The sequence below is a fragment of the Diceros bicornis genome, chromosome 34 (assembly GCF_020826845.1).
Source record: "Diceros bicornis minor isolate mBicDic1 chromosome 34, mDicBic1.mat.cur, whole genome shotgun sequence".
Classification (NCBI taxonomy): Eukaryota; Metazoa; Chordata; class Mammalia; order Perissodactyla; family Rhinocerotidae; genus Diceros; species Diceros bicornis.
This window is the reverse complement of record NC_080773.1, coordinates 13244267-13305214: the sequence shown is the minus strand read 5'-3', so window position 1 is coordinate 13305214 and position 60948 is coordinate 13244267. Positions and strand designations below refer to the sequence as shown.

Sequence of the window (60948 nt, the reverse complement as noted above, 5' to 3'; positions counted from 1 at the left end):
AAAATTCAATGGAAAACAAACATTCCTGAAATAATTGAGCATCCTTACACAAACAAACGAATAAAACCCGTCATAGCGTCCTTCACACTGTATACAAAAACTGACTCAAAATGAATCATAGGCTTACATGTAAAATTTAAAACTATGAAACTTCTAGGAGAAAATCCTTGTGATCTTGGGTTGAGCAGAAATTTCTTAGATGAGACACAAAAAGCAGAAACCATAGAAGAAAATATTGATAAATTGAACTTCATCAAAACTAAAAACTTCTTCTCTGGAAAGACCCTGTTAAGGAAATAAAAAGACAAGCCACAGACTAGGAGAAAATATTTGCAAACACATATCTGAAAGAACTCGAATCCAGAGTAGACAAAGAACCCTAACAACTCAATAATAAGTGTGGTAGGCAGAATGTTGCCCCCAAAATGTCCATATCCTAATTCCTGGAGAGGCTGAGGGAAGTTTGAGCAAAACCAGGATGGCTGGAAGATGAGGCGACGCCTGAGCAAGTTGGTGGCTGAGAAGACGGAAGTGAGTGACAGAAGTAAGTTACTCAGAGAAGGAGACTTTGTAGATGTGATTGAGGCTTCAGACAATAAAATAGGAAGGCTTTCCTGAGTTGTCTGGGGAGGCCCCATTTAATCTCATGAGCCCTTAACAGCAGAGAACTTTCTGTGGCTGCAGTCAGAGAGACGTGACAGAGGAGAAGTCGGAGAGATTTGAGTGTGAGAGGGAGGCCACCCAGTGTTGCTGGAAGGGGCCGCATGGAAAGCATGAGAAGGAATGTGGGCAGCCTCCAGGAGCAAAGGCCACCCCTGCCTGACACCCAGGGAGGAGATGGAGACTCCAGTCCCACCACTGTAAGGAGAACTCGGCCAACAACCTAGATGAACTGAGAGGCGGACTCTTCCCGGAGCCTCCAGTAAGGAAGGCAGCCCTGACAACACTTTGATTTTGGCCTTGGGAGACCCTAAGCAGAGGACCCAGTTGAACCCATCCACTTTTCTGCTCTACAGAAACTGCAACATAATGAATTTGTTGTTTTAAGCAGCTAAATTTGGGGTAATTTGTTATGGCAGCAATAGAAAACTAATAAAATGAGTGAAAATAAACATTTCCCCTGCCCGGTGATCTCCATTTATGTCACCATCGACCTGCAGAGGAAGGATCAGCTCAGCCTGAGTGGTTTCTGGGGCCAGGGTGGGCCAACCTGGGACATGCCCTGGCAGTCTGACCTGACCTCTGTCCCTATTGTTCTGCCTTTTCCAGAACGTTCTAAATGGAGCCATACAGTATGCGGCCTCTTGTATGCCTTCCTGCCTGCAGGGGCTGGAAAGCTAAAAATTCCATTTCTCAGACTCCCCTGCAGCTCAGGTCTGCCCTCCACTCAGTTTCTTCCAATCAGATGCGCTCACATGAGATTTGAATGGAGGACGTGGGTGGAGGCCGAGCTTCTGCTGGCTCCACCACAGACATGCTGGGAGGGTCGGCTCTTCTGTGTGGTCTTTCTGGTCATAGCAGTTTCCTATGGGAGTTGTCCCATCATCGTGACAGAGTCCTGGTTGTGTCGCCTTCCTAATCATGGTGGTGGAAGCCCATTCCTAACCCAGCAGTCAGGCTCCTGGCCCTAGAAAGGAAGTGGGCCCTGGAAAAGCCGAGGTGATGGTTTGGCTCCTGAAGTTGGACCTGAATGGTCACGCAGAATCTATTTGTTCAAACTTCCTGACACTTCTGTAAGACACTTAACACCCTGTAAGAAATCCCATTCTGCAAAAATTAACTAGAACAGGCCCCGGTCTCTGTAATAAATTGTGTAAGTTTGCTATGGCTACTGTAACAATTTACCAGAAACTTTGTGGCATCAGTCAACAGAAATTTATTCTCCCACAGTTCTGGAGGCCAGAAGTCCAAATCAGTATCACTGGGCGGAAATCAAGGTGTCAGCAGGGCCCCACTCCCTCTGGAGGCTCTGGGAGAGTCTGTTCCGGGTCTCTTCCAGCTCCTGGTGGCTGCCAGCACTCCTTGGCTTGAGGCTGCATCACTCCCATCTCTGCCTCCAGGGTCACACTGCCTGCTCCCCTTCTCTGTATGTGACCCCCCTTTGTCTCTCTCTGATGATGATGCTTGCCAAGAAATTTGGGGCCCACCCTCATAATCCAGGATACTCTCATCTCACAATCCTTAATCACATCTGCATAGACCTATTAACCAGATAAATTCACATTTGCAGGTTCCACGGATGAAGACATGGATTTCCTTGGGAGAGCCATTTTTCAGCCTACCCTATGAAACAACATAAACACTTTCTTGCAGCACTCGCCTCCCCCCAGGCCAAATGCCCTCCTCATGGATCGGAACTGGATCACTGTGGACATGCCCTCTCTTTCCCTCTGGACTCACTCTCCGCTCTGCTCTAGATCCGGGAATCTGGATCACATCACGGGACTCCCTGCCTTCTGTCTTCCAGCTAGGCCAGCAAAGGGAGGAGTTAGCAGGAAATTGGAGGGGGGAGGAGAGAGCAGTTGGATATTAACTCTCCTGTCTCCTTCCCTGCTGGGATGTGGGCTGGCAGCAGGGGTGTTCCAGAGTCTCCCTAAGGGGACTGATGACCACTCCTGCTATGTCCCTCTGGTTTAGGAATGGAGATGGTTCTGGCTGGGGTGTTTCCCTCTGTAGGCTTCCCTGAACCACATCCCCATCTGTGCACTGCTGCTTAAATGAACCCTGACCCCACTGGCAGTGACCTTGGTCTCCTGCAGGGATCCTAGCTGATACAGTCACAGAGTCCTGCCCACACGAATCCCCACAAGAGCAGTGGGAATCCTGGGATCGGTTCAGTCAATCAGGATTCACCCAGAACAACGTGGGGGTGGGGCTCTGCCTAAAAGAACGGACATGAGAGACTTTTGTGGGGCTGGCAGCAACGGTGTCTCCTTCATCCCTCTTAGAGACAGGGCCCCAGAATGAAGCTTCCTCTCCTATGTGACAGTTCACACGTTAGAGGTGTCTTTAAATGACGGACACTTGACTGAATCTCGAGTCCTCACTCGTGCAGGCACTGTGCCTCAGCACCTGACAGGATTTAACACATGTCACTCACACCACTACCCGATGGGGAGGGTACTGTAACTATTTCACAGATTGGAAACCAAAAGTGTAAGTGACTGGCCCAAGGTCACACAGTCACTCAGTGAGCAGAGGTGGGGATTCTAGGAACTCTCTGACCTCAGAGCTCACATTTTAACCACGACAACCATACTGTCTCCTTTATCAGACTGAGGATATTCCTACCTATCAGGTGAGGTATTAATTGCTTTGCATATATTGTTTCTAATCCACAAAAACCCTCTTTCTATGAATGCATATTGGCATCTTCTCTGCCCCACTGAGGTCTAACTCGCCATCATCTCACACAGAAGCCCTCATCCACCCTCAGGCATCCAGTCGCTCTCCTCCCAGGAGGCCTGAACTCTTGGAAACATACATGGGAGAATTTGCTTAAAACCCTGCAATGACCCCCAGTGTATCCTCCTGGAGAATCCAAGTGCTGTAAAGATCTCACAGGCACCATCGGACCTGGCCCCCGTGGCCCTGTCTAACCCAGCTCCCAGCCCCCCTCTGAGAGTCTGGACTCCAGCACACGGGCCTCCTTTCTGTTCCTCAAACTTTAGTGACGGCTCCCTCCCCAGTGGGAAGCTCCCTGAGTAGAGGGGCCTGTGGCTCTGTATCCCCAACACCTGGAAAATAACAGGCAACCAGAAAATACCGTCCACATAGAAGGAACGGATGACTGAACGGATGGAGGGACGGAGGGATGAAGAAATGAAGCTTTCAAAGGGCAGTATCGCTAAGTTATTTTCAGATGATGAAACTAAAGGCCAGAAAAGGCAAGTCTGTTACTAAAAGGCACTCGGCACATGAGTGTCCCATCTGGGTGTCAAATTCAGGTCTGAGTCCAAAGCTGAGCTTCCTCCACTTCACATGACCTCAGAAGGATTGCTCACACGAGTAAGTGTAACACCACTTAATAGATGAAAATAGGGCCCGCCCCGTGGCTTAGTGGTTAAGTGCGCGTGCTCTGCTGCTGGTGGCCCGGGTTCGGATCCCAGCGCGCACCGACACACTGCTTCTCCGGCCATGCTGAGGCCGCGTCCCACATACAGCAACTAGAAGGATGTGCAGCTATGACATACAACTATCTACTGGGGCTTTGGGGGGAAAGAAAATAAATAAATAAAATCTTTAAAAAAAATAAAATAAAAAATAAATGAAAATCACTTAACACGAGGAGACACAGAATAACACCACAGATACACAGGGCCTACAACCTTGAGGACACGTAAAGAACAGGATCCAAAAATATCACAATAACCGGGAATTTTGACATCCGTGATCCCCAACTCCCTGACAATGAGAGCTGCTCAAAGGGGAGATCTAAGAGTTAGATACAGAGAATCCCAAAGGAGGCGTGGAGGGTTCCCGTCAGAGGTCCAGCCCTGAGACGGTCAGAGGAACCCAGGCAACGACAGAAGGAAGACTGGCCCAGGGTCACGTGGGGGTCAGTGGCCAAAGCGGACCCAGGACTCCAGTGTCTTCTCCACTGACCCTGGAAGATCTGAGGGCGACACATCCACGGAAACATCGCCGCATCCGGGAACTCGTCCTGGTCTTTGGGAACAGTCCCCGCAAATGTCGCCCCAGCGCAGGCGGATGGGGGTCCGGCCAATGGCAGCAGAGTCTCCGGAGCCACGGCGCCCCCTGGCGGAGGCCCGCCTGGCGCCCCGGGGCCACCGAGGGCCGCGCCCGCAGCGCCCCTCCTGCAGAGCCCGGGTCCCGGCGGAGCCCGGCGGATCAGACACAAGGCCCCGCGTGCGCCACGAGCCTCAGGTCCCACGTGAGCAGGCGCAGGAGGGTGATGATGACGGTGGCTTCGTGGCACCGAGGCGAGTCCTGGAACCCGGGGAGGAGGCGGAGCGAGGCCGTCAGGAATCGTCTTCCCGAGAAACCCCCGTCCAGTCCTCCCGTTCCCACCACCGCTCCCAGACCGTCTCCACCTTCCCCGGTCCCCCCTGCAGTCTAACCGCTTCACCCCGGCTCCACTCACAGTGCTCCGTGCTTTGGGACGCCTCCTGGGTGGCCGCAGGGACTTCCTCCAGGAGCCTGGCCGGACCAGCTCGAGCTGGAGGGGGAACAGGAGGGACATGAAGGGGGCGGAGACCCGAGTCTCCCTCTGCCTCCGCCGGGACCCTCCCAGCCGCAGATCACAGCCCGGATCTGGGGGACTCCGAGGGGACCGAATCGGGTATGGATCGGGTGTTGGGCTCAGCGGGAGGGATGGGCACTGCGGGCGGCCGCGCTCTGAGGCCCAGGGCGCAGGCGGGGCTGGGAGGGCGGAGGGCCGGGGGCCGGGGTAGGGGACACTCACGCAGGCCGCCACGTCCCGGGCCGCGGCCGCCAGCAGCTCCAGGGTCGGGCCGGTGCCGGGGACCCGCTCGGGACCTCGCGGGCTGCTCAGCACGGCCTGGGCGTCCGCGATGCCCCGGGCCACGAGGCGGAGGCGCGCGCACGAGTGCGGGGACCGGGAGTGAGAGAGGGCCGCCCGGGCCCGCGCCTCCCCGCCGGCTCGCGGACTCCCCGAGGGACGCAAGGAGCAGCGGCGCGGCCTCCAGCTCAGCGTCTCTTCCTCCTGCGGGACCAGGGTCGGGTGAGGCCGGGCCTCCTCGCCAGGGCCCCTGCAGCGCTGGGGATCCCTGGACCGGGACGGCGGCGGCCGGTGCGGTGGTGTTTGTTGTGGACTGAACCACAGGGCTCTCCGGAGGCGTGATCGCCTTGCCGAGCCCTGCGCCCCGACGTGCAGCCGAGTCCGCCTGGAGGGGCGCCCTTTGGTGACCCGCACAAAGGCCGCCTGTGCGCTTAGGACGGGGAGGCTGGGAAGATCTGGGGGTCAGAACCTGGACCCGGAGACACGACCTGCGCCTGCTTGACGCCTGGTCCTAAGGGCCCCTCGGCTCAGGGCCCTGCGTCTCCGCGCCCGGCGGGCCCAGGGTCCGGGGCGGAGGGTCTGCGCGTCACTCACGTAGCGGTCCCTCAGCGCCTTGACCGCCGCCAGCGCCCCGGGGTCCAGCGAGCGGTAGTGCGACAGGAGGCAGCGCCGGGGCGCCGCCGCGCGGGGGTCCGCCGCCACGCCCACCGTCACCAAGACCCACAGCCCCGCGGACACCGCCGCTGCACCACTCTGCCCCATCTCCGCTCCTGCAGGAGGAGGGACGTCAGCGAGGCCGCGGAGAAGGCCCGGAGCCCAAGCCCCTGCCTCTGGTTAGACGCGCAGAGGGACTGACGCTGGGAGCGCAGGCGCGGAGCACACGCAGGGGAGACAGGATGGGCCCAGACCCCTCCTCCCCCAGCCTCTCCCCTCACGCCTCACCTGCCCTGCGCCCTCGGGCCTCGTGCTGCAGCAGCGCCTGCCTTCCGCTGTCCCCTGGATGGTGTGCAGAGTGGAGTCCACCTTCCACAGCGGTGCCTGCGCCCTCCGTGGTGGCTTTTATGGGCCCGGCTGAGAGAAGGGGAGCAGCCGGGCTTCCCCGTCCCGGTCAAGCTTTCCGAACGTCAGCGCTGCCCGCCGGCCCGTGAGTGCCGGCCAGGGTGTGAGGACTTTACCCGCCTGTGCAACAGTGCCTGCGGCGGCTCTGCCCAACTCTCTGGCCTGAGCCAACTGCCTGTCTGTTGTCTGGACATCTGTTCGTCTTTGCTGCCTGTGCTGGTCTCTCTTTGACCTCTAGGAATTAACTGAAACACACCTTTTCCTTCTCTTGGAAGCTCCAAGCTTGGCCGAGATCCCACACAAGTGTCTGCCCTCAGGGAGGACAGTCTGGGCTTCTAGTGCTCTCTCCATCCCTCTCTCTCCTCCTTCATCCTGTCTGTCTCCCCTGCCTTTCTATCTTTCTTTCTCTGCCTGAATATTCCCCCTTCTGGTCTCTCTGGCTTTTACTCACCTGGGTCTTTGACAAACTCCCTCTGGCTTCCTTGTCTGTTATTAAATGATATTTATTCCTTTACCCACTATAAAAGTATTGTTAGTTTGCTATTGAAAATTGGAATTACAGGCATGTTTTTCTCAGTCATTGTTTCTTATAAAACTAAATACACACTGCAGTCAGCCCAGCAATTGCTTCCCGGACATTTATTTCCGAGAAATGAAAATGTATGTGACCCAGTAACATGAACGCAAATATTCACAGCAGCATTATTAGTATTAGCAAAACTAGAAAGCTCTCTAACCCTAGATCCTTAAGATGTTCTCGTAATTTTTTGTAAACGTTTTAGAGCTTTAAATTTTATATTTAGTGCGGGATCCATTTAGAGGTGATTGTTATTTTCAGTGGGCAGCTTGAGTCGAGGCTGGTGTTTTGGCCTGTGAGTGTCCACGTGCTCCAGTACCATTTGTTGTAGAGGCTCGTTTCCTCCACTGAATTGCTCATCCGCGTGTGGGTACTTGTAAACACAAGCAGTGTCACACCGTGTGTATTGGTCAGCAATTTACTTTTTCACTCTATACTATGTCTTGAAGATTTTCCACGTCAGTGCAAATAGATCTACTTCATCCGTTTAACTGCTGCAGGTCTAGCTTAACCTGGGGTTCATGGACCACCCCTGCAGTAGGATTCAGGGGAAGATGAAGTTGCATGGGGAAAAGATGCATTTTTCTCTTCACTAACCTCTAACTGAAATGTAGCATTTCCTTCGTTATGAATGTGAGCAACAAACCACGATAGTGTGAACAGAGCCTACAACTTTGCACTAAAAGGAGCCACAGAGATTTTCATTGCATGTTCCTGATGTGGCATATATTTTGAAATATCATTTACTGTCATTATTACCTCAAAAGTATAGTAGTTATTAAATCTATTGCTATATCTTGTTACTTACTGCATTAATAAAGAGGCATATATATCACTTATCACAAAATTGTTTTTATGCTTGAGTAAAGTCACCATCACATTTTGTCATTTGTCATCTTAACATCTTCAACATTTCAGTGTAATCCGTTTTCCTCATAGTCTTGTGTATTTAATATTATGCATTTAAAAACACATTTCTGAATCAATAAAAAATAATAGCAATGTTGTAGGGTACAAGGTTAATATGTAAATGCCAATTGCTTTCTTGTATAACAGCAATGAACAATTTGAATCTGAAATTAAAAACACCATTTCCGTTAGTACCTCCCAAAATGAAATACTTAGGTACAAATGTAACAAAACATGAACAAGATCTAATGAGGAAAACTACAGAACTCTGATGAAAAAAGTCAAAGGAGATCTAAAAACGGAGTTATCCCATGTTCATGGATAGGAAGACTCAATATTGTTCTTCCCAACTTCATCTATAGATTCCACGCCATCCAAAGTCCCAGTGAGTTGTTTTGTAGATATTGACAAACTGACAGTTTATACAGAGATACGAAAGACCCAGAACAGCTAACACAATATGGAAGGAGAAGATCAAAGTCGGAGGACTGACACTACCCGACTTCAAGACTGTCTATGAAGTTACCGTCATCAAGACAGTGTGGTGTTGGTGAAAGAATAGACAAATCAATGGAACAGAATAGAAAGCCCAGGAAGAGACCCCACAGACATAGTCCACTGATCTTCCAGAAAGGACCAAAGGCTATTCAATGGAGAAAGGATAGTGTTTCAACAAATGGTATTGAAACAACTGGATGTTCACATGTAAAAGAATGACTCTAGACACAGACCTAACACATTTCACAAAAATTAACTCAAATGTATCATAGACCTAAATGTAAAGTGCAAAACCATAAAACTCCTGGAATATAGCATAGGAGACAGTCCAGGGGACTTTGGGTTTTGTGATGACTGTTTAGATACATGGAAAGCAGGATCGATGAAAAAAAATTGATGAGTTGGACATCATTCAAATTAACAACTTGAGCTCTATGAAAGGCATTGTTACAAGAGAATGAAAAAATTTCCCTGCCTCTCTCCTAACCTTCAGAGCCATGGCTTTAACAAAACACTGGAAATGACATCAGAGCCCACCCAGAGGGGATTGGTTATTAAATGATCCCATTAGATGGAAGACTCAATAGTGGCATATGTGGATGTCTTCCTTGCCCCTCCAGGTCCACTCTACCCACTTCTCCTCCCTGCTCTGGACCCAGGAGGCTGGCCTTTGGTCTCCCTCGGGTGCAGCCAGTGGGGAGCCCAGCAGTAGTGCCAGGGAGAGGGGAAGGAGAGGAAGGTCAGAGTATTTACTCCCCAGGCTTCCCCCCTGCGGGGCCATCACACCTGTCTGTTTCCTCCTCCTGTGTATGTGACTTTCTCCTCCTAGGCCAGGTAACCACTCCCTCCCCTGTCCCCTTCTTCAGGCCCAGGGAGGACAGGCGCTCTCCAGGGACCCCAAGGCCTTGTGATACTCCGAGTTCTTTCTCTTCACTACCAACTTCCTTTGTAAATACTCCTGGTATTAACCCACCTCAAATTATCCTAAATTGACTGGTCTGTTTCCTGCAGGGGCCCTAATGATACAGTATAATAAAAGACATGGGAAAATGCAAATGAGAGATAACAGTAGGACATAAAAAAGCAGGTACCAAACTGTATACAGGCTGGGTTACTTGGGGAGAAATTGTTCACAGAAAGAGAAGAAAAGGGGAGGAGGGGATTGCTACTACTTGATAAAAGAATTCCCTCCGGGCAGCGGGATTCAAGACTGACTTAATTCTCCAAGTTGTATGATATTGTACTGACTGAATATGTACAATGAATGTGTTACTTAGGCAATCAGAAAACATATGCACAAATAAATATGTGCAAAATTTCTACACACTGGAAGAATTGTTCCAGAGGTGGGGTGAGGGGAGAGGGATCTGGGTTGAAGTTATAGGTGTTTCCTTTCCTCCTTTATGTGTTTCTGTATGTTTCAAGTTTAATCCAATGAAGGGTAGTTTTATGCAGTGTAGTGTCTTTTTGAGGATTAAATGAGAAGATACGTATGTATTGATTACTTAGAGGAGGGCCTGGTATACAGTAAGCACTGTCTAAGGGCTGGTTATGACACTGGAACAGAGAGAAGGACACTAAGAATGATGAAAAGAAAGTGAGAGGATACTGAAAGGGAAAGAGACCAGAACTGGCGGCAGAGAGTTGGGCAGAGCCACCGCGGGCACTGTTGCACAGGCGGGTAAAGTCCTCACACCCTGGCCGGCATCCCAGGGCCGTTGGCCAGCGCTGACGTTCGGAAAGCTTGACCGGGACGGGGAAGCCCGGCTGCTCCCCTTCTCTCAGCCGGGCTCATAAAAGCCACCACGGAGGGTGCAGGCACCGCTGTGGAAGGCGGACTCCACTCTGCACACCACCCAGGGGACAGCGGAGGGCAGGCGCTGCTGCAGCACGAGGCCCGAGGGCGCAGGGCAGGTGAGGAGAGAGGGGAGAGGCTGGGGGAGGAGGGGGTCTGGGCCCATCCTGTCTCCCCTGCGTGTGCTCCGCGCCCGCGCTCCCAGCGTCAGTCCCTCTGCGCGTCTAACCAGAGGCAGGGGCTTGGGCTCCGGGCCTTCTCCGCGGCCTCGCTGACGTCCCTCCTCCTGCAGGAGCGGAGATGGGGCGGAGTGGTGCAGCGGCGGTGTCCGCGGGGCTGTGGGTCTTGGTGACGGTGGGCGTGGCGGCGGACCCCCGCGCGGCGGCGCCCCGGCGCTGCCTCCTGTCGCACTACCGCTCGCTGGACCCCGGGGCGCTGGCGGCGGTCAAGGCGCTGAGGGACCGCTACGTGAGTGACGCGCAGACCCTCCGCCCCGGACCCTGGGCCCGCCGGGCGCGGAGACGCAGGGCCCTCTGCCGAGGGGCGCTTGCGTCCTGGCGTCCAGCAGGCGCAGGTCGTGTCTCCGGGTCCAGCTTCTGACCCCGAGATCTTCCCGGCCGCCCCGTCCTAAGCACACAGGTGGCCTTTGTGCGGGTCATCAAAGGGCGCCCCTCCAGGCGGACTCGGCTGCACGTCGGGGCGCAGGGCTCGGCAAGGCGAGCGCGGGCTGCATTTCAGCCGCGATCACGCCTCCGGAGAGCCCTGTGGTTCAGTCCACAACAAGCACCACCGCACCGGCCGCCGCCGTCCCCGTCCCCGTCCAGGGATCCCCGACGTCCCAGCCCTTCAGGGGCCCTGGCGAGGAGGCCTGGCCTCACCCGACCCTGGTCCCGTAGGAGGAAGAGACGCTGAGCTGGAGGCCGCGCCGCTGCTCCTTGCGGCCCTCGGGGAGTCCGCGAGCCGGCGGGGAGGCACGGGCCCGGGCGGCCCTCTCTCACTCCAGGTCCCCACAGTCGTGCGCGCGCCTCCGCCTCGTGGCCCGGGGCATCGCGGACGCCCAGGCCGTGCTGAGCAGCCTGCGAGGTCCCGAGCGGGTCCCCGGCACCGGCCCGACCCTGGAGCTGCTGGCGGCCGCGGCCCGGGACGTGGCGGCCTGCGTGAGTGTCCCCTACCCCGGCCTCCGCCCTCCCAGCCCCGCCTGCGCCCTGGGCCTCAGAGCGCGGCCGCCCGCTGTGCCCATCCCTGCCGCTGAGCCCAACACCCGGTCCACACCTGATTCGGTCCCCTCGGAGTCCCCCAGATCTGGGCTGTGATCTGCGGCTGGGAGGGTCCCGGCGGAGGCAGAGGGAGACTCGGGTCTCCGCCCCCTCCATGTCCCTCCTGTTCCCCCTCCAGCTCGAGCTGGTCCGGCCAGGCTCCTGGAGGAAGTCCCTGCGGCCACCCAGGAGGCGTCCCAAAGCACGGAGAGCTGTGAGTGGAGCCGGGGTGAAGCGGTTAGACTGCAGGGGGGACCGGGGAAGGTGGAGACGGGCTGGGAGTGGTGGTGGGAACGGGAGGACTGCACGGGGTTTCTTGGGGAGAAGATTCCTGACTCGGCCTCGCTCCGCCTCCTCCCCGGGTTCCAGGACTCGCCTCGGTGCCACGAAGCCACCGTCATCTTCACCCTCCTGCGCCTGCTCACGTGGGACCTGAGGCTCGTGGCGCACGCGGGGCCTTGTGTCTGATCCGCCGGGCTCCACCGGGACCCGGGCTCTGCAAGAGGGGGGCTGCGGGCGCGGCCCTCGGTGGCCCCGGGGCGCCAGGCGGGTCTCCGCCAGGGGGCGCCGTGGCTCCGGAGACTCTGCTGCCATTGGCCGGACCCCCATCCGCCTGCGCTGGGGCGACAGGCGCGGGGACTGTTCCCAAGGACCAGGACGAGTTCCCGGATGCGGCGATGTTTCCGTGGATGTGTCGCCCTCAGATCTTCCAGGGTCAGTGGAGAAGACACTGGAGTCCTGGGTCCGCTTTGGCCACTGACCCCCACATGACCCTGGGCCAGTCTTCCTTCTGTCGTTGCCTGGGTTCCTCTGACCGTCTCAGGGCTGGACCTCTGACGGGAACCCTCCACGCCTCCTTTGGGATTCTCTGTATCTAACTCTTAGATCTCCCCTTTGAGCAGCTCTCATTCTCAGGGAGTTGGGGATCACGGATGTCAAAATTCCCGGTTATTGTAATCTTTTTGGATCCTGTTCTTTACGTGTCCTCAAGGTTGTAAGCCCTGTGTATCTGTGGTGTTATTCTGTGTCTCCTCATGTTAATCGATTTTCATTTATTAAGTGGTGTTACACTTACTTGTGTGAGCAATCCTTCTGAGGTCATGTGAAGTGGAGGAAGCTCAGCTTTGAACTCAGACCTGAATTCCACACCCACATGGGACACTCATGTGCCGAGTGCCTTTTAGTAACAGACTTGCCTTTTCTGGCCTTTAGTTTCATCATCCGAAAATAACTTAGCGATACTGCCCTTTGAAAGCTTCATTTCTTCAACCCTCCGTCCCTCCATCCGTTCAGTCATCCGTTCCTTCTATGTGGACGGTATTTTCTGGTTGCCTGTTATTTGCCAGGTGTTGGGGATACAGAGCCACAGGCCCCTCTACTCAGGGAGCTTCCCACTGGGGAGGGAGCCGTCACTAAAGTTTGAGGAACAGAAAGGAGGCCCGTGTGCTGGAGTCCAGACTCTCAGAGGGGGGCTGGGAGCTGGGTTAGACAGGGCCACGGGGGCCAGGTCCGATGGTGCCTGTGAGATCTTTACAGCACTTGGATTCTCCAGGAGGATACACTGGGGGTCATTGCAGGGTTTTAAGCAAATTCTCCCATGTATGTTTCCAAGAGTTCAGGCCTCCTGGGAGGAGAGCGACTGGATGCCTGAGGGTGGATGAGGGCTTCTGTGTGAGATGATGGCGAGTTAGACCTCAGTGGGGCAGAGAAGATGCCAATATGCATTCATAGAAAGAGGGTTTTTGTGGGGCCGGCCCCATGGCTTAGCGGTTAAGTGCGTGCGCTCCGCTGCTGGCTGCCCGGGTTCGGATCCCGGGCGTGCACCGACGCACCTCTTCTCCGGCCATGCTGATGCCTTGTCCCACATACAGCAACTAGAAGGATGTGCAGCTATGACATACAACTATCTACTGGGGCTTTGAGGGGAAAAATAAATAAATAAATCTTTAAAAAAAAAAAAGAGGGTTTTTGTGGATTAGAAACAATATATGCAAAGCAATTAATACCTCACCTGATAGGTAGGAATATCCTCAGTCTGATAAAGGAGACAGTATGGTTGTCGTGGTTAAAATGTGAGCTCTGAGGTCAGAGAGCTCCTAGAATCCCCACCTCTGCTCACTGAGTGACTGTGTGACCTTGGGCCAGTCACTTACACTTTTGGTTTCCAATCTGTGAAATAGTTACAGTACCCTCCCCATCGGGTAGTGGTGTGAGTGACATGTGTTAAATCCTGTCAGGTGCTGAGGCACAGTGCCTGCACGAGTGAGGACTCGAGATTCAGTCAAGTGTCCGTCATTTAAAGACACCTCTAACGTGTGAACTGTCACATAGGAGAGGAAGCTTCATTCTGGGGCCCTGTCTCTAAGAGGGATGAAGGAGACACCGTTGCTGCCAGCCCCACAAAAGTCTCTCATGTCCGTTCTTTTAGGCAGAGCCCCACCCCCACGTTGTTCTGGGTGAATCCTGATTGACTGAACCGATCCCAGGATTCCCACTGCTCTTGTGGGGATTCGTGTGGGCAGGACTCTGTGACTGTATCAGCTAGGATCCCTGCAGGAGACCAAGGTCACTGCCAGTGGGGTCAGGGTTCATTTAAGCAGCAGTGCACAGATGGGGATGTGGTTCAGGGAAGCCTACAGAGGGAAACACCCCAGCCAGAACCATCTCCATTCCTAAACCAGAGGGACATAGCAGGAGTGGTCATCAGTCCCCTTAGGGAGACTCTGGAACACCCCTGCTGCCAGCCCACATCCCAGCAGGGAAGGAGACAGGAGAGTTAATATCCAACTGCTCTCTCCTCCCCCCTCCAATTTCCTGCTAACTCCTCCCTTTGCTGGCCTAGCTGGAAGACAGAAGGCAGGGAGTCCCGTGATGTGATCCAGATTCCCGGATCTAGAGCAGAGCGGAGAGTGAGTCCAGAGGGAAAGAGAGGGCATGTCCACAGTGATCCAGTTCCGATCCATGAGGAGGGCATTTGGCCTGGGGGGAGGCGAGTGCTGCAAGAAAGTGTTTATGTTGTTTCATAGGGTAGGCTGAAAAATGGCTCTCCCAAGGAAATCCATGTCTTCATCCGTGGAACCTGCAAATGTGAATTTATCTGGTTAATAGGTCTATGCAGATGTGATTAAGGATTGTGAGATGAGAGTATCCTGGATTATGAGGGTGGGCCCCAAATTTCTTGGCAAGCATCATCATCAGAGAGAGACAAAGGGGGGTCACATACAGAGAAGGGGAGCAGGCAGTGTGACCACGGAGGCAGAGATGGGAGTGATGCAGCCTTAAGGCAAGGAGTGCTAGCAGCCACCAGGAGCTGGAAGAGACCCGGACCAGACTCTCCCAGAGCCTCTGGAGGGAGCATGGCCCTGCTCACAGGTTGATTTCGGCCCAGCGATACTGATTTGGACTTCTAGCCTCCAGAACCTGGAGAATAAATTTCTGTTGATTGATGCCACAAAGTTTCTGGTAATTTGTTACAGTAGCCATAGCAAACTTGCACAGTTCATTACAGAGACTGGGACCTGTTCTAGTTACTTTTTGCAGAATGGGATTTCTTACAGGGTGTTAAGTGTCTTACAGAAGTGTCAGGAAGGTTGAACAAATAGATTCTATGTGACCATTCAGGTCCAACTTGAGGAGCCAAACCATCACCTTGGGCTTTCCCAGGGCCCACTTCCTTTCTAGGACCAGGAGCTTGACTGCTCAGTTAGGAACGGGCTTCCACTGCCACGATCAGGAAGGCGACACAACCAGGACTCTGTCACAATGCTGGGACAACTGCTGTAGGAAACTGCTATGACCGGCAAGACCACACAGAAGAGCAGACCCTCCCACCACGTCTCTGCTGGAGTCAGCAGAAGCATGGCCTCCACCCACGGCCACCATTCAAATCTCATGTGAGCGCATCTGATTGGAAGAGCCCAAATGTAGGGCTGACCCGAACTGCAGGGGAGTCTGGGAAATGAAGTTTCTAGCTTTCCAGCCCCCACAGGCAGAAAGGCAGAGAAGAAGGTAGTTGAAATAGATGTTGAGCACCAACCCACCATATTCAAGACAGGTTTCCTGAATGTTACTGGGAGACAGAAGGGGATCCTTTCATCCCCTCCTTACCCTGGATGTTGCTGTGTCTCTCCACATGATGCCTGGAACTTCAGCAGCCATCTTGGGACCATGAGGGTCTGAGAACAAGCCAACCCTCTAAGAGGAGCAGATCAGAGAGATGGGTGGACGCTCTGTATGTCCTCGATCTTCTAAAATGTACTCTCCACGCTCCAGAGCCACCTCCATTTAGACTCCTTCATTGTGACAAAATGCATTGTCCTTAATGCTGAAGCCCCACTGAGACAGAGATTTCAGTTACTTGTGGGCAAAGCATCCTGGTGACCTGACACAGGCTTACTTTCTGTGTGGAAACAGAGGGCCTCACTCCAAAATAGCATGGTTCTTTCACGTAGATATTTACCACTTTGTGTCTGTCGCTGCGCTGGTCACTGGAGCTACAGTGATGAGACAGACCCGCCCTTGTCCTTTCAGAGCTGCAGATGTTCCTCTTCATCCTTTAAGATCTGGCTGGATCATCTTGTCCTGGGAGAGGCCTCCATGGGCCCACCAGGAAGTCTCTGTTGCTTTTCTTCCTACACACTTTGCACACGACATTTACGGAGTGTGTGGGTTCTTGTTCAAGTGGCCTTGGAGCCCTAACAGGGCTGGGATGGTGGCCACGTGGATTCCAGGATCAAGGAGCAAAGCCTGGACTCTGGGGATGTCAGAAATATATGATTAATGAAATAAGAAATAACCAACAATTACTGTGAGGTGGGACGTTACTCAGGGCATCCCCCAGGAGAGGGTGTCCAACTGCCCTGGGACCCCAGTCCTCATCAAGAAATGTCTGCTTTAATTAAAACTCACAATTAAAAATTCTATTAAAACAAAAGTAATAAATACTCATAAATCACTTCCTGATTATTTTATCACATTTTCCTATTATTTATTTATGGGTTGAATTGGGTCTCCCCAAAAGATGTGTTGAAGTCCTAACCCCTAGTCCTCAGACTGTGACTTTATTTGGAAATATGGTCATTGGAGATGTCATTGGGTAAGATGAGGTCATTAGTGTGGGCCCTAATCCAACATGACTGGTGTGCTTATGAAAGAGGAGGAAGGCACACAAAGGGAGAGACATGCAAAGAGAAGCCAGCCGTGTGACAATGAGACAGGGACTGCAGCGATGCAGCCAAGGACCGCCAGGGATTGCCGGCGAACCCTGGAAGCTGGAAAAGGCAAGGAAGGGTTCTCCCCTACAGGTTTCAGAGGGAATCCACATGTCTGCTGATACGTGGATTTTGGACTTCTCGCCTCCAGAACTGTGAGACAATCAACGTCTATTGTTTTGAGTCACCCAGTTTGTGGTACTTTGTCATGACAGCCAAGAAAGAAAACATTATGTCTATTACATCCTTATAGAAATACTCTATAACGACGTCCTGCCGCAATCTCTTCTGACTTCCGTGCTCAGGGACGTCATGTTGGCAGCTTGACATCAGCCACCGTGGTTGTATCTGCACCAGAGAAATTGGAAAATGCTGCAAATCAGAACTTTTCTTCTCAGAGAGCCAGTTGTGAAACATCTACTGGCAAACCATTGCAGTGGCAGTTTCCTTGGGTACAAACAGCACACTGGTGACAGGTGAGGACTCAGAGCTTCTGATAACTGGTGAACACGGGGTCTGGATCAGTGTTGATGCTGGGGACCCGGAGCGCCATCCTGGCCCTTCTGTTAGCGTGGAGGCGTATGGTGGCAGGGAAGAAATGGAGTCCAGACCCAGGTCTGGCTCACAGAGCTGTTATAATGGGAAAAGGCCAAGGAGAAGCTTCTGAAACTGGTCCCTTCCCGGCCTGGCCATCATAATTAAAAACAAATCATCACATCCCAGAGGTTACGGCAGAATTAACGCCATCCTCCAAGACATGAAGGATGTAAGAGTGGTGGTCCCTGTCACATCCCCGTTTAGTTCACCTGTCTGACCCTTCAAACACCATATGGATCAGGGTGGAGGACAGCAGACGTGCAAACTGAACCAAGTCGTAGCCCAAATGCAGCTGCTGTGCGGGACATGGTCTCTTTGCTAGAGAGGGTTCACGCAGGCTCACTCTCTGATATGTGGCCGTCGACCTGGCAAGTGCGATCTTTCTGTCCCCACCAGAGAGGAGAAGCAGAAGCGGTTCACATTTCCTTAGGCTGGCCAATAGGCACACTCAGAATCCGGCCCCAGGGATGTGTTAGCATCTGGCCTCTGTCGTAACATCAACTGCAAGGCCCTGGACCATCTGGACCTGGCACAGATCTTTACATGGGCTCACACTTCAGTGGCACATGTTACTCAGATGGTATGAGGAAGAAGGGACAAGTACTTTGGAAGACATGCTCCAGAGGGTGAGAGAGAGAATCTTCAAGATTTAGGCACCTGCAACATGAGTGAAGTTTTTAGGGGTCCAGTGGTCTGGGGTATGTCAGGACACCCCCTCCAAAAGAAACTTATCGTAACTCACACTTCCCACCACGAAAAAAAGGCACAAGGCCTGTTAGGCATCTTCGGCTTCAGCAGACAGCATATCCCACACTTGGGAATAAAGCTCCAAGCCACAAACATGGGAAGGTGTGAGCTCTGAACGGGGGCAGAACAGAAGGAACTCTGCAGCGGGTCCAGGCTGTGGTGCGAGCAGCTCTGTCGCTTGAAGCGCATGATCTAATAGACCCTGTGGAACTAGAGGCATCTGTGGCAAGGAAACACCCCTTGTGGGGTTTACGCAAACCTCAGCAGGAGAATCACAATGCAGCCCACCAGGCTTCTGGAGCAAGGACAGGGCATCCACAGCAAAGCACACACCATTCACAAAGCAGTGCTTGGTGCGCTGCTGGGTCACGGAGGAGAGAAGCCACAGGACCACGAGACATCAAGTGACCAATACGAGCTGTCTCACCCAGCAAATCGTAAGGCCAGGTGAGCCAAGCACCCATTCTCTGTAAGACGGAAGAGGTGCCTCTAGGATTGGGCACAGGCAGGGCCAGAGGACAAGTCAGCTTCATGCACGGGGGTCCAGCTCCATGTCATCCGTCACTGTTGCATCAGTGCCTGTTCCTCTGTTCACACTCACGGCCACATGGCAGGGGGCCCTTTATGACAGGCTGATGATGAAAGAAAGAGGCTCAGGTTGGTCCATGGGTTGGCCCAGTATGTGGGAATAAGAAGAAAATGGACTTTCATTTCACTACGGCCCAGTTCAAGGCTGGCCCTGAAACACGGTGCTGAGAGGAAATCTTCCCAACGAGCAGAGCTGCAGGTGATGAAGCTGATGGTCTACTGTGTGGAAAGGGAAGCAGCCCAAGGTGACTATGCATGAACTTATGAGCAGTGGCGGATCACCCTGATGCTTGGTCAGCAGCCTGGAATTAACCTGAAAAAGATGAGATGATCACAGACGAGGACATTTGGGATAGAGGTATATGGATGGACACGTGTGGGTGGACACACAGTATGGAGATGTTTTTGCATGTCAATGGCCACCAGAGAGCATCAACTGCTGAAGTGACATTAATCAACCAAGGAGAAATAATGACGTGGCCAGTTGAGCTCAGCCTCTATCATCAGCCTCCCCAGCTCTGGCACCCCGGCCACAGGAATGGAGCAGCCATAGTGTCAGGATGGAGGCCGGGCATGGGGCCCAAGAGCACGAGCTCCCGTTCACCAAAGCTGACCTAGCTGCTGCCACAGCAGAGTGTCAAGCTTGCCCGCCAGAAGCGCCAGCCCTGAGAAGACGACCTGCTGCTTGGTGGCCAGTTGACCGCATTGGATCCCTTCCACCCTGGATGGGGCAGTGATCTAACTAGACTGGGATAGCCCAGCCATGGGTTTGCCTTTCCTGACCTCAAGGCCTCAGCCAGAACTATCATCTGAGGGATTTCAGAACTCTGGTCCACCAACAAAGGATCCTGTGTAACATCACCATGGAGGAAGGGATTTTAGTGTAAGGGAAGTGCAGCATGGCAGAGGACCATGGGATCCACAGGTGCCATTACACACCCCATTACCCAGAAGCTTCTGGCCTAATCGATCAGAGAAATGGCCTATTATAGATGCAGGTTAGGCCATGCTTGGCATTGAAACTCAGCAAGGATAGAGGACCATCACTGGGTATGTAGCATCCACCTTAAATCAACTGTCGCTATATGGTGTTGGGTCCCAAGTAGGTAGAAAAAGGAGTCTGGGAACCAGGAGTGAATGTGAAAATGGCATGCTTCCCACTGACCCACCTTAGAAATCGGTGCTTCCTACCGGAAGAAGTTTAGGCTCTGCAGATTCAGAGGCCCTGGTTCCCAGAGAGGAATCCTTTCCACCTGGAAGACAGCACAAATCCCACTGAACATGAAGCTCTGGCTGTCACCCAATCACTGCCCTTCTGCCAAGAGAGCAACAAACAAGAGGAGGAGTTGACATCTTGAGAGGGGTAATTGACCCTGCTGTCAGGAGGAGGTAGGGATCTGCCGCACAGTGGGGGCAGGAAGAACACGTTTAGCACTCAGGTGATCCACTGGGGCATCTTCAGTTACTCTCTTGACCAGACGTAGTGAAAAAAATGAACAGGTAGAGAGCAGCCATAGCCTGAGAAGGTCATGGTCACAATGGCCTCAGACCACTCAGGGATAAGGGTTTGGGTCATCTCCTCAGGTAAGCACCTAATCCCGCAGAAGTAGGGTAAAGGGAATCTAGAATGTGTGGTGGAGAGGGGAATAGTGAGTACCAGTCACTTCCCTGTGACCAGCTGCAGAAGTGGGATGTAGGTCATCCTCCTAACCCTTCTTCTGTAGGTTCCTCCAGAAGATCAGACCAAGCAGAATCCTGGAAAAGCCGTTCCCAGATCCAGCCAGTGATCAGAGCTGTGCAAGGGGGGGACTGTAGTGGATACTGTGGGGATCAGAGCCAAGCCGCTGAGAGCACACAGCCCTGTCCCTCCATGGGAATTTCCCTGATCCACAGGGAACCGCCTGTCCCATTTTCATGCCTCAAATCCAGAGGAACGCCCACAGCAGTAACTGACCCATGTGGAGGTGCAAAGGCCTTTGTGTCAGTTTGGAACAACTCCGAAGGACCCGCCCAGCTCCAGAGCTCCCTGCAGGATAAGTGGAGACCTTGTTTTCTGTTGTGTTGTGGGGTAGTGTCTCCCTCTACCCCATCCTGCCTGCACACTCCCTTAGAGTCTGTCTCCCAAGAGTCTGCCCCAGTAGAACTTCTGCGTGGAAGTTCTCATCTCATAATCTGTTCCCAGGAAACTCAATCTAAGACAAGTGTTATGGCAAGTCAGGTTCAGCTCCCTGGGGTCTCTCTCCCCATTTCTTTTCTCCAAGATGCTCCCCTCTTTCTCTCTTCCACATTATCACCAGCCTGGAAGTGGCTGGTGTGGGCTGACGAAATATCAGGAACTCGATGGGGAGAGCACACGGTCACGCTCCCCATTAAACCACAAAGTCATAAAGCAGAGAAGTCTCTAACTATAAGAAATTTACTAAAACTATCATGACTACATAAACCATGTAAATTAAATATGGAAGTGATGGATTTATTTCTTTTGCCAATTTTTCATCAAGAGAGCAGGGAAAAACGTAGGAAAACTATGAGCATTTGGTTACTTTTGGAAATGGTATTTAAAGTTAAAGTCTTTTTGTTTTGATATGGCCTCTCTTTCTTCCACTCCATGGACCCCTACCCTCACTCCCTTCTACCCTCGTTCATAATTCCGGGGAGAGACTGGACAGGAGTTGGTAATGTTCCAGGCTGTGGAGAAACCACGGGATCTGGTGAGCAATAGTGCTGAAGAACAGGAAATGGGCACTTGCTCCAATCACCCCAGCAACATCTGTCCATTGCAGGGTCTGTTTTATTGGGAACAGGTCAAATCGCACGGTTATCAAAAATCTTCCTTTTCACACTTATCTTTGTTATCTGTTTTCTTTTAGAGTCCATGTATTATGGTCTTTAAGAGTATGGACTCTGACGCCAAGAATAATTTGTTTCCAATCCTAACTTATTAGCTGTGTGACACTGGGTGGGCGATTTACCACTCTATTCCTCATTTCTCCTGTCCTTAAAATGTGAGCTGATAATAGTACCTACATCATAGGGCTCTTGTGTGAATTCAAGGAGTTACCCTGGGGCAGTACTTAGAATATGACCAGATCCACTGAGATCTTTCACTAACTTTTTGCTATTGTTATAGGACAGGATGGTTCTCCTTGTGTTGTTATCATGTATCATGTATCATGCTATCATATTTCATGTTATCATATTTCTTGTGTATTTTGTCGATTGACAATAAAAAGAACACCAAATGTGTGTGTGTTGGTAGATTTGATCCGTTCTCCTGCATGTCCCACAGAGAGGGACACTCATTGGTCCCCTGTCCCCAGCACTGGACTTAGGCAAAGCCTCTGGAGGTGTCAGGATCTGGGGACTCCTCTGGGAACCCCCAGTCATGGACCCCGGGTGAACACATTCACTCACACAGTGTCATGCACACTTAGAGTGTTGTGTGGAGGGAAATAGATCTGTCTATTGTGGCCTAATTGTACCTTCCAGCGACGGTCCCTGCAATATCTCCATCCCACAAGCTCTACTGCAATGTGACATTGCCACTCCGCCATCACGAGCCAGCTTTAGTTTTCACCACCCCTTGAATCTGGGTGGGGGCCGTGACTGCTGGGAACATAGCACACAGTGTCACTTCTGGGCATAGCCCTTAACCAGCCTTCAGCTGTGACTTCCTGTCCCTGAAACACTGCTCTGAGGGCAGCCAGCCCCCACGGAAGACGTTCAACTACTTAGGGCTGCAGGCGGTGAAAAGACCGAGTCACGTGGAGAAGCCGCTTGTAGGTGCTCTGGTCAACACCCCAGCTGAGCTCCGGCCGTGTGAGTGAGCTGTCGGTGACCTCCAGCCCGGGCCAGCCTCGGATCAATCATGTCCCAGCTGACGCCTGACTGCAGCCGCGGATGAGACCCCACGTGACAGTCACTCCCCTGAGAGACCCGGAAAGGGAGACAGGTGAGACGGGGACAGGTGAGAGGGCATGACCAACTGCCAATGGGTGACAGTTACCAGCTCTGGCTAATATTTTTAAGAAAAACAGCTAACTGAAGGCACTGGAGAGCAGCCGGAAGCAGGCGGAGACCGGTAAGCTTCTAAAGAACAGAACGCACTGTGTGAGACCGGAGTTCACACGGCTTTTCCTCTGGGGACACACCTCCGTCCATGTGGCAAGGGACGCCTTGAACTCCTGCAGGAACAGTTATTGACTTGAGGTGTCAGACACCAGAGTTTGGGGGCTGCCAGAGCAGTTGGGAACTGAGAGGGGAAATCCCGATATGGAGGGAGCCCCAGAAGAGGGAGGATGAGTCTCCATAGAAATTACCCTGGATCTTGAATGTACTGAAAGAGAAAAGAAAGCTGTCAATACAGAATTCTATATCCACTGAAAATATCCTGGAAAATTGAAGGGAATGTAAGACGGCTGCTCTCATTTCCGTCATTCAGCAAGAACAGAGGAAGGAGATGAGGAGGGCATTGCCATTTCCTTTAAAGGAACAGCTCATAAGGGGCTCAGATCACTTTCACTCATGTGCATTGGCCAGAACTTAGTGCTGTAGGTCCAGGGAAGGCTGAAAAATGTTGTCTTATTAGACTAATCTTGAACACTTTTACAATTCAGGGGTTCTCTTAGTAAAGGAAGAAGGGAGGATGTATTTAGAGATAACTAGCTGGAGTCCCTGTCATTCCTGCTTGTAGACAATTATGTGATTGTGTGATGGCTGGAGCAGCAGCAGCCGTCTTATGATCTAGTGGGGAGACAGTACTGATATAGTGAGGATAGAGGAGCAGCCAGATGGAAAGAGCCTGGATCCGCTATGACATCATGGCCTCTAAACCAGTACTGTTCAGTATAAATATTATGTGAGCCACATTTGTAATTTTAAGTCTTCTAGTAGCCACCATTAAAAAGGGAAAAGAGGCACTGGCCCTGCGGCATAGCGGTTAAGTTTGTGCATTGCGCTTCAGTGGCCCAGGATTTGCCGGTTTGGATCCTGGGCGCCGACCTACGCACTGCTCATCAAGCCATGCTGAGGTGGCATCCCACGTAGAAGAACTAGAAGGATGCACAACTACGACATACAACTATCTACTGGGGCTTTGGGGAGAAAAAAGGAAAAAAGGAGGAAGATTGACAACAGATGTTAGCTCAGGGACAACCTTCCTCAAAAAGAAAAAAAAAGAAAAGAAATATATGAAATTAATTTTAAATATGCTTTATTTGACCCAATATATCCAAAATATCACTCCAACATTTACTCAATATAAAAAATATTAGTGAGATTTTACTTTTTTTACAGTAAATAAAAATTCTGTACACACATACATCTATTTCCTAGCCCTGTGCACTGAGACAGTAGAGAAGCTGATCCTTGTAGCAATCAGCCCATCTAGCTCCCAGATCTTGGTTTCTAAATACTGTTCTCCACCAAAACAAACCAGAGCTCCTTGGGGAAATGGCTGCTGACAGAAATGGGGCAGGAAGATGACAAGATGAGCCTGGAAATCTTATTCCAGAAAGCAAGGAAGTGCTCCAAGATTGATGGAGACATATTAAGAGGACGTGGGAGCCCCCTTGAAAGGGTTCCCATTGGCCTCCTCTGGGAACTTGAGCATCAAAATAAACAACAGTAAAGAATGACAATCCATTGAATAAAATGAGAATTCCTAAGTCCATGTTGGTATAAATCAGTTGGTGAATACATACACAAGGGAGGGGTGAAAAGCTCTTCCTACAGGTCGACTGTCAACGAATAAATGTAGAAAGAATGATGAAATTAGAGACTCACTATTCAGTAATTGACATGATATTAACAGTCAGGCAAACACCATCCTTAGATGCTAAAAGGAAGGGGTCAGAGTTTGAGAGTAGGTATTTACACAGTCTCAAAGTTTCTCCACATATTTGTAACAAAGAGAAAAATAGTAACTTTATAGTGGAGACATTTGGCAGACAGCATCTGAAAAAAAGGTTTTATAATAAAACTTCTTCAAATTCTGGAGTCTATTTTGTACTCAGAGCACAGCTCAGCTCGTGCCAACCACATACCAAGGGCTCAACAGCTACACGTGGCCTGTGGACCACACCGGACAGCCCGGCTTTAACTGGGCCCTGCTGTGCCAGACTCTCACCACGTGCGGTGATACGTGTTCTTCTTATGAAGACATTTTTAGTTTACGTTACTCTACGTAGAGCAGAATGTACTCTAAGCGACCCACTCACCCTCAGAGGGACCACACGCGCCCACACACAATCACACACAGACCGTGGTAGGCTGAGTAATGGCCCCCAGAGACGCCCAGCCCCATCCCTGGAGCCCATGCCACCTTCTGCCACACGCCAAAGGGACTCTGAGGATGTAATTAGGGCTTACGGACTTAAACTAGGGAGATTATCCTGGTTTATCTGGTGAGCCCAATCTGAACACAGGAGTCCCTAAAAGCAGAGAACTTTCTCGGGCTGGAGGCAGAAAAGATACGGGGCAGAAGGAGAAGTCAGAGGGATTCCGAGCGTGAGAAGGGTCTGACACACTGTGGCGGGCTCTGAGGTGTAGGGTCCCACGTGCAAAGACCAGAAAGAGGCCCCCAGGGGCTAAGGACGGCCCCTCACAGCCAGCAAGGACACGAGGACCTCAGTCTCCCACTGCAAGGGACAGAATTCCGCCAACAACTTGAAGGAGCTTGGAAGCGGAGTCTTCGCAGGGCCTCCCGAGAAGGATCCAGCCGGCATCACTCTGACTCAGCCTCGTGAGACCCTCACTTAGCAGAGGAACTCGCCGAGCCCCCCGGATCCCTGAGCTGCAGAACGGGAGACAACAAATGCGTCTTGTTCCGAGATGCTCAGTTTGTGATCATTTGTTATGGCAGCAAAAGAAAACACCCACACAAGCACACACACGGTCCCAACCACAGAGAGCATGCCTTCGTCATTGTTTATTTGCACAGGTTTTATAAAAAAAATATAAAAATAAACATTTTATTGGGCCTGAGTTTGAGAATTCAGAAACCTATCATAAATACATAAATAGTGGTTTGGTGACAATAAATTAAGACAAGTGGCTGATGCGTCAACATCTCAGATGCTGGGACAAGTTGCAGGTGGGTCTCGGGGGTCAGACACACAGGTCTCCACTGGCGACACATTTCACGTCCTGGGCGAGGAGGCGGAGGAGGTTGAACATGACAGAGGCTTGGAGGCAGCCACGGAACTCCTGTGGGGAGGAGGGATGGGTCAGCGGCCGCCCATCCTCTGGGCTCCCAGTTGCCCCCAGACACTGGTCACTCCCCGGTCACTCACCTTCCTCGGGGCCTCGTGGAGCCGGTGCAGCCAGTGGTGGAGGCGGCCCCGGGGCCTGGGGCCCACTGTGGGCTGAGCGGGGACCTGTGGGCAGAGGAGGGGGGACAGTGAGGCAGGGCCTGGGACCGGGGGGACATGTGGGTGGTCAGAGCCTACAGACACGGCCTGGGCGCCCCAACACTCACACAGGCCTGGAGTTGAGAGTGGATGAGGCTCAGCGTGTGAAGGGGCTGGTCCAGGACGTCCCCCAGGGACGAGTCAGCCATGGTCCCCAGGACCTTCAGAGTCAGGGCCAGCTCCGCCTCCAAGGCCACGGGGCGCTCCCACACCTGAGGAGGGGGACAGAGACAGGTGAGAGTGCACGGGAGAGAACAGGTGAGGAGACCGAGGAAGGGACAGGTGACGAGGAAAGTCAGGGGACAGGTGGGAGGGCACAGCCACTGTGGCCAGGTGAGGGCAGAGGTCAGGGGGACTTGCGGGGGGACAAGCAGAGCGGGACAGTGAGAAGCAGAAGGTGAGGGGGCCGCCTAAGGAGCCAGATGAGCGGCGCCCGGTGAGGGCAGGGGGCCTGACTCTCCCCTCTCACCTGCAGCTGCTTCAGGTGCCAGGTCCTGGGGAAGGGGCGGGAGCCGCAGCTCCTGTTATGCTTTGGCAAGAAGGACTCTTCCTAGAGGGCAAGGGCAGAGGTCAGCCAGCAGCAGGAGGGATGGAGGTTAGACCACTCAGTGTGACTGGGGGATGGCTGACAATGGAGGAGGGGAGGTTAGCTTGCTAAAGGATGGTGGGGGCACCTCCACTGCGGGAGGACACGAGTCAGCCCACTGCAGCCAGAGTGGGAGATAGCCCACTGTGGGAAGGGTGGAGCTTAGCCCAGAAGGAAGGGGGCAGGTCTACCCTCAGCCAGGTGTAGCAGGGTGACCCACAGAGGGAGGGTGGAGGTTAGCCCACAGCAGGCGGGGCAGAGGGGAGACTCACAAAGGCATCCCTGGCCCTCCTGAAGGCCTGCAGCTCTCGTGGGGACAGGGACTTGTACTGGGCCATGTGGCAGCCCCGTGCATCCGGGGGGGCCCTGAGGCGCACGGAAACTGCTCCTGTCCTGGTCAACACTGTGGTCATCAGCGTCAGCACCGGCACGCAGCCCACAGCCACGTCTGTGTTACGGAAGGACAGAAAGATGAGGGGATGGACGAGAATTCAGGGGCTGGGGAGGTGAGGGTCACGCACAATGACGTGGGGCTCACCCAGCTTCATCCTTGGTCTCTGGGCTCCGTCAGCAGATGGGGGCTCCAAGTGTCCGCTCTGAGGTTGTCACCTGGGGTCTCTCCTTCAGTCTTGTTTGGTGTCTCTGACCTCAGTCTCCTCTTCTGGATCTCAGCCCGCTGCTCTGTCCGTCTGTCTCTGAACTTCCAGTTCCGTCGGGGATGGAACTCCTGCCTGAGCTCCATGGTGCAGCTTTTAGCCTGGACAGACCGGCTATCTGGGCTGATGTAGGAAAAGCGAAAACAGCCTGAGGTTGATACCCACCACCAGGGGGGGCCCAGGCCGGGGAAGCCCAGAGCGGGGCGGGGCCCGGAGCCAGGTGAGCACTGGGCGAGAGGGAAACTGACAGGACTCAGTGCTCGCCTACAGGAAGGTGAGCTCCGAAGACGAAGCCTCAGGGCCGGCTGCTGCAGCCCCCGAGGGGTTCACGGTGCCCTGACGGGGCTGGATCCAGGACGGGGCTGGGGAGGGGGCAGAGAGACTCGCCCTTCTGCAGGACGCCCCAAGGCAGAGAGGGGAGGGAAAAGGCACCCTAGGGAGTGATGCCACCAAGAATCTGGAATTTCCAAGAGGGACACTGTTTGGGGGAGGGGACCCGGGGGGAAGGCTGCTGGGGTGGTAGAGAGTCAGAAAGGGAAAACGCCCAAGAATTAAGAGAGGAGACCAGCTCTTCCCCACCTGCCCCCACCTGGTACCCACAAAAAATGAACGGGGCGGGGGGAGCTGGCACCAACATCTTCTTTCGTTGTCCAGACACAGAAGGACCGGGTCTAGGAGGCTCTGCTAAGGAATCAGGGTGAGGACAAGGACTTCAAGAAACCAGCTGGTTTGTGGCCAACGCCTTCACTCATTCCACTCGTATTTATTCAGCCCCCACTTTGTGTCAGGCACTGTGCAAGGTACAGGAATAGAGCAGTGAAAAAAAATACGTAAAACAGTCCTTCATGGAGCTTTTGACCAGAGAGGAGTAACAGAAAGCATAAGGGGAAGTGAAGTGTGTGGTATGTGTTACGTCAGGGAATGGAAGATGAGAGAAGGAAACAGGCATGAGAGCAGAGGGCAGGAGGGAGTTTGCGTGAAACCAGTTGCTGGGAGAGAATGCACTGGAACAAAGACCTAAGGGAAGGGAGGGAGGGAGCCATGTGAGGATCTGAGGGGGAGCCTATTAGGCAAAGGGAACAGTCAGTGCAAATGGAAAACAAAACACCCCCCTTTTGTTGAGCGTGTACGTGTCACAGAGGCTCCGCCACAATGTGGAATTGACTACCCACAGTAGCACCGAGGGCATACATACTGTGCTTTGCCTACATTTTAAATGCAGAGTAACCTGCAGGGACTCAGAGAGGTTAAGACACCCGCCCAAGGTCACACAGCAGACAAGTGGTGAGGGCAGGATTTTAACCGAGTTTTCTCTGACGCTAGACAGTAACCACTGCGCCCTCCAGCCTCTGTGTCCCTAGATCTCCTAGGCCTGGGGGTGATGAGTTTCTTGGACAGCAGGTGCCGAGTCCTTTTTGACACTTGACCCCCACCCTGACCCCTTCTTTCCCTCATTCCTAGTTCCAGGGAGGCAGTGGACAGAAGTGCCTAGTTGGGAAAATCTTTGAGCCCTGATACATAAAAATGTATCAGAAGCAAGAGCAGGGATGTACTCAAGTCACTCACCAACGCCTTGGGCAGTTTCTGTCAATTGCAAGGGCTTGACCTCAGGGGAGGGGACATTGCATCAAAGGAGAATTCTGAAAAGCGACATATTATCTCAGAATTCCTAACCTTCATCCTCATTTTTCTTAAAAAGAAAGTTCAGGGTCCGGCCCGTGGCTTAGCGCTTAAGTACTAGCGCTCCGCTACTGGTGGCCCGGGTTCGGATCCTGGGCGCGCACCGACGCACCACTTCTCCGGCCATGCTGAGGCCGCGTCCCACATACAGCAACTAGAAGGATGTGCAACTATGACATACAACTATCTATTGGGGCTTTGGGGGAGAAAACGGGATAAAAAGTAGGAGGATTGGCATTAGACGTTAGCTCAGGGCTGGTCTTTCTCAGCAAAAAGAGGAGGATTGGCATGGATGTTAGTTCAGGGCTGATCTCCCTCACAGGAAGGAAGGAAGGAAGGAAGGAAGGAAGGAAGGAAGGAAGGAAGGAAGGAAGAAAGAAAGAAAGAAAGAAAGAAAGAAAGAAAGAAAGAAAGAAAGAAAGAAAGAAAGAAAGAAAGAAAAGAAAGAAAATGTTCAGTGAGGTGGTTGAGAGCAGGGTCCCTGGAGCTAAAGGCTGTGGAGTTCAGACCTGGCTCTGACCCTCATGAGCTGTGTGACCTCGCGAAAGAGGCAGGCAGTTAGCAGCAAAGATTGGCAGCCCAAGATCTGGGCAAATGAAAAATGTACAAATGTTTGTATATTTATGTGTGTGGTCATTTATGGAGACCATTTCTTTTTTTTTTTAAAGATTTTATTTATTTATTTTTTCCCCCCAAAGCCCCAGCAGATAGCTGTATGCCACAGCTGCACATCCCTCCAGTTGCTGTATGTGGGACGCGGCCTCAGCATGGCCGGAGAAGCGGTGCGTCGGTGCGCGCCCGGGATCCGAACCCGGGCCGCCAGCAGCAGAGCGCGCCCACTTAACCGCTAAGCCACGGAGCCGGCCCTATGGAGGCCCTTTCTTAAGACTATACTGTGACCTCATCTGGAAGCTTTACAAACACTATTTCAATGTCGTTACTCATTTGAAGGGAAGGATAATAACGCCACTGGATGAGTGAGATACTGAGGCTCAGAGAGAAGTAACTGGCCCGCGGTTACTGCATGATTAAGCGGCAGGGTCAGAATTGAAACTCAAGTCACCTGATTTTTCTGGCTCAGCACATTTTACTGAAGAGTGCGCCCCAAATGATCACAGGGCAACAACAGTGCAAATGCAGGAATATTTAATAACTGGCAATACAGTAACACCAGGAGACAGAATAGTAAGTACACACAGGAATTTCACAAATTAAAAAAAAAAAACACATAAGTAACGGAATCCCAAAAACTATAGTGAATGAAGGACTTTGGGCCCCCTCACTACCAAATCCCTCAGGGAACACGGCCTCCCCGTTGGGGAGATCCAAGAGTCACAGTTTCATAGAATGTCAAAGAGGGCATTGAGGGTTCAATCGGGGGTGGGGTCTGCCCTGGGAGAGGGTTCTTGGGGTTCTGGTACCCACAGACGGAGAAACTGGTCCATGGTACGTGGGGGAGAGCGACCAGTAGGCAGACTCTCATCTCAATTCTCGTCCTGCCAATCTGGCCCCAGGAAGATCTTAGAGCAACACATCCACGGAAACATCGCCGCATCCGGGAACTCGTCCTGGACCTTGGGAACAGTCCCCGCGCCTGTCGCCCCAGGGCAGGCGGATGGGGGTCCGGCCAATGGCAGCAGAGTCTCCGGAGCCACGGCGCCCCCTGGCGGAGACCCGCCTGGCGCCCCGGGGCCACCGAGGGCCGCGCCCGCAGCGCCCCTCCTGCAGAGCCCGGGTCCCGGCGGAGCCCGGCGGATCAGACACAAGGCCCCGCGTGCGCCACCAGCCTCAGGTCCCACGTGAGCAGGCGCAGGAGGGTGAAGATGACTGTGGCTTCGTGGCACCGAGGCGAGTCCTGGAACCCGGGGAGGAGGCGGAGCGAGGCCGTCAGGAATCGTCTTCCCGAGAAACCCCCGTCCAGTCCTCCCGTTCCCACCACCGCTCCCAGCCCGTCTCCACCTTCCCCGGTCCCCCCTGCAGTCTAACCGCTTCACCCTGGCTCCACTCAGCTCTCCGTGCGTTGGGACGCCTCCTGGGTGGCCGCAGGGACTTCCTCCAGGAGCCTGGCCGGACCAGCTCGAGCTGGAGGGGGAACAGGAGGGACATGAAGGGGGCGGAGACCCGAGTCTCCCTCTGCCTCCGCCGGGACCCTCCCAGCCGCAGACCACAGCCCGGATCTGGGGGACTCCGAGGGGACCGAATCAGGTGTGGACCGGGTGTTGGACTCAGCGGGAGGGATGGGCACTGCGGGCGGCCGCGCTCTGAGGCCCAGGGCGCAGGCGGGGCTGGGAGGGCGGAGGCCGGGGGCCGGGGTAGGGGACACTCACGCAGGCCGCCACGTCCCGGGCCGCGGCCGCCAGCAGCTCCAGGGTCGGGCCGGTGCCGGGGACCCGCTCGGGACCTCGCAGGTTGCTCAGCACGGCCTGGGCGTCCGCGATGCCCCGGGCCACGAGGCGGAGGCGCGCGCACGAGTGCGGGGACCGGGAGTGAGAGAGGGCCGCCCGGGCCCGTGCCTCCCCGTCGGCTCGCGGACTCCCCGAGGGCCGCAAGGAGCAGAGGCGCGGCCTCCAGCTCAGCGTCTCTTCCTCCTGCGGGACCAGGGTCGGGTGAGGCCGGGCCTCCTCGCCAGGGCCCCTGCAGCCCTGGGGATCCCTGGACGGGGACGGCGGCGGCCGGTGCGGTGGTGCTTGTTGTGGACTGAACCACAGGGCTCTCCGGAGGCGTGATCGCGGCTGAAATGCAGCCCGCGCTCGCCTTGCCGAGCCCTGCGCCCCGACGTGCAGCCGAGTCCGCCTGGAGGGGTGCCCTTTGGTGACCCGCACAAAGGCCGCCTGTGCGCTTAGGACGGGGCGGCCGGGAAGATCTGGGGGTCAGAAGCTGGACCGGGAGACACGACCTGCGCCTGCTGGACCCCAGGACGCAAGCGCCCCTCGGCAGAGGGCCCTGCATCTCCATGCCCGGCGGGCGCTTCCCCGTCCCGGTCAAGCTTTCCGAACGTCATCGCTGCCCGCCGGCCCGTGGGTGCCGGCCAGGGTGTGAGGACTTTACCCACCTGTGGGACACTGGCCAGGGTGGCTCTGCCAAACTCTCTGCTGCCAGTTCTGGTCTCTTTCCCTTTCAGTATCCTCTCACTTTCTTTTCATCATTCTTGGTGTCCTTCTCTCTGTTCCAGTGTCATAACCAGCCCTTAGACAGTGCTTACTGTATACCAGGCCCTCCTCTAAGTAATCAATACATACGTATCTTCTCATTTAATCCTCAAAAAGACACTACACTGCATAAAACTACCCTTCATTGGATTAAACTTGAAACATACAGAAACACATAAAGGAGGAAAGGAAACACCTATAACTTCAACCCAGATCCCTCTCCCCTCACCCCACCTCTGGAACAATTCTTCCAGTGTGTAGAAATTTTACACATATTTATTGGTGCATATGTTTTCTGATTGCCTAAGTAACACATTCGTTGTACATATTCAGTCAGTACAATATCATACAACTTGGAGAATAAAGTCAGTCTTGAATCCCGCTGCCCGGAGGGAATTCTTTTATCAAGTAGTAGCAATTCCCTCCTCCCCTTTTCTTCTCTTTCTGTGAACAATTTCTCCCCAAGTAACCCAGCCTGTATACAGTTTGGTACCTGCTTTTTTATGTCCTACTGTTATCTCATTTGCATTTTCCCGTGTCTTTCATTATACAGTATCATTAGGGCCCCTGCAGGAAACAGACCAGTCAATTTAGGATAATTTGAGGTGGGTTAATACCAGGAGTATTTACAAAGGAAGTTGGTAGTGAAGAGAAAGAACTCGGAGTATCACAAGGCCTTGGGGTCCCTGGAGAGCGCCTGTCCTCCCTGGGCCTGAAGAAGGGGACAGGGGAGGGAGTGGTTACCTGGCCTAGGAGGAGAAAGTCACATACACAGGAGGAGGAAACAGACAGGTGTGATGGCCCCGCAGGGGGGAAGCCTGGGGAGTAAATACTCTGACCTTCCTCTCCTTCCCCTCTCCCTGGCACTACTGCTGGGCTCCCCACTGGCTGCACCCGAGGGAGACCAAAGGCCAGCCTCCTGGGTCCAGAGCAGGGAGGAGAAGTGGGTAGAGTGGACCTGGAGGGGCAAGGAAGACATCCACATATGCCACTATTGAGTCTTCCATCTAATGGGATCATTTAATAACCAATCCCCTCTGGGTGGGCACTGATGTTATTTCCAGTGTTTTGTTAAAGCCATGGCTCTGAAGGTTAGGAGAGAGGCAGGGAAATTTTTTCATTCTCTTGTAACAATGTCTTTCATGGAGCTCAAGTTGTTCATTTGAATGAAGTCCAGCTCATCAATTATTTTCTTCCATGGATCGTGCTTTCTGCATATGTAAAAGACATCACAAAACCCAAAGTCCCCTGGACTTTCTCCTATGCTACATTCTAGGATTTTCAGAGTTTTGCACTTTACATTTAGGTCTATGATACATTTTGAGTTAGTTTTCCTGAAATGTGTTAGGTCTGTGTCTAGATTCATTTTTTTGCATGTGAATGTCCAGTTATTTCAATACCACTTGTTAAAAAGATTATCTTATCCCTATTGAATTGCCTTTGCTGGGCCGGCCCCTGGGCCCAGTGGTTAAGTGTGCACACTCCGCTTCGGGGGCCCAGGGTTCGCAGGGCTGGATCCCGGGCATGCACGGTGGCATCACATATAAAGTAGAGGAAGATTGGCATCGGATGTTAGCTCAGGGCCAGTCTTCCTCACAAAAAAAAAAAAAGAATTGCCTTTGGTCCTTTCTGGAAGATCAGTGGACTATGTCTGTGGGGTCTCTTCCTGGGCTCTCTATTCTGTTCCATTGATTTGTCTATTCTTTCACCAACACCACACTGTCTGGATGACGGTAACTTCATAGACAGTCTTGAAGTCGGGTAGTGTCAGTCCTCCGACTTTGATCTTCTCCTTCCGTATTGTGTTAGCTGCTCTGGGTCTTTCGAATCTCTATATAAACTGTCAGTTTGTCAACATCTACAAAATAACTCACTGGGACTTTGATTGGATGGCGTGGAATCTATAGATGAAGTTGGGAAGAACAATATAGAGTCTTCCTATCCATGAATATGGGACAACTGTCTTTAGATTTCCTTTGATTCTTTCATCAGAGTTCTGTAGTTTTCCTCATATAGATGGTGTTGATATTGTTAGATTTGTACCTAAGTGTTTCATTTTTTGGGGGTGCTAATGGTGTTTTCAATTTCAATTTCAATTTCAAGTTGTTCATTGTTGTTATACAAGAAAGCAATTGATTTTTGTTCATTAATCTTGTACCCTACAACTTTGCTGTAATTTGCTTATTGTTTCAGAAATGTGTTTTCTTTTTTTTGTGAGGAACACTAGCCCTGAGCTAACATCCGATGCCAATTCTCCTCTTTTTTTTTTTTTTTTTTGCTGAGGAAGATTGGCGCTGGGCTAACATTCATGCCCATCTACCTCTACTTTATATGGGATGCCGCCACAGCATGGCGTGACAAGCGATGAGTCGGTGTGCGCCTGGGATCCAAACCCGCGAACCCTGGGCCGCCAAAGCGCAGTGCTCACACCCTACCGCTGCGCCACCTGGCCGGCCCCCGAAATGTGTTTTTAAATGCATAATATTAAATACACAGGACCATGTGGAAAACTGATTACACTGAAATGTTGAAGATATCAAGATGACAAATGACAAAATATCATGATGACTTTACAAATGCATAAAAACGATTTTGTGATAAATGATATGTATGCCTCTTTATTAATGCAGTAAGTAACAAGATATAGCAATAGGTTAAATAACTACTATACTTTTGAGGTAGTAATGAGAGTAAATGATATTTCAAGATATGTGCCACATCGGGAACGTGCGATGAAAATATCTGTGGCTCCTTTTAGTGCAAAGTTGTAGGCTCTGTTCACACTATCGTGGTTTATTGCTCACACTCATAATGAAGGAAATGCTACATTTCAGTTAGAGGTTAGTGAAGAGAAAAATGCATCTTTTCCCCATGCAACTTCATCTTCCCCTGAATCCTACTGCAGGGGTGGTCCATGAACCTCAGGTTAAGCTAGACCTGCAGCAGTTAAACGGATGAAGTAGATCTATTTGCACTGACGTGGAAAATCTTCAAGACATAGTATAGAGTGAAAAAGTAAATTGCTGACCAATACACACGGTGTGACACTGCTTGTGTTTACAAGTGCTCACACGCGGATGAGCAATTCAGTGGAGGAAACGAGCCTCTACAACAAATGGTACTGGAGCACGTGGACACTCACAGGCCAAAACACCAGCCTCGACTCAAGCTGTGCACTGAAAATAACAATCACCTCTAAATGGATCCCGCACTAAATATAAAATTTAAAGCTCTAAAACGTTTACAAAAAATTACGAGAACATCTTAAGGATCTAGGGTTAGAGAGCTTTCTAGTTTTGCTAATACTAATAATGCTGCTGTGAATATTTGCATTCATGTTACTGGGTCACATACATTTTCATTTCTCGGAAATAAATGTCCGGGAAGCAATTGCTGGGCTGACTGCAGTGCGTATTTAGTTTTATAAGAAACAATGACTGAGAAAAACATGCCTGTAATTCCAATTTTCAATAGCAAACTAACAATACTTTTATAGTGGGTAAAGGAATAAATATCATTTAATAACAGACAAGGAAGCCAGAGGGAGTTTGTCAAAGACCCAGGTGAGTAAAAGCCAGAGAGACCAGAAGGGGGAATATTCAGGCAGAGAAAGAAAGATAGAAAGGCAGGGGAGACAGACAGGATGAAGGAGGAGAGAGAGGGATGGAGAGAGCACTAGAAGCCCAGACTGTCCTCCCTGAGGGCAGACACTTGTGTGGGATCTCGGCCAAGCTTGGAGCTTCCAAGAGAAGGAAAAGGTGTGTTTCAGTTAATTCCTAGAGGTCAAAGAGAGACCAGCACAGGCAGCAAAGACGAACAGATGTCCAGACAACAGACAGGCAGTTGGCTCAGGCCAGAGAGTTGGGCAGAGCCGCCGCAGGCACTGTTGCACAGGCGGGTAAAGTCCTCACACCCTGGCCGGCACCCACGGGCCAGCGGGCAGCGCTGACGTTCGGAAAGCTTGACCGGGACGGGGAAGCCCGGCTGCTCCCCTTCTCTCAGCCGGGCTCATAAAAGCCACCACGGAGGGCGCAGGCACCGCTGTGGAAGGTGGACTCCACTCTGCACACCACCCAGGGGACAGCGGAAGGCAGGCGCTGCTGCAGCACGAGGCCCGAGGGCGCAGGGCAGGTGAGGCGTGAGGGGAGAGGCTGGGGGAGAAGGGGTCTGGGCCCATCCTGTCTCCCCTGCGTGTGCTCCGCGCCTGCGCTCCCAGCGTCAGTCCCTCTGCGCGTCTAACCAGAGGCAGGGGCTTGGGCTCCGGGCCTTCTCCGCGGCCTCGCTGACGTCCCTCCTCCTGCAGGAGCGGAGATGGGGCAGAGTGGTGCAGCGGCGGTGTCCGCGGGGCTGTGGGTCTTGGTGACGGTGGGCGTGGCGGCAGACCCCCGCGCGGCGGCGCCCCGGCGCTGCCTCCTGTCGCACTACCGCTCGCTGGACCCCGGGGCGCTGGCGGCGGTCAAGGCGCTGAGGGACCGCTACGTGAGTGACGCGCAGACCCTCCGCCCCGGACCCTGGGCCCGCCGGGCGCGGAGACGCAGGGCCCTGAGCCGAGGGGCCCTTAGGACCAGGCGTCCAGCAGGCGCAGGTCTTGTCTACGGGTCCAGGTTCTGACCCCCAGATCTTCCCGGCCGCTCCGTCCTAAGCACACAGGTGGCCTTTGTGCGGGTCCCCAAAGGGCGCCCCTCCAGGCGGACTCGGCTGCACGTCGGGGCGCAGGGCTCGGCAAGGCGAGCGCGGGCTGCATTTCAGCCGCGATCACGCCTCCGGAGAGCCCTGTGGTTCAGTCCACAACAAGCATCACCGCACCGGCCGCCGCCGTCCCCGTCCAGGGATCCCCGACGTCCCAGCCCTTCAGGAGCCCTGGCGAGGAGGCCCGGCCTCACCCGACCCTGGTCCCGCAGGAGGAAGAGACGCTGAGCAGGAGGCCGCGCCTCTGCTCCTTGCGGCCCTCGGGGAGTCCGCGAGCCGGCGGGGAGGCGCGGGCCCGGGCGGCCCTCTCTCACTCCCGGTCCCCGCACTCGTGCGCGCGCCTCCGCCTCGTGGCCCGGGGCATCGCGGACGCCCAGGCCGTGCTGAGCAACCTGCGAGGTCCCGAGCGGGTCCCCGGCACCGGCCCGACCCTGGAGCTGCTGGCGGCCGCGGCCCGGGACGTGGCGGCCTGCGTGAGTGTCCCCTACCCCGGCCTCCGCCCTCCCAGCCCCGCCTGCGCCCTGGGCCTCAGAGCGCGGCCGCCCGCAGTGCCCATCCCTCCCGCTGAGTCCAACACCCGGTCCACACCTGATTCGGTCCCCTCGGAGTCCCCCAGATCCGGGCTGTGGTCTGCGGCTGGGAGGGTCCCGGCGGAGGCAGAGGGAGACTCGGGTCTCCGCCCCCTTCATGTCCCTCCTGTTCCCCCTCCAGCTCGAGCTGGTCCGGCCAGGCTCCTGGAGGAAGTCCCTGCGGCCACCCAGGAGGCGTCCCAACGCACGGAGAGCTGAGTGGAGCCAGGGTGAAGCGGTTAGACTGCAGGGGGGACCGGGGAAGGTGGAGACGGGCTGGGAGCGGTGGTGGGAGCGGGAGGACTGCACGGGGTTTCTCGCGAAGACGATTCCTGACGGCCTCGCTCCGCCTCCTCCCCGGGTTCCAGGACTCGCCTCGGTGCCACGAAGCCACCGTCATCTTCACCCTCCTGCGCCTGCTCACGTGGGACCTGAGGCTGGTGGCGCACGCGGGGCCTTGTGTCTGATCCGCCGGGCTCCGCCGGGACCCGGGCTCTGCAGGAGGGGGGCTGCGGGCGCGGCCCTCGGTGGCCCCGGGGCGCCAGGCGGGTCTCCGCCAGGGGGCGCCGTGGCTCCGGAGACTCTGCTGCCATTGGCCGGACCCCCATCCGCCTGCCCTGGGGCGACAGGCGCGGGGACTGTTCCCAAGGTCCAGGACGAGTTCCCGGATGCGGCGATGTTTCCGTGGATGTGTTGCTCTAAGATCTTCCTGGGGCCAGATTGGCAGGACGAGAATTGAGATGAGAGTCTGCCTACTGGTCGCTCTCCCCCACGTACCATGGACCAGTTTCTCCGTCTGTGGGTACCAGAACCCCAAGAACCCTCTCCCAGGGCAGACCCCACCCCCGATTGAACCCTCAATGCCCTCTTTGACATTCTATGAAACTGTGACTCTTGGATCTCCCCAACGGGGAGGCCGTGTTCCCTGAGGGATTTGGTAGTGAGGGGGCCCAAAGTCCTTCATTCACTATAGTTTTTGGGATTCCGTTACTTATGTGTTTTTTTTTTTTAATTTGTGAAATTCCTGTGTGTACTTACTATTCTGTCTCCTGGTGTTACTGTATTGCCAGTTATTAAATATTCCTGCATTTGCACTGTTGTTGCCCTGTGATCATTTGGGGCGCACTCTTCAGTAAAATGTGCTGAGCCAGAAAAATCAGGTGACTTGAGTTTCAATTCTGACCCTGCCGCTTAATCATGCAGTAACCGCGGGCCAGTTACTTCTCTCTGAGCCTCAGTATCTCACTCATCCAGTGGCGTTATTATCCTTCCCTTCAAATGAGTAACGACATTGAAATAGTGTTTGTAAAGCTTCCAGATGAGGTCACAGTATAGTCTTAAGAAAGGGCCTCCATAGGGCCGGCTCCGTGGCTTAGCGGTTAAGTGGGCGCGCTCTGCTGCTGGCGGCCCGGGTTCGGATCCCGGGCGCGCACCGACGCACCGCTTCTCCGGCCATGCTGAGGCCGCGTCCCACATACAGCAACTGGAGGGATGTGCAGCTGTGGCATACAGCTATCTGCTGGGGCTTTGGGGGGAAAAAATAAATAAATAAAATCTTTAAAAAAAAAAAGAAATGGTCTCCATAAATGACCACACACATAAATATACAAACATTTGTACATTTTTCATTTGCCCAGATCTTGGGCTGCCAATCTTTGCTGCTAACTGCCTGCCTCTTTCGCGAGGTCACACAGCTCATGAGGGTCAGAGCCAGGTCTGAACTCCACAGCCTTTAGCTCCAGGGACCCTGCTCTCAACCACCTCACTGAACATTTTCTTTCTTTTCTTTCTTTCTTTCTTTCTTTCTTTCTTTCTTTCTTTCTTTCTTTCTTTCTTTCTTCTTTCTTTCTTTCTTTCTTTCTTTCTTTCTTTCTTTCTTTCTTTCTTTCTTTCTTTCTTTCTTTCTTTCTTTCTTTCTTCCTTCCTTCCTTCCTTCCTTCCTTCCTTCCTTCCTTCCTTCCTTCCTGTGAGGGAGATCAGCCCTGAACTAACATCCATGCCAATCCTCCTCTTTTTGCTGAGAAAGACCAGCCCTGAGCTAACGTCTAATGCCAATCCTCCTACTTTTTATCCCGTTTTCTCCCCAAAGCCCCAGTAGATAGTTGTATGTCATAGTTGCACATCCTTCTAGTTGCTGTATGTGGGACGCGGCCTCAGCATGGCCGGAGAAGTGGTGCGTCGGTGCGCGCCCAGGATCCGAACCCGGGCCACCAGTAGCGGAGCGCTAGTACTTAAGCGCTAAGCCACGGGCCGGACCCTGAACTTTCTTTTTAAGAAAAATGAGGATGAAGGTTAGGAATTCTGAGATAATATGTCGCTTTTCAGAATTCTCTTTTGATGCAATGTCCCCTCCCCTGAGGTCAAGCCCTTGCAATTGACAGAAACTGCCCAAGGCGTTGGTGAGTGACTTGAGTACATCCCTGCTCTTGCTTCTGATACATTTTTATGTATCAGGGCTCAAAGATTTTCCCAACTAGGCACTTCTGTCCACTGCCTCCCTGGAACTAGGAATGAGGGAAAGAAGGGGTCAGGGTGGGGGTCAAGTGTCAAAAAGGACTCGGCACCTGCTGTCCAAGAAACTCATCACCCCCAGGCCTAGGAGATCTAGGGACACAGAGGCTGGAGGGCGCAGTGGTTACTGTCTAGCGTCAGAGAAAACTCGGTTAAAATCCTGCCCTCACCACTTGTCTGCTGTGTGACCTTGGGCGGGTGTCTTAACCTCTCTGAGTCCCTGCAGGTTACTCTGCATTTAAAATGTAGGCAAAGCACAGTATGTATGCCCTCGGTGCTACTGTGGGTAGTCAATTCCACATTGTGGCGGAGCCTCTGTGACACGTACACGCTCAACAAAAGGGGGGTGTTTTGTTTTCCATTTGCACTGACTGTTCCCTTTGCCTAATAGGCTCCCCCTCAGATCCTCACATGGCTCCCTCCCTCCCTTCCCTTAGGTCTTTGTTCCAGTGCATTCTCTCCCAGCAACTGGTTTCACGCAAACTCCCTCCTGCCCTCTGCTCTCATGCCTGTTTCCTTCTCTCATCTTCCATTCCCTGACGTAACACATACCACACACTTCACTTCCCCTTATGCTTTCTGTTACTCCTCTCTGGTCAAAAGCTCCATGAAGGACTGTTTTACGTATTTTTTTTCACTGCTCTATTCCTGTACCTTGCACAGTGCCTGACACAAAGTGGGGGCTGAATAAATACGAGTGGAATGAGTGAAGGCGTTGGCCACAAACCAGCTGGTTTCTTGAAGTCCTTGTCCTCACCCTGATTCCTTAGCAGAGCCTCCTAGACCCGGTCCTTCTGTGTCTGGACAACGAAAGAAGATGTTGGTGCCAGCTCCCCCCGCCCCGTTCATTTTTTGTGGGTACCAGGTGGGGGCAGGTGGGGAAGAGCTGGTCTCCTCTCTTAATTCTTGGGCGTTTTCCCTTTCTGACTCTCTACCACCCCAGCAGCCTTCCCCCCGGGTCCCCTCCCCCAAACAGTGTCCCTCTTGGAAATTCCAGATTCTTGGTGGCATCACTCCCTAGGGTGCCTTTTCCCTCCCCTCTCTGCCTTGGGGCATCCTGCAGAAGGGCGAGTCTCTCTGCCCCCTCCCCAGCCCCGTCCTGGATCCAGCCCCGTCAGGGCACCGTGAACCCCTCGGGGGCTGCAGCAGCCGGCCCTGAGGCTTCGTCTTCGGAGCTCACCTTCCTGTAGGCGAGCACTGAGTCCTGTCAGTTTCCCTCTCGCCCAGTGCTCACCTGGCTCCGGGCCCCGCCCCGCTCTGGGCTTCCCCGGCCTGGGCCCCCCCTGGTGGTGGGTATCAACCTCAGGCTGTTTTCGCTTTTCCTACATCAGCCCAGATAGCCGGTCTGTCCAGGCTAAAAGCTGCACCATGGAGCTCAGGCAGGAGTTCCATCCCCGACGGAACTGGAAGTTCAGAGACAGACGGACAGAGCAGCGGGCTGAGATCCAGAAGAGGAGACTGAGGTCAGAGACACCAAACAAGACTGAAGGAGAGACCCCAGGTGACAACCTCAGAGCGGACACTTGGAGCCCCCATCTGCTGACGGAGCCCAGAGACCAAGGATGAAGCTGGGTGAGCCCCACGTCATTGTGCGTGACCCTCACCTCCCCAGCCCCTGAATTCTCGTCCATCCCCTCATCTTTCTGTCCTTCCGTAACACAGACGTGGCTGTGGGCTGCGTGCCGGTGCTGACGCTGATGACCACAGTGTTGACCAGGACAGGAGCAGTTTCCGTGCGCCTCAGGGCCCCCCCGGATGCACGGGGCTGCCACATGGCCCAGTACAAGTCCCTGTCCCCACGAGAGCTGCAGGCCTTCAGGAGGGCCAGGGATGCCTTTGTGAGTCTCCCCTCTGCCCCGCCTGCTGTGGGCTAACCTCCACCCTCCCTCTGTGGGTCACCCTGCTACACCTGGCTGAGGGTAGACCTGCCCCCTTCCTTCTGGGCTAAGCTCCACCCTTCCCACAGTGGGCTATCTCCCACTCTGGCTGCAGTGGGCTGACTCGTGTCCTCCCGCAGTGGAGGTGCCCCCACCATCCTTTAGCAAGCTAACCTCCCCTCCTCCATTGTCAGCCATCCCCCAGTCACACTGAGTGGTCTAACCTCCATCCCTCCTGCTGCTGGCTGACCTCTGCCCTTGCCCTCTAGGAAGAGTCCTTCTTGCCAAAGCATAACAGGAGCTGCGGCTCCCGCCCCTTCCCCAGGACCTGGCACCTGAAGCAGCTGCAGGTGAGAGGGGAGAGTCAGGCCCCCTGCCCTCACCGGGCGCCGCTCATCTGGCTCCTTAGGCGGCCCCCTCACCTTCTGCTTCTCACTGTCCCGCTCTGCTTGTCCCCCCGCAAGTCCCCCTGACCTCTGCCCTCACCTGGCCACAGTGGCTGTGCCCTCCCACCTGTCCCCTGACTTTCCTCGTCACCTGTCCCTTCCTCGGTCTCCTCACCTGTTCTCTCCCGTGCACTCTCACCTGTCTCTGTCCCCCTCCTCAGGTGTGGGAGCGCCCCGTGGCCTTGGAGGCGGAGCTGGCCCTGACTCTGAAGGTCCTGGGGACCATGGCTGACTCGTCCCTGGGGGACGTCCTGGACCAGCCCCTTCACACGCTGAGCCTCATCCACTCTCAACTCCAGGCCTGTGTGAGTGTTGGGGCGCCCAGGCCGTGTCTGTAGGCTCTGACCACCCACATGTCCCCCCGGTCCCAGGCCCTGCCTCACTGTCCCCCCTCCTCTGCCCACAGGTCCCCGCTCAGCCCACAGTGGGCCCCAGGCCCCGGGGCCGCCTCCACCACTGGCTGCACCGGCTCCACGAGGCCCCGAGGAAGGTGAGTGACCGGGGAGTGACCAGTGTCTGGGGGCAACTGGGAGCCCAGAGGATGGGCGGCCGCTGACCCATCCCTCCTCCCCACAGGAGTTCCGTGGCTGCCTCCAAGCCTCTGTCATGTTCAACCTCCTCCGCCTCCTCGCCCAGGACGTGAAATGTGTCGCCAGTGGAGACCTGTGTGTCTGACCCCCGAGACCCACCTGCAACTTGTCCCAGCATCTGAGATGTTGACGCATCAGCCACTTGTCTTAATTTATTGTCACCAAACCACTATTTATGTATTTATGATAGGTTTCTGAATTCTCAAACTCAGGCCCAATAAAATGTTTATTTTTATATTTTTTTTATAAAACCTGTGCAAATAAACAATGACGAAGGCATGCTCTCTGTGGTTGGGACCGTGTGTGTGCTTGTGTGGGTGTTTTCTTTTGCTGCCATAACAAATGATCACAAACTGAGCATCTCGGAACAAGACGCATTTGTTGTCTCCCGTTCTGCAGCTCAGGGATCCGGGGGGCTCGGCGAGTTCCTCTGCTAAGTGAGGGTCTCACGAGGCTGAGTCAGAGTGATGCCGGCTGGATCCTTCTCGGGAGGCCCTGCGAAGACTCCGCTTCCAAGCTCCTTCAAGTTGTTGGCGGAATTCTGTCCCTTGCAGTGGGAGACTGAGGTCCTCGTGTCCTTGCTGGCTGTGAGGGGCCGTCCTTAGCCCCTGGGGGCCTCTTTCTGGTCTTTGCACGTGGGACCCTACACCTCAGAGCCCGCCACAGTGTGTCAGACCCTTCTCACGCTCGGAATCCCTCTGACTTCTCCTTCTGCCCCGTATCTTTTCTGCCTCCAGCCCGAGAAAGTTCTCTGCTTTTAGGGACTCCTGTGTTCAGATTGGGCTCACCAGATAAACCAGGATAATCTCCCTAGTTTAAGTCCGTAAGCCCTAATTACATCCTCAGAGTCCCTTTGGCGTGTGGCAGAAGGTGGCATGGGCTCCAGGGATGGGGCTGGGCGTCTCTGGGGGCCATTACTCAGCCTACCACGGTCTGTGTGTGATTGTGTGTGGGCGCGTGTGGTCCCTCTGAGGGTGAGTGGGTCGCTTAGAGTACATTCTGCTCTACGTAGAGTAACGTAAACTAAAAATGTCTTCATAAGAAGAACACGTATCACCGCACGTGGTGAGAGTCTGGCACAGCAGGGCCCAGTTAAAGCCGGGCTGTCCGGTGTGGTCCACAGGCCACGTGTAGCTGTTGAGCCCTTGGTATGTGGTTGGCACGAGCTGAGCTGTGCTCTGAGTACAAAATAGACTCCAGAATTTGAAGAAGTTTTATTATAAAACCTTTTTTTCAGATGCTGTCTGCCAAATGTCTCCACTATAAAGTTACTATTTTTCTCTTTGTTACAAATATGTGGAGAAACTTTGAGACTGTGTAAATACCTACTCTCAAACTCTGACCCCTTCCTTTTAGCATCTAAGGATGGTGTTTGCCTGACTGTTAATATCATGTCAATTACTGAATAGTGAGTCTCTAATTTCATCATTCTTTCTACATTTATTCGTTGACAGTCGACCTGTAGGAAGAGCTTTTCACCCCTCCCTTGTGTATGTATTCACCAACTGATTTATACCAACATGGACTTAGGAATTCTCATTTTATTCAATGGATTGTCATTCTTTACTGTTGTTTATTTTGATGCTCAAGTTCCCAGAGGAGGCCAATGGGAACCCTTTCAAGGGGGCTCCCACGTCCTCTTAATATGTCTCCATCAATCTTGGAGCACTTCCTTGCTTTCTGGAATAAGATTTCCAGGCTCATCTTGTCATCTTCCTGCCCCATTTCTGTCAGCAGCCATTTCCCCAAGGAGCTCTGGTTTGTTTTGGTGGAGAACAGTATTTAGAAACCAAGATCTGGGAGCTAGATGGGCTGATTGCTACAAGGATCAGCTTCTCTACTGTCTCAGTGCACAGGGCTAGGAAATAGATGTATGTGTGTACAGAATTTTTATTTACTGTAAAAAAAGTAAAATCTCACTAATATTTTTTATATTGAGTAAATGTTGGAGTGATATTTTGGATATATTGGGTCAAATAAAGCATATTTAAAATTAATTTCATATATTTCTTTTCTTTTTTTTTCTTTTTGAGGAAGGTTGTCCCTGAGCTAACATCTGTTGTCAATCTTCCTCCTTTTTTCCTTTTTTCTCCCCAAAGCCCCAGTAGATAGTTGTATGTCGTAGTTGTGCATCCTTCTAGTTCTTCTACGTGGGATGCCACCTCAGCATGGCTTGATGAGCAGTGCGTAGGTCGGCGCCCAGGATCCAAACCGGCAAATCCTGGGCCACTGAAGCGCAATGCACAAACTTAACCGCTATGCCGCAGGGCCAGTGCCTCTTTTCCCTTTTTAATGGTGGCTACTAGAAGACTTAAAATTACAAATGTGGCTCACATAATATTTATACTGAACAGTACTGGTTTAGAGGCCATGATGTCATAGCGGATCCAGGCTCTTTCCATCTGGCTGCTCCTCTATCCTCACTATATCAGTACTGTCTCCCCACTAGATCATAAGACGGCTGCTGCTGCTCCAGCCATCACACAATCACATAATTGTCTACAAGCAGGAATGACAGGGACTCCAGCTAGTTATCTCTAAATACATCCTCCCTTCTTCCTTTACTAAGAGAACCCCTGAATTGTAAAAGTGTTCAAGATTAGTCTAATAAGACAACATTTTTCAGCCTTCCCTGGACCTACAGCACTAAGTTCTGGCCAATGCACATGAGTGAAAGTGATCTGAGCCCCTTATGAGCTGTTCCTTTAAAGGAAATGGCAATGCCCTCCTCATCTCCTTCCTCTGTTCTTGCTGAATGACGGAAATGAGAGCAGCCGTCTTACATTCCCTTCAATTTTCCAGGATATTTTCAGTGGATATAGAATTCTGTATTGACAGCTTTCTTTTCTCTTTCAGTACATTCAAGATCCAGGGTAATTTCTATGGAGACTCATCCTCCCTCTTCTGGGGCTCCCTCCATATCGGGATTTCCCCTCTCAGTTCCCAACTGCTCTGGCAGCCCCCAAACTCTGGTGTCTGACACCTCAAGTCAATAACTGTTCCTGCAGGAGTTCAAGGCGTCCCTTGCCACATGGACGGAGGTGCGTCCCCAGAGGAAAAGCCGTGTGAACTCAGGTCTCACACAGCGCGTTCTGTTCTTTAGAAGCTTACCGGTCTCTGCCTGCTTCCGGCTGCTCTCCAGTGCCTTCAGTTAGCTGTTTTTCTTAAAAATATTAGCCAGAGTTGGTAACTGTCACCCATTGGCAGTTGGTCATGCCCTCTCACCTGTCCCCGTCTCACCTGTCTCCCTCTCCGGGTCTCTCTCAGGAGAGTCACTGTCACGTGGGGTCTCATCCGCGGCTGCAGTCAGGCGTCAGCTGGGACATGATTGATCCGAGGCTGGCCCGGGCGGGAGGTCACCGACAGCTCACTCACACGGCCGGAGCTCAGCTGGGGTGTTGACCAGAGCACCTACAAGCGGCTTCTCCACGTGACTCGGTCTTTTCACCGCCTGCAGCCCTAAGTAGTTGAACGTCTTCTGTGGGGGCTGGCTGCCCTCAGAGCAGTGTTTCAGGGACAGGAAGTCACAGCTGAAGGCTGGTTAAGGGCTATGCCCAGAAGTGGCACTGTGTGCTATGTTCCCAGCAGTCTCGGCCCCCACCCAGATTCAAGGGGTGGTAAAAACTAAAGCTGGCTCGTGATGGCGGAGTGGCAATGTCACATTGCAGTAGAGCTTGTGGGATGGAGATATTGCAGGGACCGTCGCTGGAAAGTACACTTAGGCCACAATAGACAGATCTATTTCCCTCCACACAACACTCTAAGTGTGCATGACGCTGTGTGAGTGAATGTGTTTGCCCCGGGTCCATGGCTGGGGATGCCCAGAGGAGTGGAAGAGAGAGAGGCCATATCAAAACAAAAAGACTTTAACTTTAAATGCCATTTCCAAAAGTAACCAAATGCTCATAGTTTTCCTTCGTTTTTCCCTGCTCTCTTGACGAAAAATTGGCAAAAGAAATAAATCCATCACTTCCATATTTAATTTACATGGTTTATGTAGTCATGATAGTTTTAGTAAATTTCTTATGGTTAGAGACTTCTCTGCTTTATGATTTTGTGGTTTAATGGGGAGCGTGACCGTGTGCTCTCCCCATCGAGTTCCTGATATTTCGTCAGCCCACACCAGCCACTTCCAGGCTGGTGATAATGTGGAAGAGAGAAAGAGGGGAGCATCTTGGAGAAAAGAAATGGGGAGAGAGACCCCAGGGAGCTGAACCTGACTTGCCATAACACTTGTCTTAGATTGAGTTTCCTGGGAACAGATTATGAGATGAGAACTTCCACGCAGAAGTTCTACTGGGGCAGACTCTTGGGAGACAGACTCTAAGGGAGTGTGCAGGCAGGATGGGGTAGAGGGAGACACTACCCCACAACACAACAGAAAACAAGGTCTCCACTTATCCTGCAGGGAGCTCTGGAGCTGGGCGGGTCCTTCGGAATTGTTCCAAACTGACACAAGGGTCTTTGCACCTCCACATGGGTCAGTTACTGCTGTGGGCGTTCCTCTGGATTTGAGGCATGAACATGGGACAGGCGGTTCCCTGTGGATCAGGGAAATTCCCATGGACGGACAGGGCTGTGTGCTCTCAGTGGCTTGGCTCTGATCCCCACAGTATCCACTACAGTCCCCCCCTTGCACAGCTCTGATCACTGGCTGGATCTGGGAACGGCTTTTCCAGGATTCTGCTTGGTCTGATCTTCTGGAGGAACCTACAGAAGAAGGGTTAGGAGGATGACCTACATCCCACTTCTGCAGCTGGTCACAGGGAAGTGACTGGTACTCACTATTCCCCTCTCCACCACACATTCTAGATTCCCTTTACCCTACTTCTGCGGGATTAGGTGCTTACCTGAGGAGATGACCCAAACCCTTATCCCTGAGTGGTCTGAGGCCATTGTGACCATGACCTTCTCAGGCTATGGCTTCTCTCTACCTGTTCATTTTTTTCACTACGTCTGGTCAAGAGAGTAACTGAAGATGCCCCAGTGGATCACCTGAGTGCTAAACGTGTTCTTCCTGCCCCCACTGTGCGGCAGATCCCTACCTCCTCCTGACAGCAGGGTCAATTACCCCTCTCAAGATGTCAACTCCTCCTCTTGTTTGTTGCTCTCTTGGCAGAAGGGCAGTGATTGGGTGACAGCCAGAGCTTCATGTTCAGTGGGATTTGTGCTGTCTTCCAGGTGGAAAGGACTCCTCTCTGGGAACCAGGGCCTCTGAATCTGCAGAGCCTAAACTACTTCTGGTAGGAAGCACCGATTTCTAAGGTGGGTTAGTGGGAAGCATGCCATTTTCACATTCACTCCTGGTTCCCAGACTCCTTTTTCTACCTACTTGGGACCCAACACTATATAGTGACAGTTGATTTAAGGTGGATGCTACATACCCAGAGAGGGTCCTCTATCCTTGGGGTGTGTAATGGCACCTTTGGATCCCATGGTCCTCTGCCATGCTGCACTTCCCTTACACTACAATCCCTTCCTCCATGGTGATATTACACAGGATCCTTTGTTGGTGGACCAGAGTTCTGAAATCCCTCAGATGATAGTTCTGGCTGAGGCCTTGAGGTCAGGAAAGGCAAACCCATGGCTGGGCTATCCCAGTCTAGTTAGATCACTGCCCCATCCAGGGTGGAAGGGATCCAGTGCGGTCAACTGGCCACCGAGCAGCAGGTCGTCTTCTCAGGGCTGGCGCTTCTGGCGGGCAAGCTTGACACTCTGCTGTGGCAGCAGCTAGGTCAGCTTTGGTGAACGGGAGTTCGTGCTCTTGGGCCCCATGCCCTCTCTCCATCCTGACACTATGGCTGCTCCATTCCTGTGGCCGGGGTGCCAGAGCTGGGGAGGCTGATGATAGAGGCTGAGCTCAACTGGCCACGTCATTATTTCTCCTTGGTTGATTAATGTCACTTCAGCAGTTGATGCTCTCTGGTGGCCATTGACATGCAAAAACATCTCCATACTGTGTGTCCACCCACACGTGTCCATCCATATACCTCTATCCCAAATGTCCTCGTCTGTGATCATCTCATCTTTTTCAGGTTAATTCCAGGCTGCTGACCAAGCATCAGGGTGATCCGCCACTGCTCATAAGTTCATGCATAGTCACCTTGGGCTGCTTCCCTTTCCACACAGTAGACCATCAGCTTCATCACCTGCAGCTCTGCTCTTTGGGAAGATTTCCTCTCAGCACCGTCTTTCAGGGCCAGCCTTGAACTGGGCGTAGTGAAACGAAAGTCCATTTTCTTCTTATTCCCACATACTGGGCCAACCCATGGACCAACCTGAGCCTCTTTCTTTCATCATCAGCCTGTCATAAAGGGCCCCCTGCCATGTGGCCGTGAGTGTGAACAGAGGAACAGGCACTGATGCAACAGTGACGGATGACATGGAGCTGGACCCCCCGTGCATGAAGCTGACTTGTCCTCTGGCCCTGCCTGTGCCCAATCCTAGAGGCACCTCTTCCGTCTTACAGAGAATGGGTGCTTGGCTCACCTGACCTTATGATTTGCTGGGTGAGACAGCTCATATTGGTCACTCGATGTCTCGTGGTCCTGTGCCTTCTCTCCTCGTGACCCAGTAGCGCACCAAGCACTGCTTTGTGAATGGTGTGTGCTTTGCTGTGGACGTCCTGTCCTTGCTCTGGAACCCTGGTGGGCTGCACTGTGATTCTCCTGCTGAGGTTTGTGTAAACCCTACAAGGGGTGTTTCCTTGCCACAGATGCCTCTAGTTCCACAGGGTCTGTTAGATCATGCGCTTCAAGCGACAGAGCTGCTTGCACCACAGCCTGGACCCGCTGCAGAGTTCCTTCTGTTCTGCATCCATTCAGAGCTCACACCTTCCCATGTTTGTGGCTTGGAGCTTTATATTCAAGTGTGGAATATGCTGTCTGCCGAACCCAAAGATGCCTAACTAGCCTTGTGCCTTTTTCTTAGTGCTGGGAAGTGTGAGTTGCGATAAGTTTATTTTGGAGTGGGTGTCCTGACATAGTGCAGATTACTGGACCCTTAAAAACTTCACTCATGTTTCAGGCTCCTAAATTTTTGAAGGGTTTCTCTCCCACCTCTGGAGCATATCTTCCAACGTACTTGTCCCTTCTTCCTCATACCATCTGAGTAACACGTGCCACTGAAGTGTGAGCCCATGTAAAGATCTGTGCCAGGTCCAGATGGTCCAGGGCCTTGCAGTTGATGTTACGACAGAGGCCAGATGCTAACACATCCCTGGGGCCGGATTCTGAGTGTGCCTGTTGGCCAGCCTAAGGAAATGTGAACTGCTTCTGCTTCTCCTCTCTGGTGGGGACGGGAAGATCACACTTGCCAGGTCGACGGCCACATATCAGAGAGTGAGCCTGCGTGAACCCTCTCTAGCAAAGAGACCATGTCCCGCACAGCAGCTGCATTTGGGCTACGACTTGGTTCAGTTTGCACGTCTGCTGTCCTCCACCCTGATCCATATGGTGTTTGAAGGGTCAGACAGGTGAACTAAACGGGGATGTGACAGGGACCACCACTCTTGCATCCTTCACGTCTTGGAGGATGGCGTTAATCTCTGCCGTAACCTCTGGGATGTGATGATTTTTTTTAAATTATGATGGCCAGGCCGGGAAGGGACCAGTTTCAGAAGCTTCTCTTTGGCCTTTTCCCATTATAACAGCTCTGCGAGCCACACCTGGGTCTGGACTCCATTTCTTCCCTGCCACCATACGCCTCCACGCTAACAGAAGGGCCAGGATGGCGCTCCGGGTCCCCAGCATCAACACTGATCCAGACCCCGTGTTCACCAGTTATCAGAAGCTCTGAGTCCTCACCTGTCACCAGTGTGCTGTTTGTACCCAAGGAAACCGCCATTGCAATGGTTTGCCAGTAGATGTTTCACAACTGGCTCTCTGAGAAGAAAAGTTCTGATTTGCAGCATTTTCCAATTTCTCTGGTGCAGATACAACCACGGTGGCTGATGTCAAGCTGCCAACATGACGTCCCTGAGCACGGAAGTCAGAAGAGATTGCGGCAGGACGTCGTTATAGAGTATTTCTATAAGGATGTAATAGACATAATGTTTTCTTTCTTGGCTGTCATGACAAAGTACCACAAACTGGGTGACTCAAAACAGCAGACATTGATTGTCTCACAGTTCTGGAGGCGAGAAGTCCAAACTCCAGGTACCAGCAGTTTCCTCTGAAACCTGTAGGGGAGAACCCTTCCTTGCCTTTTCCAGCTTCTGGGGTTCGCCTGCAATCCCTGGCGGTCTTTGGATGCATCGCTGCTGTCTCTACCTCCTTGTCACACGGCTGGCTTCTCCTTGTGTGTCTCTCCCTTTGTGTGTCTTCCTCCTCTTTTATGAGCACACCAGTCAGATTGGATTAGGGCCCTCGCTAGTGACCTCATCTTACCCAATGACATCTCCAATGACTGTATTTCCAAATAAAGTCACATTCTGAGTACTAAGGGTTAGGATTTCAACGTACCTTTTGGGGAGATGCAATTCAACCTATAAATAACCTCAAGGGCATAGATAATAGTAAAATGTTGTAAAATAATCAGGAAGTGATTTATGAGTATTTATTACTTTTTTAAATATAATTTTTTTTTTTTTTTTTTTTTTTAACAGTGTTGGTTTTTTTTTATTGAAATATAATTGACATATAACATTATATTGGTTTCAGGTATACAACATAATGAGTTGATATTTGTGTATATTGCAGAATGATCACCACAGTGAGTCTAGTTAATATCCATCACCACACATAGTTACAAATTTTTTTTGTTATGATAACTTTTAAGATCTGCTCTCTTAGCAACTTTCAAATATACAATACAGTATTCTTAACCATACTCGCCCTGCTCTACATTACGTCCCCAGGACTTATTTATTTTATAACTGGAAGTTTGTGCCTTTTGACCACCTTCACCCATTTGTCCCACTGTCCATCCCTCTGCCTCTGGCAACCACCACTCTGTTCCCTGTAATATCTATGAGTTCAGTGCTTTTAGATTCCACATATAAGTGAGATGATACGGTATTTGTCTTTCTCTGTCTGACTTACTTGAGTTAGCATAATGCCGTCAAGCTCCATCCATATTGTTGCAAATGGCAGGATTGCCTTTTTTATTAAATATAATTTTTAATTGTGAGTTTATATAATTTAATTTTTAATGGCTTTGCTTAACAATCAACTTACAAAATTCCTGAAAATTGAACACTTGGCTCTCGTGAGTGGTACAAGGCAGCTCACCATGGTCGGGTCCCTCTGGGGAAGGCCTGTGGAGGTCACTGATGAACACACTTGCTGTGGCATTGCAGAGTTGTCCTCACAGGGGCCTGGTCTCTCCTGAAGTTTGGGATCTGAAGACTGACTCAGGTCTGGAAATGGGGCAGGGGACCGTGATTTCTTATTAGGGCATCTGCCCTCAGCCTCTGGATCATGCATCCTCAATTTCTTCTGATTGTATAGATTAATAAATGTTCTTATTGACTGCCATCCATCTTGCCCCTTGGAGGTTTATGTTCTACTAAATCTCTTCAATGCTCTTTGTGGGTCAGGCTCACTGGCTGCCAATCCAACCTTGCTGCTCATCGCAATAACTGTGTCCAGCTCGCTTCTGGAGATTGTGTCACCCCCCCACCTCTATTATTTAGGGGTGCTACCAATGTCATCGTTATCAGGGAGTCCAGTTTATAAAAGCATCCCCCACTGTCGTCCCTGGCCCATGGAGGGAGCCTCCTCTGAGTTTCTCGGTGTTGCTGATACACCCTTGCTGGGACATCCCTCTCACTCTGGAAGACAGAGTGTCATTAGTGCAGCATCTCCATGGACCACGTAGCCAGGTGGGTCTCCAGTCTCATGTAACATAACCCCTCCTGCACGTCCTCTGAGCCTTTTCATACCAGTCTCCTGCCATTTCTACTGCATGGAGTGTGCGCTTCACGTTTTCCAAGTGTATTAACCCCATCTCCCAGCTTCCTTGCTGGGATGTTAAATCCTTTATCACTGAGGAATACTCCGGTATTGATAAACTCTCCCTAATCCAACTGTTATGGGTTGAATTGTGCTCCCCCCCCAAATTATATGTTGAAGTCCTAACCCCTGGTACCTCAGAATGTGACCTTATTTGGAAATAAGGTTGTTGCAGGTGTAATTAGTTAAGAGGAAGTCATGCTGGAGTAGGAGGGGCCCCAGTCCAATGTGACTGTTGTCCTTAAAAGAAGACGGCCATGTGATGTCAGAGACACAGGGAAAACACGTTGTGAAGAAGGAGGCAGAGATTGGAGCGTGCAGCTACAAGACGGGGAGCACCAAAGATTGCCAGCAAACCACCAGAAGCTTGGAAGACACAAGGAAGGATTCCCTACGGGTTTCACAGCGCGTGGCCCTGCTGACACCTTGATGTTGGACTTCTGGCCTCCAGAACTGTGAGACAATACATTTCTGTGTTAAGCTGCCCAGTCAGTGGTGCTTTGTTATGGAAGCCCTGGGAACTAATACATCAACTTTCCCTTCTGCTCACCTTTGATAGAGCGCTCTTGGGATCTGGTCCATGTCCACACCGGTCCTGATGGTACTTATTCCCATACCTGTGACATCCTTGGTGTCTCTTGGCATCCCGGGTCGGGGGCAGTGCCTTATCAATGTGTTCACATGGTCATATGTTTTTGTAAAATAAGCAAAATAAAATATTTTTCCATTCTGTTTCTTTTTTTATTGAGATATAATTGATGTATAACATGATATTAGTTTCATGTGTACAACATCGTGGTTCGATATTTGTATATATTGTGAAATGATCACCATCATAAGTCTAGTTAACATCTATCACCACACATAGCTACAATTTTTTTCTTGAGTTGAGAAGTTCTAACATCTGCTCTCTTAGCAACTTTCAAATGTATAATACAGTATTATTAACTATAGTCACCATGCTGTACATTACATCCCCGTGACTTATTTATTTTGTAACTGGGAGTTTGTACCTTTTGACTCCCTTCACCCATTTTGCCCACCTCCTACCTCCCACCTCTGGCAACCACCGATCTGTTCTCTGTGTCTTTGAATTCGTTTTTTTTTTTTTTTTTAGATTCTACATGTAAGTGAGATCATATGGTATTTATCTTTCTCTGTCTGACTTATGTCATTTAGTATAATGTCTTCAAGGTCTATCCATGTTGTTACAAATGGCAAGATTTCCTTCTTTTTTATCGCCAAATAATATTCCATTATTATATATGTCACATCTTCTTCATCCATTCATTCCTTGATGGACACTGATGTGGCTTCCATGTCTTGGCTATTGTAAATAATGCTGCAATGAACACGGGAGTGCATATTCTTTTAGACTTAGTATTTTCACTAAGTCTAGTGAAAATAGACTTTGGATAAATATCCTGAAGTGGAATTGCTGGATCATACAGTAGTTTTATTTTTAACTTTTTGAGGAACCTCTGCACTGTTTTCCATAGTGGCTGTGTCTATTCTGTTTTTTAAAAGAAGCCCCTAACTTGTGGAAGCCTCAAGCCCCACTAACCCTGGATCTGCCCCCGCAGGTGAGAACAACTCAGACCCGTCAGTCCACGCTGAGTAGAGTTCACACACAGGCTGAGCTGCTGTAACAGAGAGACCCTCCACACCAGTGGATTAAAGAAACTCAGAAGCGTAAATCTCCACCCACTTGCAGTCCCAAGGGGAGTGGGCCAGTGGGAAGGACGGCTCTGCCCCGTCGTCCAAGGACCCAGTTCTTTGCTCTGCAGTCCCCGAGGGTGGGCATTCTTAACATGTTCATGCCTTGGGCCTCGTGGCTGCCTTGAGGAATAAAAGAAAATTCACAGGACAAAGGAATCCAATTTCTATTGTAATGCAGTTATCAAAATATTTTTTAAAACTGTGATATAGTAATTTATGCACTTCTTCATTAAGCCATTCAATAAAAAGTCACTCGTGGCAGCTTTAATAGCTACTGTAATTAAAAGAAGAGTGGAGCATAAATGTTATTTCAAGACGCCTACTGGAAAGTATTGTGATATGGAAACATCTGTGATTTCTTCTGGTGACAAAGTCACAAGTTCTGCTAACACTACTGGGTTGTGGGTTGTGGCCTCCATTTGTACAGATGTGTGGTGGACTGAATAATGGCCCCCAGAGGTGTTCCTAGTCCTTGGAATATGTCCCCTTACACCGTAAAAGAGATTTTACAGATGTGACTAAGTTCAGGGTCTTGAGATGGGAAGATTATTCTGTGTCATCCAGGGACACCCAATGTCATCACAGAGGGAGGCAGGAGGCTCAGAGTCAGTAGGGGAGGTGAGACACTGGAAGCAAGAGATTGGAGGGACGCAAGGAGGGAAACACAACTCAAGGAACGCAGGAGACGTCTAGACACTGAAAAAGGCAAGGAGATGGATTCTTCCAGAAGGAACCAGCCCTGCCAACACCTTGATGTTAGACTTCTGACCTCCAGAACTGTGAGCATAAATTTATGGAGTGTTTAACATTGTTTCATTTTTTTGGCTAGGTAATTTTTTCAATTTTTATTTATTTATTTATTTTTTCCCCCAAAGCCCCAGTAGATAGTTGTATGTCATAGCTGCACATCCCTCTAGTTGCTGTATGTGGGACGCGGCCTCAGCATGGCCGGAGAAGCGGTGCGTCGGGGCGCGCCCGGGATCCGAACCCGGGCAGCCAGCAGCAGAGCGCGCGCACCCAACCGCCAAGCCACGGGGCCGGCCCTCAATTTTTAATTGTGAAAAATACACAGAAAATCTACCATATTAGCCATTTTAAGTGCAAAGTTAAGTAGTATTAAGTATATTCACATTGTTGCAGAAGCAACCTCCAAAACTTTTTCATCTTGCAACACTGAAACTTGGTCCCCATTAAACAACAATTCCCCCTCCCCTCTCCCCCTAGTCCCCAGCAACCACCATTCTATGTCCCGTCTCTACAAATTTGCCTGCTCTAGAAACCTCATATAACTGGAATAATACAGTATTTATCTTTTTGTGACTGGCTTATTTCACGTAGCATAATGTCCTCAAGGTTCATTCATGTTGTACATGTGTCAGAATTTCCTTCCTTTTTAGGGCTGAATAATATTCTACCACATATATGTATGCATATGCAAAATATGATTATTTTGATTATTCAGGATCAGAAGATGGAAAATTTGTGTTAAGTCACCAAGTTTGTGGTGATGTGTTGCAGCAGCCATAAGAAATTAGACAGGAAGGAAATGTCCAATTTCAGAGAGAGGTTTGTAAAAAGAAAGATGTTTCTCTGCCCGTCCCAGTCCATAGGCCGGCCCTGACCTCCATGCTGGGTTAGAACCCCTGCCCTGTGCGTCGTCCTGGTCTGCACTCGGAGTCTGCCTCTCGGACACGTCCAGGGTCCGGGATGTGGGAAAGGAAAGCGAGTAGACCTCCTCCCGTGTCTGAAGGCCGAGGTGCTGGGGCGGCTGCAGTCATGGCCACACCTGGCACAGAGGATACAGGAAGGTGTCGTCCTGGGTTTGGGGGCCCGTTCCTGTCTCCATCTCCAGTTCTGAGGAAGGAGGGGTGAGAGGATTTGGGTGGGCGAGGCAAAGTCGGCCCCAGGTCCCCTCAGGGGCTCCCTGGGTGGGAGGAGCCGGGTGACAGAGAGCGCAGCCAAGCTTCCTCCAGAAACTCAACCCCTCTGAGGCAGGAGGGGCCAGGGGTGAAGGCCTGGCTGCCGGGCAAAGCTGTCTGCCCTTGGTGCGTACCTGCTGTGTGAACTCGGCAAGTCTCCTAACCTCTCTGAGTGGCAGCTCCCTCATGTTCAAGGTGGGAAAAAGCACGGTCCCCACTTCAGAGGAGTTGTGAGAATTCACTGCTCTCGTGTGTGGAAAGTCTCCAGGACAGGGAGGTGCCAGGGGGAGAGCCTCGCCATTTTCTCGCTTAGCACTGGCTGTTCCCACTGCTCGGGATGCTGTTCCTCCAGACGTCCTCATGGTTCCCTCCCTCCCTCCTCCAGGTCTTCAATCAGATGTTGCCTTGTCCACCTTTCTTATAGGATGCAATCCCTTCTCTGCACACCCAACTCCATCTCCAGCTTAATCTTTCTCAGAAGCACTTCTTCATAGCTGATGTCATTCATATTTAGTTCATTGCTTTGTTATTGTCCCACCCCGCCCCTGGAGTGTCCACTCCATGAGGGCAGGGAGGGTTGTGGCTCTTGTTCACTGGCCTATAGGAACTACTCAATAAATACACTCTTGACTCAACGATGGACCGATGGACTGAAGGAATGAATGAAGGGATGGGTTGGTCAGAATCGTCTGGCTCCCGTCAAGACCTTAGCTGGACCTGAAATCCTCAGCAGACACTTTCATTCCTGTCTCATATTTTGGCAGGTGGGGGAGGGCCGAGGAGATCTGTCCTTTTCTTTACTCTCTGCTGTCTCCCCCTTACTGACTTCTCTTCCCCCCCACAGAGGCCCTCTCCCTGGTCGTCTCCCCTCCCCTAAGCAGCCTCCGTCTGGGAGCCTCCAGCCCCTTCATGGAAATACTTCCTGGGTGACCCCTCACCATCCCCCCCTCCACATTTAGGCTACCTGCAGAGAGATGAGCCCCCGCCCCATCAGGCACCTATGACCCCTCCTTGTGGGGCCGAAGCTGCCCCAGCCCTGCGGATTGTCCAGCTCAGGCGGTTACTTTCCACAGCAGTTTCCCTTTCCCAGGCTCCCTGGCTCCCCCGGCGCTGCCCTGCTCCTGGCCTCCCCAGCCTGGGGCTTCCCCTGGGGACAGGTACCACCCTCTGGCTGTGCTCTCCTGCATCAGCCCGACTCCCTGTACAGCCCGACCCCCTGTCCGTCCAGGCTAAACACTGCACCATGGAGCTGAGGCAAGAATTATGTCCCAGATGGAGCTGGAAGTTCAGGGGCACAGCTGGGGACAGAGCAGCAGGCTGAGACCCAGAAATGGAGACTGAGGCCAGAGATCAGACAAGACCGAGAGAGAGCCCCAGGCCATGGAGCTGAGGGCAGCCGCTGATCCTCCTTCTGTGAAAGAGGCCCAGGAGTCAGGAATGGAGCCAGGCGAGAGGCCTTATGAGGGTGAAGGACAGCTTCCTGAGTCTCCCCATGTTCCTCCTGCTGCTGGCTGACCTCTGCCCTTGCCCTCTAGGAAGAGTCCTTCTTGCCAAAGCATAACAGGAGCTGCGGCTCCCGCCCCTTCCCCAGGACCTGGCACCTGAAGCAGCTGCAGGTGAGAGGGGAGAGTCAGGCCCCCTGCCCTCACCGGGCGCCGCTCATCTGGCTCCTTAGGCGGCCCCCTCACCTTCTGCTTCTCACTGTCCCGCTCTGCTTGCCCCCCCGCAAGTCCCCCTGACCTCTGCCCTCACCTGGCCACAGTGGCTGTGCCCTCCCACTGTCCCCTGACTTTCCCCATCACCTGTCCCTTCCTCGGTCTCCTCACCTGTTCTCTCCCGTGCACTCTCACCTGTCTCTGTCCCCCTCCTCAGGTGTGGGAGCGCCCCGTGGCCTTGGAGGCGGAGCTGGCCCTGACTCTGAAGGTCCTGGGGACCATGGCTGACTCGTCCCTGGGGGACGTCCTGGACCAGCCCCTTCACACGCTGAGCCACATCCACTCTCAACTCCAAGCCTGTGTGAGTGTTGGGGTGCCCAGGCCGTGTCTGTAGGCTCTGACCACCCACATGTCCCCCCGGTCCCAGGCCCTGCCTCACTCTCCCCCTCCTCTGCCCACAGGTCCCCGCTCAGCCCACAGTGGGCCCCAGGCCCCGGGGCCGCCTCCACCACTGGCTGCACCGGCTCCATGAGGCCCCGAGGAAGGTGAGTGACCGGGGAGTGACCAGTGTCTGGGGGCAACTGGGAGCCCAGAGGATGGGCGGCCGCTGACCCATCCCTCCTCCCCACAGGAGTTCCGTGGCTGCCTGCAAGCCTCTGTCATTTTCAACCTCCTCCGCCTCCTCGCCTAGGGCCCGAAATGTGTAGCTGATGGAGACCTGTGTGTCTGACCCCTGAGACCCACCTGCAACCTGTCCCAGTGTCTGAGATATTGTTTATGCACCAAATACCTCCCCTAGATTATTGCTTCCAGATCCCTATTTGTTTATGAAGACCTCAAAAGAGGTTTATTCTTGTAATTTTTGTGCAATGTGTGAAAATAAATAATTTTGCTTGACATTGACATTGTTTGTATGTGACAGTATAAATGACTGCTCAGCTGCATATGTGACTGTGGTCCTCTGAGTGTGTGTGTACGGGGGAGGAGGGAAACAGGGGAGAGGGGGGAAAGAGAGTAAGAGAAGGAGGAGAGCAGGGGGAGAGGAGAGGGGGAGAGAGGGAGAGAATATCAAGGAAAGAATGAGAAATGAAAGGATCACTAAGGATGCTTTCAGCCACAAGTGATGGAAGATTTCACTGCAAGTGACTTAAACATCACAAGCAGTCATTACACCAAGTAATAAGAGCCCAGATAGGCTGTGGCTGGCTCAGATCAGCAGGACAATGGCCTTATCATGGATATAAGGTCTATATCTGTGAGTATTTCTCATATGTGTCAAACTTGTGTTTGTGGTTCACTCACCTAAACCTCCTGTGCTTCTAAACCTGGGGTGACTATGTCAGGGCAAATCTCTTGGGAGAAATGTGACAGAATTGTCACCAAAAAGTCATTTAAGTTCCACTGTGGACATTATTCTATGTAGACAACTGTGTCATCTGCATACAGTTTTATTTCTTCTTTTCTGATCTATTTGCCTTTTATTTCCTTTTCCTACCATATTGCATTGGATAGGACCGCCGTGCAACGTTGAATAAGAATGGTGAGAGAGAGCGTCTTTGCCTTCTTCCAGATCTTAGGGGGAAAGCATGTCTTTCACCACGAAGTGTAATGTTAGCTGTAGGTCTTTTGTAGATGCTCTTTATCAAGCTGAGGAAGTTCCTCTCCATTCCTATTTTTTCTAAGAGTTTTTTAAAATCATAAATGATTGTTGAAGTTTGGCAAATGCTTTTTCTGCATTGATTGATTTAATTGTGTGATTTTTCTTCTTTAGCCTGTTTTGGTGGGTTATATAGATTAATTTTCAAATATTGAACTAGGCTTGCATCCTTCGAATGAACCCCAGTGGGTCATGGTGTTTACTTCTTTTGATCTATTGCTGAATTCCATGTGCTAATATTTTGTTAAGGATTTTCATGTCTGTATTCATTACTTATTTTGGGGTGAGATCATAAATTTACCTCACTTTTGAAGCCAGTTGAGTTACGGCTTTCTGTTATTTACAGCCGAAAGAATCCTTAACGATATACGTGGACATGAAAGGAGTGTTTCCCTCAAAGTTGAAGAATTCTGGCTGCATGAGATTGCCCTGCCTCCACCATTTCCCAAGACTCTCATTGGTATGAAGCTGCAAAGTGTCCTTATATTCAGTATCCACGGAGGCGGGTGGAAGATGATAATCTGGAACTGCAGTCCAGGGAACCAGGCTCTTCCGCTTACCCCCATCTCTGTGACCGCACTATTTCTTAAAACCTCTGTTTCTTGAAAGTTTCACTCCAGCCCTTTCAAATCTTCCCTGCTTCTTCACGTCCAATACTCCATCACACCCACTCTCTCTCCAAATAGATTACTTTGCCCTCTGCCTCACAGAAGCTGCCAGGTAGAAATTACTCATCATCGGGCCGGCCCATGGCTTAGCGGTTAAGTGCGCGTGCTCCGCTACTGGCAGCCGGGGTTCGGCTCCTGGGCGTGCACCAACGCACGGCTTCTCCGGCCATGCTGAGGCCACGTCCCACATACAGCAACTAGAAAGATGTGCAACTGTGACATACAACTATCTACTGGGGCTTTGGGGAAAAATAAAGAGGCAGATTGACAATAGATGTTAGCTCAGAACCAGTCTTCCTCAGCAAAAAGAGGAGGATTAGCATGGATGTTAGCTCAGGGCTGATCTTCCTCACAACAAAAAAAAAAAAAAAAAGAAAAAAATTACTCATCATCTACACCACTCTCCTACCTGCCCCTACACTTCCCTGTCATCCTGTCATGATGGATGAGCTGCCTTTCTTCCTAACTTGGGCCAGTGCCTCATCCTGGGCCCTCCT

The 60948-nt window shown here is 52.2% G+C and overlaps 5 protein-coding genes and 1 pseudogene across 5 annotated transcripts; 4 read left to right on the top strand and 2 right to left on the bottom strand.

Annotated features, from left to right (window-relative positions):
* Positions 1-4851: 4851 nt before the first annotated feature.
* Positions 4852-10486, bottom strand: LOC131397972 (interferon lambda-4-like). The gene is made up of 6 exons (XM_058531065.1): positions 10348-10486; positions 6425-6553; positions 6077-6252; positions 5426-5686; positions 5105-5179; positions 4852-4950 (listed from the first exon to the last, which is right to left on the bottom strand). The coding sequence occupies exons 1-6, from the start codon at positions 10484-10486 to the stop codon at positions 4852-4854; spliced, it is 879 nt and encodes a 292-aa protein (XP_058387048.1).
* Positions 10487-10620: 134 nt separating this feature from the next.
* Positions 10621-12044, top strand: LOC131397971 (interferon lambda-4-like). Its single transcript, XM_058531064.1, has 4 exons — positions 10621-10788; positions 11217-11477; positions 11716-11790; positions 11946-12044. The coding sequence occupies exons 1-4, from the start codon at positions 10621-10623 to the stop codon at positions 12042-12044; spliced, it is 603 nt and encodes a 200-aa protein (XP_058387047.1).
* A 13781-nt stretch (positions 12045-25825) lies between these two features.
* On the bottom strand, positions 25826-27455 carry LOC131397970 (interferon lambda-3-like). The gene is made up of 6 exons (XM_058531063.1): positions 27323-27455; positions 26986-27161; positions 26597-26677; positions 26196-26339; positions 26011-26094; positions 25826-25924 (listed from the first exon to the last, which is right to left on the bottom strand). The coding sequence occupies exons 1-6, from the start codon at positions 27453-27455 to the stop codon at positions 25826-25828; spliced, it is 717 nt and encodes a 238-aa protein (XP_058387046.1).
* A 9054-nt stretch (positions 27456-36509) lies between these two features.
* LOC131397969 (interferon lambda-4-like) lies at positions 36510-37941 on the top strand. Its single transcript, XM_058531061.1, has 4 exons — positions 36510-36802; positions 36874-37360; positions 37599-37694; positions 37825-37941. The coding sequence occupies exons 1-4, from the start codon at positions 36510-36512 to the stop codon at positions 37921-37923; spliced, it is 975 nt and encodes a 324-aa protein (XP_058387044.1). The 3' UTR covers positions 37924-37941.
* A 3394-nt stretch (positions 37942-41335) lies between these two features.
* Positions 41336-42965, top strand: LOC131397968 (interferon lambda-3-like). The gene is made up of 6 exons (XM_058531060.1): positions 41336-41468; positions 41630-41805; positions 42114-42194; positions 42452-42595; positions 42697-42780; positions 42867-42965. The coding sequence occupies exons 1-6, from the start codon at positions 41336-41338 to the stop codon at positions 42963-42965; spliced, it is 717 nt and encodes a 238-aa protein (XP_058387043.1).
* A 14143-nt stretch (positions 42966-57108) lies between these two features.
* On the top strand, positions 57109-58856 carry LOC131397967 (interferon lambda-3-like; annotated as a pseudogene).
* The last annotated feature ends 2092 nt before the right edge of the window (positions 58857-60948 follow it).

Excerpts from the sequence above, each read along its gene's own strand:
- LOC131397970 (XM_058531063.1), bottom strand. The coding sequence starts at position 27,455 with ATGGAGCTCAGGCAGGAGTTCCATCCCCGACGGAACTGGAAGTTCAGA. Across the intron at positions 26,095-26,195 it reads ACTCTCAACTCCAGGCCTGT|GTCCCCGCTCAGCCCACAGT; the intron begins GTGAGTGTTGGG and ends CTCTGCCCACAG. Across the intron at positions 25,925-26,010 it reads TCCACGAGGCCCCGAGGAAG|GAGTTCCGTGGCTGCCTCCA; the intron begins GTGAGTGACCGG and ends TCCTCCCCACAG.
- LOC131397969 (XM_058531061.1), top strand. The coding sequence starts at position 36,510 with ATGGGGCAGAGTGGTGCAGCGGCGGTGTCCGCGGGGCTGTGGGTCTTG. Across the intron at positions 37,361-37,598 it reads CCCGGGACGTGGCGGCCTGC|CTCGAGCTGGTCCGGCCAGG; the intron begins GTGAGTGTCCCC and ends TTCCCCCTCCAG. Across the intron at positions 37,695-37,824 it reads AGTGGAGCCAGGGTGAAGCG|GACTCGCCTCGGTGCCACGA; the intron begins GTTAGACTGCAG and ends CCCGGGTTCCAG.
- LOC131397972 (XM_058531065.1), bottom strand. The coding sequence starts at position 10,486 with ATGGGCCCAGACCCCCTCCTCCCCCAGCCTCTCCCCTCTCTCCTCACC. Across the intron at positions 6,253-6,424 it reads GGCCCGAGGGCGCAGGGCAG|GAGCGGAGATGGGGCAGAGT; the intron begins GTGAGGCGTGAG and ends CTCCTCCTGCAG. Across the intron at positions 5,180-5,425 it reads CCCGGGACGTGGCGGCCTGC|CTCGAGCTGGTCCGGCCAGG; the intron begins GTGAGTGTCCCC and ends TTCCCCCTCCAG.
- LOC131397971 (XM_058531064.1), top strand. The coding sequence starts at position 10,621 with ATGGGGCGGAGTGGTGCAGCGGCGGTGTCCGCGGGGCTGTGGGTCTTG. Across the intron at positions 10,789-11,216 it reads AGGCGCTGAGGGACCGCTAC|GAGGAAGAGACGCTGAGCTG; the intron begins GTGAGTGACGCG and ends CTGGTCCCGTAG. Across the intron at positions 11,791-11,945 it reads GTCCCAAAGCACGGAGAGCT|GACTCGCCTCGGTGCCACGA; the intron begins GTGAGTGGAGCC and ends CCCGGGTTCCAG.
- LOC131397968 (XM_058531060.1), top strand. The coding sequence starts at position 41,336 with ATGGAGCTCAGGCAGGAGTTCCATCCCCGACGGAACTGGAAGTTCAGA. Across the intron at positions 41,806-42,113 it reads GGAGGGCCAGGGATGCCTTT|GAAGAGTCCTTCTTGCCAAA; the intron begins GTGAGTCTCCCC and ends CTTGCCCTCTAG. Across the intron at positions 42,195-42,451 it reads GGCACCTGAAGCAGCTGCAG|GTGTGGGAGCGCCCCGTGGC; the intron begins GTGAGAGGGGAG and ends CCCCCTCCTCAG.